This window comes from Hemitrygon akajei, chromosome 14, assembly GCF_048418815.1.
Source record: "Hemitrygon akajei chromosome 14, sHemAka1.3, whole genome shotgun sequence".
Taxonomy (NCBI): domain Eukaryota; kingdom Metazoa; phylum Chordata; class Chondrichthyes; order Myliobatiformes; family Dasyatidae; genus Hemitrygon; species Hemitrygon akajei.
In genome coordinates, this window is record NC_133137.1 from 27,209,099 (window position 1) to 27,270,046 (window position 60,948).

At 43.9% G+C, this 60,948-nt stretch overlaps 1 protein-coding gene across 2 annotated transcripts; it reads right to left on the reverse strand.

Moving 5' to 3' along the window:
- Positions 1 to 4,255: 4,255 nt before the first annotated feature.
- Positions 4,256 to 59,110, reverse strand: LOC140738437 (proline dehydrogenase 1, mitochondrial-like). Of its 2 annotated transcripts, none has more exons than XM_073065720.1 (14): positions 58,609 to 59,110; positions 55,007 to 55,215; positions 38,674 to 38,708; positions 24,867 to 25,016; positions 22,233 to 22,297; positions 19,713 to 19,829; positions 18,744 to 18,823; positions 16,116 to 16,197; positions 14,712 to 14,804; positions 12,745 to 12,891; positions 10,151 to 10,326; positions 9,134 to 9,232; positions 7,208 to 7,296; positions 4,256 to 6,709 (listed from the first exon to the last, which is right to left on the reverse strand). In XM_073065720.1, exons 1-14 carry the CDS (start codon positions 58,939 to 58,941, stop codon positions 6,522 to 6,524), a joined length of 1,863 nt encoding a protein of 620 aa, XP_072921821.1. In that variant the 5' UTR covers positions 58,942 to 59,110; the 3' UTR covers positions 4,256 to 6,521. The 2 variants fall into 2 exon arrangements, with proteins under 2 accessions (XP_072921821.1, XP_072921822.1); XM_073065721.1 differs by lacking the exon at positions 58,609 to 59,110 and adding an exon at positions 58,199 to 58,502.
- Positions 59,111 to 60,948: the final 1,838 nt, after the last annotated feature.

Here is a 60,948-nt window from a genome sequence, read left to right on the forward strand (position 1 = left end):
ATACACACAGTGAGGTTCACTCTGGCACAGACAAGGCAAATAACTGCAGTGTGTGTTAGAGATAGAATACTTAAACTGCAGATGTTACCGACACAAAGATAAAGATTAACGCTATCTCAAACCTACTTGAAAATAGGAAATTGTTACATGATAAAGAGTGATATCATTGAGGGAAACAATAAATATTTGTATTACTCTCTCTTTTGCAACTCTTTGTAAACCAGGTTTTTACATGGAATTGTCCATAGAGCACATTCTCATCAACAGAAATATGATAACAACCTGATAATCTGCTTCAACGGTGTTGGCCGAGATAAACACTAGCCAGAACAGGACGAAGCTCTCCTAAAAATAAATATAAAGGCGGGAAGTCTGAAAGAAGTGCAGTAAACACTTGTCAGATAAAAATCACTTTGGGGAAAGCAGAGGTAAACATTTAGGGAAAATATCTTTGCTGAGGATTTCCCCAGGTCTGGCAAGAGGCCTTCAGCTTGAAACATTAACTCTGCTTCTCATTCCTCAGATATGGCATGACTTGCTGAGTTTCCAAGAATGAGCTTGTATTTCAGGAACTGTCAAATTCTATGTGGGTGTCATGTACACAATTCTGACATATTTTCGATCTGTGCCTGCATACAGAAAATTGGAGTGGAATACACAAGATGCATGCATTTGAGTAGTTCTCATCTCCTAGTGGCCTTTTTCATTCAAGAATAAGCACCAACATATACAATTCGTATGAGAAACATACGAATACAATCCAAAGAATTATTGTTCTGCAAGTTTAAATCTCCCCCTTGACTTTTCAATATTCTGAATTTAGTTAAAAATACACAAAAGTCTTAAGAGCATCATAAAAACCTAATATTAATACTTGAAGGAGATTGGGGTGACTGAAATCTTTCCTTCCCATCCACAAGGTGCCGGTGGAAGAGACAGGAGACCATTGAGTTGGTGCCCCCTAAAGATGACCTGCTTGAAGAATACCTTAGACAGCAGGCAGGGGATATGGGATTAGATTAGGGTGAAACAGAGCCAGAGGACCAGAGGCCATGGCAGGACAAGCCACTGCACAGGATGTACCATCACTAGATATCAGAGGTGGCTGACATAGGAATGTCCTACCTATGGCTGGAAATGCTGCTCGTGGCTGCACAAGATCAGACACTGAGCACAAAAGCAATTGAAGCAGATGTCTATCATGCCAGACAAGAACCAAGATGCAGACTGCAAGAGGAATTCATTGAAACCATCCAGCAGGTTGCAAGGTGCAGGCAGGATGCATATATACACAAATACATACACAGATGTATGGATTGGACACTCCCAAGTCCAAATGAGAAACACCGAGAAGGTAGTGGAGAATGACAGAGCGAAGATACTGTAGGACTTTCAAACAGAGACTGATAAGCAGGTTGTTGTTGTAGGTCTCTGTTAGTCTCGATACATCATGGATTTGCGCCTTGGTAAGTTTCCAGGAAGACCGTTGTATGAAGACCGGCAGTTGCCCAAGCTGCAAGTCTCCCCTCTCCATGCCACCGATGTTGTCCAAGGGAAGGGCATTAGGACCCATACAGCTTGGCACCGGTGTGGTCACAGAGCAATGTGTGGTTAAGTACCTTGCTCAAGGACACACACGCAGCCTCAGCTAAGGCTCGAATTAGCGACCTTCAGATCACTAGACGCATGCCTTAACCACTTGGCCATGCGCGTGGTACTGGCCAACTAAATGACATAGTAATACTGGACCAGGAATGGAAGGAGGCGTTGGTGGCAACCCCGAATGACAGTAACATGAGGAGGAAAGAATACAAGAAGCTGGAGAAATACCAGGGCTTGAAAAAGCAGATGGAAAGGCTGTGGAAGGTTAACGCCAGAGTAATCCCAGTGGGGACAGGAGCACTTGGAGCTGTGACACCTGGACTGGGAGAGTGGCTCCAACAAATCCCAGGAACAACATTTGGTATCTCAGTCCAGTAGAGCACACTGCTAGGAAGAGCAAGGATACCATGCTGAATCCTCAAGCTCTCAGGCCTCTAGCAGATCACCTGAGATTGAGGGGAAATTACACATACAAATCACCCACAAGGGGTGAGGGAAAAAAAAAATCTTATACAAACCTGATTCTGATTCAAGTCCCAGAGAAATATAGCATGAAGACTGGCCCTTCAGACCTACTCTTCCATGCTGACCAAGATGTGTATCTAAACTAGTCCCGTCCCTTGAAAGTGTATGCCATGGACCGCTAACATTAACTGAGGGGTCCCGTGACTCTAGTTTGGGAACAGTTGCTAAGCCTTTCCTAGCCATAAAATATAGTAGTAATATTCAACATTATGCCTCCATATGAGAGTATCTAGTCAACATTTCGGGCCGAGACTCTTCATCGTGTTCAAGAAAGACCTCAGCCTGAAATATCAACTATTTATTCTCCTCCATGGATGCTATCTGACTTTTTTAGTTCCTCCAGTATTAGCATAATCTCGTGTTTGACATGGGATTTGCACTGCGAGATCAGGAAGTGTGTGAAAGCCAACTCCATCACTTCCTGTACTCTAAGCACTGGACTGGGAGGGGTGAAGAATGCTGTTCATAGACTGCCCAGAGGCTTCTTACAACTGGCACAATGCCACCTTTTTGCTTCTTTATCCACTGAACTGCAGGCAAAATGAATGATAGCCTGGCACATGCCAGGCTGTTTTGAATTTACAAGCTAGAGGAAATGCTTTAAGCAAGTTGATTTGCATGTCAAAGATTAGGACTGACTGCAACAGAATTGGTAACTGATAATATGCTCATTTCAATCAGCGGCTCCCAACTTTTTTTGTGCCATGGGCCAATACCATTAACAAAGGGGGGTGGGGGGGTGGTTTATGGACCACTGCTGTCTTATGGTCTAAAACAGCTGAATCAGGCATTCTGCCCATTAAGTCTGCTCCGCCATTTCATCCATTTCCCTCTCAACCCCATTCTTCTGCCTTCTTCCTGTAACCTTCCACGCTGACTAATCAAGAACCCATCAACCTCTGCGTTACACACCCAAGGGCCTGCCCTCCATGGCCACCTGTGACGACAAATTCCAGATTGACCACTCTCTAGCTAAAGAAATCCCTCTTCAACTCTGTTCTAAATTGACTCCCCCCCCCCCCCCACTCATTCTGAGGCTGTGTCCTCTGGTCCTAGATTTCCCCCAACACAGGAAACATACTCTTCACATCCACTCTACCCAGGCCTTTCAACATTTGATAGGTTTCAATGAGATCCCTCCTTATTACGATAAAAGGCCCAAAGCCAAATGATCCTTATACAATACGGATTTCATTCTAGAATCAATCTTAGGAACTTCCTGTGAACGCTTTCCAATGTTAACAGATCCTTTCTTAAATAAGGGGCCCAAAAGTACTCATAATACTCCAAATGAGGCCTCACCAATGCCTTATAAAGCATTTGCATTACATCCTTTCTTTTATATTCTAGTCCTCGCAAAATGAATGCAATTCAGATTGAGGACTCCCAAGACGTTTTGCACCTCAGATTTTTAAATTTTCTTTCCATTTAGAAAATATGCACGCTCGTGGAAGAAATAAGAGTAGACTGACCACACACTTCCCAACATTATATTCCATCTGCCACTTCTTCACCCGTTCTGCTAACCTGTCCAAGAGTTTCTGCAGCCTCCCTGTTTCAACACCACCTGCTCCTCCACCCCTCTTCATTATTATCCAAAACCTCAGCTACAAAGCCATCACACCAGCTCTGGGTTTCCCCCATTGGGATTTACTCCTGAAACCTTCCCCATGAGTGGGTACAGCCTCAAGGTAGGGGAGGTTTGAAATTAGAATTTTTCTTCTCCTAGATGAGGGGCAAACCACAGCTGATGAGCCCCACCTGCGACTGGTTTTAAGGCTCCAGTCACCTGCATTTGCCCCTTCTCCTGTCAGCAGAAACAGTTCTGCCCGGCTTAGTAGCCAAGTCACACGTGAAGGCCAGGAGCTGGACATAATTGTCAGAGGCTATTTGAGATACACACTATTGGGAGCATTTAATAGGTAGCGGGAGCTTATCCCAACTAATCCCCCCACCCAAGCTATGGCAACCAGACTGAAAAACAGATTGAACTATTTAAAATGCATGCAGCATCTTGCTTGTCATGGACACCAGGGAATTTGCAGCACCTATTCATAATTAACTTGCAGACGGCGTAACAGATGCTCTTCTTGGAAAGAAGAAAAAAAGACATCCTGCAACCAATACATACACAAATAAAATTTATTGAAAACATTTCTGGGGAGGAAATACAGGATGGAACACAGAGGATGACAAAACAAAAGCAGTGGAAGCAAGTCATTCTGCAGGAGCTATACCGAAACCCCAAGCAACAGGTTCCTTACAAGGAAACTGATCCCATGAGCCTCCGTATGCAACCCAACCCCAGCGAGAGCCAGCAGAGCTGCTCAGCTAATCAAAGTCCGTGGATGTCCAGTGATAGCTCTGGTTGCACCTTGTTATCCGGATGCCAACACAACAGTGGATCCACATTTCTGGCAGGTAGTCGACACCTTGCTCCCGATAATGCCAGCCCTCAGCAACTCCCTGGATTTACAGAAAGGACCACCTCCCCCCCTACCCCACCCAAATACTGATCTGATTCAGCCCTTTTTATCATCATGTCTCAACTTCACCCCAATCCCAAAACGGTAAAGGTCAATTTAACGCCTTCCTTGGCTAGCAGGAAAAAGATTAATGTAACAGTATAGCAGATGAGACAACTGCTTAAGTGGCCCTGTCATGATCAGGCCTAGCCCCAGACTTTTAAAGAATCACTTTCCTGCTGCCGGTAGTAAAATTCCCCTATATAACCCGGTAACTGAACGCACCTCTTAGAGAAAGGGTGAGCCATTTCACTGAGGTAGATCAAGAGAAATCTCCAAAGCATTGCTTGACAGCCCATAATGCTTTATCAGTTCAGATACATGAACTCTACTTCAACATGGCAGTCAAGATATAACAGCAGCTAGTGCCCTGTAGACAGCAGGTATCTGAAATGGGAACGGTTGCTTCCCCACTATGATCATCACCGTAGCCTACCTGCTTCTATACTAAATCACAGTATTCAAGACCAGAAAATTAAAATAAAAATTGAGGTTGGAAATTTGCTTCTCCCTCCACAGATGGCTTAATGCTCTCAGCACTTGATTCCCCTCCACATCTGAAGAACCTTGCAAATCATCACACAGAGCTGGCAAGTCAGGATGTTAATTAAACCAAGTGATCCACTCTCTGCTTGGATTAGCTCTGCCTACATCACATGACAAGAGCTTTGTGTTTACTTTTACAGTATCATGCTCCAAGTTAACCAAAACGATTCATGGATTTGTGATTCACATACAGAAAAGTGCCTTAACTCTGCTAACCTGGGAGAGAAGCTACACAAAACTAGTTCACAGATCAGCATACGTTGTGATCCTTTTGTGCGCAATACACCACCTTAACTTTAGAGTACAGAATGCAGGCCTGATTTGTGCAGAATGCAGGCCCATTTCCGCTTGCAGTTACACCTTTATTCAAATTAAAACTTCTCACATAATAGAATCTGAGGAAACAGCAATTATTTAGTCCATTACCAATGCTGACAGCCTGTGCTTGGGAATTATATACAGCATAAACAAGTGAGTATACTGTATACTTCAGTCAAGTACATTTCAAATGGAGAATGTTGTCTGCGTGGCCTTGCATGCGGCAAGCACCTGGTGAACCGCCCTTGGCACTCAGCCCATGACCTACGTCTCATTTCAGACAGCCACTGTTGCTTTTAGAATTATGAAAGGTTCCCCCCCCACCCCACCCCCCCCCCCCCGGAAACAGTGGAGCCTCTCGTTTTCCCTGACAAGTAAAACACATTAGAGAATGGGGGTTACCTGCACAAGACCAACCTGGCAAACAGCCACAGTCAACTTTTCTCATATTTAAAAGAAAACTCTGAAAAATAATTAAGTTAGTTTTGCATTACTGAAAGTTAACAAGTAACAAACCCTGTTAATAAGGGAGAGTTTCCACAAGAGACTTCCAGCTATTCTACTGAAGCTTTAGCAGCAGAATGACTGTGCCGAGCCTGTGCTACTTTTACCTGCCAGCTGATGTTATGTAAAATGAGCAGGAAACGCCTCTGGAACTGTCACGACCACTTCATACCAGTCAGGATATTAAGTGCTAATCTTACATGTATTGTAGTTCTGTTACTTAATTCTATGTTATTAAACAGAAGGATGAAAAGGAGCCGGCATTGCAGACATGAGGCAAGGTAAGGCCCAATGCTGCCTCACATATTGCTGGCGCGAGCAAATTTATTTATTTATTTTTAAAACCAGGAACTTTGTTTGGGGTGTGACCCAATACTTTGAACAACCCGAGTTGAGTCACAGAACAGCCCTCCTTTCCCCACACCTTCGAAGTGTCACATGCGGAGGTCGCACAAACTCCTCGTCGGCGGCCGCTCTGGAAACCCGATTCCACGGGTCTCTCTAAGAGAAGGGGTTGAACAGTTCTCCCTTCATGATCCTGCGTTTCATTTCGTTCCACAGGAGCTGCCGTTCCCGCTGGGTTCCCGCCACCATGCCCTTGTTTTCCTGGGCACGCCTGGACAGGTAGGGAATAACTTCCTCCACTGGACCATAAGGGACATACTTGTACACAGGGTATCCAGCTTGGCCTGTGAAGGAGATATAGAGGGTTAGCCTATAATACTGTTCCAAAGCCACAGCTTAACACTTCTCACATTATTGGGAACACTTCATTCAACTAAACCTGGCAGAAGAAATGCCTTAAGTTCTTCAACACATCAATCCTGGATGCTGGAATACATCCCTGTAAATATCATGGACACCGAGACCCAACAGGAAATCTGGCCAAATCTGAAATTAAAAGAGATCCCATGTGGTGTTGTGTGACACTTAAGTTACCTGGGCTCTGTTAAGAGAATATTACCTGGACTGAGGAAAAAGGATTTGCATTTGTATAACATCATTCTCGCCCTCAGGCCTGCATTAGAATATCAGGTTCGATCTCAAGGATCCATGGTATCAATCTAGGCCCATGTGCACAACCCACAGACTTACAGTAAGAGGCCAGATCATTAACATCCGAGCTATACGAGAGTTTGCATTACCCCATAGTGGGTTGTAGATTCACAGATTTAGAGCTTACATACCGAGAGGGAAACTGATCTGATCGGACATGCCCAGCAACTGCCCGAAGTAGATTTTCCTTTCTGATGGATGAAGGCCCAGATCATGCATCCTATGAGGAAAACAACCTGGAATTAGGAACTAATGGACAGGTACACACCAGCGAAGCGAGCTTCAGTTTCTGGAGAAGCTGCATGCACTGTGGCTTTACAATCTCCAAAGATTCCCTCCAACCACTGACACATCGATTATAGATTCCACAGCCAGTCATGGGTGCACTGCCAATTTTACATCACAGTCTAAAGCACCACACACGATGTGAACACATAACAACAAAAAGGGCAACACAAGGAAGTATACAGCTGAAAAAATACGTTTTTCACATGTACCCAGGGAAAAGTACCAAGACATGGCAACAAAAGATAAATCTCCAGCAATAACTACACTGCCCAAAGCAAACACCATGAAGGTCTCACTACAGGCAAGAACTGGAATTCGATTAAAGATCAAAAAAACAAATAACTCTGATGTCTTTGGAATGTGAGAAGAAACTTGAGCCCCAGAAACACACAGTCATGGGAGAGATTGGACAAACTCCTCACACAGAGTGGCGGAATTAAAACCGCGTCACTGGCTCTACAACAGCGTTACGCTAACTGCTACACTACTGAGCCGGCCAAAGTTTAATCACGTCACCACAGCACACGAAGAACGAGACTGTACAAAGGGAGAGGGCGGGTAAGCATGCGGGTTGCTTCTTTTGAACAGAAGAGGCAGAGTGGGGATCCTTTGGATGTTTATAATTATAAAACAGAGCTGAGAGGGATCTACAACGACGGAGCACAACTTTTGTTTCAGAAAACAGACGCAACAAGTTGAAAGGAGTTGAACAAGGTCTTTGCACTGTGGGAGTGGTAGGGGTCTCTCAGGTAGCCCTCACCCACAATTAAAGTATTTGAAGGGATAACCTGCACACACCAGTATCTAGGGTATGAATTGGGTCTAACTAGCTCTTTCATTGCTGGCATGGATACGAGGGGAAGAATAGACAAAATTTGATGCATTAACTGTGATTACCCTATGGCCAATATCTGGAATCTGCAGTGAGGTGACCAGAGAGAACACATCCTGAAAAAGGCCAATGCCAGTGTGGCTGAAATGCCAAGAATCTCCCATTCCACTGGATGTCAAATCATGTTGGGCTCAGATAAAAATAATCCCACTCCATTTGCATATTATGAATACAAATCGTGTTGCTTAGACAGGATGCCCACAAGCGGCTCCCAACCTGTGGTCCCCAGAGACCACCCCCCCCCCCCGAATAATGGTAAGGGTCTGTGGCAGAAGAAAAGTTAGAGGCAAAGAAACCAGAAGGGGTGCGGGTGGGGATACAGACAGATCAAAGTTTTCAGCATCAAGTCTTCAATTCATGTTATGTGTGTTTCTGGGTTGTGATTACTCCTTTTTTTTAAATTGCTATTTTACACAATTTTGATCAGGTTGGACTGGCTCTGCGGCCTGCACTCATTGAACGACACAGCGCTAAATTGAATTGAACTGAACATTCCTGGACAGCTTCAAGGATTCTGTGGTTTGAAAGTTAGTATTCTGCATGCTATTCTCTAGTTTTTTTTGACTGTTTGCCTGATTCGTTTGTGTTTTTTTTGCAATTTGGGTGTTAGGTGTTTTCCATGGTACTTCTTTGTTTCGTGGCTGTCTGCAAGAAGACAAATCTCAGGGTTTTATATTGCATATATACTTTGATAATAAATGCGCTCTGAATCTTCAGACTTGCCTCAGTGAAGAATGGAAAAGAGGAGGGAACGATATATCAATCACATTATTTTACACTATCTCCAGAACAGTAAGGCGTTAGCTCAGCAGCAGAGCAGTGGAAGAGGGTTTACCGCACTCTGAAGTTACAGAGCCTGCGTGGTTCACAGCCCTACCTCTGCAGGGTGTAGGTGACCGTTTGCTCGTTGTGGGAGGCCACCATCACATTGGCCCGTCTGTTCACTTTAATTTCATCCAGGATGTAATCCAGGCACCTGCAACGCGAGAAGAGCAGGAACCTCAGAGAACCGGGGGACACGGGCACACAGGCAACAGAAACTACAACATCACCCCAAAACTTCAGCTGGTGGTGGGCTGCATTGAAGATTAACTCTACCGGTTCGAGATGGAAACTTGTGTTTTTTTTTGGATCCCCAGCTTGCAGCCCACACTGTGAAAGCCTGAAGGGAGGGGCATGGAAGCTAGGCAGAGGGATGTCAGCCCTTTACTGTGCCCCATTTATAACCCCATGGACATCTGGCACTGCCCTTCTGGTTAATGATCTTTATTTTTTTCTTTTTTATTTAGAGATACAGGTAGAACATGCCCTTCTGGCCCAATGAGCAACACACCTATTTAACCCAAGCCTAATCACCCAACAATTTACAGTGACTACACAACCTACTAACCTGCATGCCCATGGTCTGTGGGAGGAAACTGGAGCACCCAGAGGAAACCCACGCGGCCATGGGAAGCACGTACAAATTCGTTACAGATGGCGCCGGAACTGAACTCCGAACTCTGACCCCCCCACCCCCCCCCCCCACCGAGCTGCAACAGTGTCGTGCTGACCGCTACGTTACCATGGCGCCACGATGATGGAATTCGGTCTCCAGCCCGAAAGCTGGGTGGTGCCGATGAACCTGCCAAGGGGCCGCAGTTACCTCCCCGGCTTCAGTTCACAGTTTCTCTGAATCTCAGAGCACAGCAGTGTTGTCAGGAGAGGCAGGACATATGCCACTAGCTAGGGAAATTCATGAACTAGCCTGACTGCCTGTTAGTGGTGAAGGAGGAGAATTTCCAAAAAAATGGCACTATCACCTGTCGATTTACCCAGAGGATCTTCCCTGTAGGGCCAAAAGCAACTTCAGCTCTCTCCTCGTCTGTAATTAATGAACATTCACAGACAATACCTGTGGTACATAGCATTCGTTGCCTTGTAGTTTTTGTTGATGGGATCCTCATATCCTATCTCCTTAGCTCGCTTTCGCTCCTGGTCCATGTATGCTCCCCTCACCAGCTTTGCCCCAAAGTACCAGTTTTCTCGGCGAGACAGCTCCACGTCCACAGTCACATTATCGTAAGCATCCTAGGAGCAGGTGGGAAAACAAGGACAATGGATAAAGCATCACAGTCGGCCCTTTTTGCTCAATCAGTACGGATTAAATAAGGCACTGGATGTTAGCTCTGTGACACAATTAGTCCTGTGCAGTGATTTTCTCAACTGTCCCCCCTCCCCACCCCACCCCTGTGATCGCTGCAACCTTCCCTTCAACTATGTGCTCATCCAGACCAACTACCATTGCCACGGATCCTTCATGGGGGAACACATCTTCGCCATCATCTTGTGCCACATGGCTTCCAGGTCAGTTTTCAAGCTTCTCCTGCTATGCCATGCTTTCCACTACAACCATCTCATCCAACAATCAAGTTCCCGGCTCTTTACTTCCCTCTCTCCCGGCTTCATCCATCACCTACCAGCTTGTACTTCTTCCCCCCATCCCCACTCCCTCCTTGACTTCTCCTCTTTCTCCTGAGTCTTGATGAAGGTCACGGCCTGAAACGTCGAGTGTTTACTCCATAGACGCTGCCTGACCTGCTGAGCGCCTCCAGCATTTTGCGTGTGGTGCTTTGGATTCCCTGCAACTGCGGATTTTCTCGTGTTGGTGAACCTCTCTATCTATTTCAGTGACTCAAGAGATTATGCAGATGCTTGAAATTCAAAGCAACACACACGCAATCTGCTGGAGGAACCCAGCAAGTCAGGCAGCACCTATGCAGGGGAATAAACAGTCAATGCTTTGGGCTGACACCCATTACCAGTCCTGAAGGGTCTTTGACCAAAATGTCAACCTTTTAATTCCTCTCCATTGACCCTGCCTGACCTGCTGAGTCATTTTGTACATGTTGTTCATTTCATTGGGCAGTTAGCAGCTAATCACATTGGTCCATCTGGGAGTCACATGTAGCTAGATCAGGCAGAGATAGCTCTCAAGTTTTGTTCCCTAAAAGCCATTAATGAACCAAATCGGTCTTTATAACAGCTCAGTACTTCACATCCTTATTGAAACGTATAAAATTCTAAAGGGATTGGACAGGCTAGATGCAGGAAGACTGTTTCCGATGTTGGGGAAGTCCAGAACGAGGGGTCACAGTTTAATGATAAAGGGGAAGCCTTTTAGGACCGAGATGAGGAAAAACTTCTTCACACAGAGAGTGCTGAATCTGTGGAATTCTCTGCCACAGGAAACAGTTGAGGCCGGTTCATTGGCTATATTTAAGAGGAAGTTAGATATGGGCCTTGTGGCTAAAGGGAGCGGGGGTATGGAGAGAAAGCAGATACAGGGTTCTGAGTTGGATGATCAGCCATGATCATACTGAATGGCGGTGCAGGTTTGAAGGGCCGAATGGCCTACTCCTGCACCTATTTTCTATGTTTCTATGTCCCGGAATGCTATTCCAGGTATTTTAATCTCCCAGCTACAGTGAAGGGATTAGAATATCCTTCCCAGATCTAAGCCCATAACTTAACCATTGCAGCACTGTACCCCTACAATAACCGTGCTGGATAGGTATGGGGGATGGCTTCCTTCTGTCAATCTCCTTTGTAATGATGGAAGTATGAGCCATCAGCATATTGTGCAGTACAGTACCCACAAACTGATCCACACACCCAACAGATCTCCGGAATGCTTCCATCTCCACCACTGCTGATCACATCCCTACCCGGTGTCCACATGCTGTAAGCGGTAGTCACACCCTAGTGCTAGGTAATGTCATGCACACTGGCACAGCCCCCAGAAGTTGATACATTGAAGAGGTCTCAGAAGTCCTATCTGAAGCTGACTGCCCATCTCCTAGGGGACCTGGGGCGTTGAAGTTCGGAGTGTAATCCTGCCTGGAAGGAATCTTTGCACATCCCCCCAGTGGAATGTGTGGGTTTTCCCTGGGTGCTCTAGTTTCCTCCCACAATCCAAAGACGTACTGGGTAGGTTAACTGGTCACTGTGAATTGTCCCATGATTATGTTAGAGTTAATCGGGGTTGTCGAGGTTTGCTGGGGTGAAGTGGCTTGAAGGGCCAGCAGGACATTTTCCATGCTATATCACTAAAGTAAGATTTAAGATTTCACAGCATGTAAGGGGAGCAGGGGAGTTGCTGGCCGAGGTTTATCGCTGTTTGAGGCAGCTGCCGGAGAGTGACCTGGCTGCCACGTTTCCCTCGTTTGTAACTCACGTGTACATCGGCTGTAAAGCTCGCAAGGCACACTGCAGTCACAAAAGGCATGAGATAAGGACCAGTCACCATTCTGCTCTCCTGATGTCCTGCCCATTGCCAAGCTGGACATTTCATTATTGTCGATCAGCATGATCATCACAGCACAAGAGCCAGGCGGCTCCTTCGGATGTTAGAAAGGCCTGCACCAGAGGCCTTGGAGAGGGCCAGGAAACAGCAGAAGGTCCTGGACAGTAGGAAAGGGAAACCTGGGATGCAGCTTTTCAGCTTACCTTCAGGTAACACTGGTAGGTGTTGAAGATGATGGGCTTCTCTGTGTTGAACTTGCGTTGCATCTCCAGGGTCAGCCTGCTGATTGCTGGCTGGAAATAGGTCTGCTCGGCGTCAACCATGAGGCAAACACCCATCTCCATGGCTTTCTGTAGTAGGCACAAAAGGTTCATCGTTGTTGACCCCGTACCAAAGTGCTGCCACATTTCCAACTGACTCCCGAGCCAAACTTTACCTGTGCCACAGGGCCTTTTAGTGTCTTCTCTCACTAACTGTAGCAATCCGTTTATTGAGATCAGGTACAAGCTTCGTGGAAATGAACATTTCCAGGCATCAGAAATACAGTCACATGTCCAGGGGTTTATAAAGTCAAAAGGGCCTGTACAAGGAGGATGGCCACAGGCAAGTTTCACAGCATAGGGTAGTCCAAAAACTATAGTCTGCCACAAGCAGAACTGCCTGGTGGCCAAATATTTTAATTCCCATTCTCCCTTGTACCAAGATGAGGCCACCTTCAGGATGGATAAGCAGCATGTTCTGTCTGGGAACCTTCTAACCTGATGGCATGAATATTGATATCTCCTTCTGGTAAACAGATCTCCCCCCCACCCCCTCCTCTGTTCCCCATTCTGCCCTTTTACCACTCCCCCCCCCCGGGTCCGCCCCTCCTTCCCTTTCTCCTATGGTCTACTCAATCTCCCATCAGATTCCCTCTTCTCCAGCCCTTGATCTTGCCCAGCCACCTGGCTTTACCTATCACCTTCCAGCCAACCTCCTTCCCTTCTACCCCCCCCCCCCACCTTTTTTATTCTGGCATCTATCCCCTTCCTTCCAAGTCCTAAAGAAGGGTCTCAGCCCAAAACGGTGACTGTTTATTCATGTCCATAGATGCTGCCCGATCTGCTGAGTTCCTCCACCATTTTGTGTGTTACGAAAGCACATATATTTAAAATATGAATGGAAAGACTAAAGAAAACTATCTGAGAGGCAATCTTCCCTTGCTCAAAGTGGGTGCTGAGTATTTGGAACGAGCTGTAAGAGGGAGTGGTAGGGGCAAGTCCAATTAGAGTATTTAAAAGATTTTGATAGGAAAGTTTTAGAGAGCAGGGAAATGGGATTTGCTCAGTTAGATAATTTTGTCAGCACAGGCAAGCTGAGCTGAAGGGCCTGTTTTCCATGCTGCATATCTTAAGACTTTGTTTTTTAGAATAAAAGACACTGCAATTTAGATACCCATGCTTCACAATAAAATTCTTTTCCTGATTTTATCCCTTGCACCAAAGAATTGATTGGGAACTTCAGAAAGGGTAAGATGAGGGAAAACACACCAGTCATCGTTGAGGGATCAAAAGTGGAAAGAGTGAGCAATTTCAAGTTCCTGGTGTCAACATCTCTGAGGATCTATCTTGGGCCCAACAGATCGATGCAGCTACAAAGAAGGCACAACAGCAGCTATATGTCATTAGGAGTTTGAGGAGATTAGATATGTCACCAAAGACACTTGCAAATTTCTACAGATGTATCATGGAGCCCATTCTAACTGGCTGCATCATCGCCTGGTATTGGGGATGATGGTGGAGTGGCTACTGCACATGATTGAATTAAGCTGCAGAGAGGTGACATCCGTTATTAAGGACCCTATCACCCAGGACATGCCTTGCTCTCATCACTACCATTAGGATGGAGGTACAGCAGCCTGAAGGCACACACACACACACACACTCAGCAATTCAGGAACAGCTTCCTCCCCTCTGCTATTCAATTCCTGAATGGATATTGAATGCATGAACACTACCTCACTACTTTTTTTTTTAAATTTTCTATTTTTGCACTACTTACTGACCACACATAAAGATATATAGAGAGATAGATACACACACACACTTTAATTATTTTTCTATATCATGCAAAGACGACAAATTTCATGACACGTGCCAGTGATATTAAACCCGATTCTGATTCTTCCTACCTTTGCCAGAACATCCATTCTCTGCAGCATCCTTTTCATCTGCAGCTCTTCCTCCTCTGTGAACTGCAGGAGGAGTGGTTCAATCTTGCCTGTCTGCAAAACACCACAGATATTACCTCTGCCCCTCCCCAGAAACACCCATTCCTACTCAATACACGTTACCCAGAACAAATGTACAGTGAAGTGAAGCAATTCTGCAGCACACAGCCTAGTTAGTCAAAGCACGGCGACCAGTTGTAAAATGAAGTGGTAGGCCCCAAGAGCCCAAAAGAATACTGGAGCCCTGAGCTTGGAGACCACAGAGACTGGGAGTAGCAAAGGCATGCAAAAATCAAACACAAGAACGAAAAATCTGACTAAAACTTGGCTTTGGTTGTCAATCTTGTCTCAAATGTTGAAATGTGATTGTTGTTAAAGGTCAGTAAGGAAGCCCTCAGGTGAATGGATTCATCCCAAATTAATTTAATCTAACCATCACTTAGTCTACATGAGCTGTTCAGGTTGGACTGGTGCAAATTTACACCTACTTCAAATCAATCCAAATTTAGGAGTGCTGGAAGGAAAATTGTGATGGGCATTTGATTTTGCATTCAAGACAAAGGCCATTAGTGTCCTGAAACCAGCCAGAGAACTGGAGTGAAAATAAGCAAAGTGAATGCAGAGACAACTGAAGAAATCTGAAAATGGTACGGAACAGCACTATTCAGGCATTGAGTTTGATGAGCAAATAATCCTACGTTGACTACAAAGCCTACTGGGATTTTGTCCCCTCTAACTGTAGATTGGTAAATTCAGAGATTGTCAAAAGCCACCAACTTGCCTTGCCCAGTATCAAGACATGGAAGAGAGGTGACTTGGAGGTCTGGGGATCTTGCGTCAACAAGATTCTTGGCCCAGGAAAATGCAAATCCAACATTTGTGACTGCTCTTACTTGCTGCTGGCTGAAAATATGGAAGTTCAGACTATTCTCCTTTCTTTTTAAAGTCAAAAATATTTTTGCTTGTTCCCTTGAAAATTGTTCTAAATACTGACAACACTGGTGACCATATTACCTTCACAAATATTACTATTCTTTCAAAAATAATTTGATCCTAATATTGGTCCTTGTCACACTTTTGTTCAATTTCACCTAATAGCACACTGTGTTATGACCACTATTACTTAGATGCTCCCCCTCTGATTCATCATAACCCGAAGACAAATCCTCCTCCATCAGAATTAATACATGCTGTGTGGGACGCTCCCCCCCTACAGTTAATGATATCTGTACTATTATTAATACACAATATTCCCAAATATTTATACCCATATATTCATACACCATACAAAATAAGCCCCATTATCGAGACACATCCAGCAATCTAAAGATATCCCACACAAAACTCTGCGCTTTGGATTTCTACCTTCAGATTTGGAACCACAAAGAGCTTGGCCACTTTTGTTCGGTTATCGATCAAATTGTTCCAGTCCAAGAAGTCCACAGTGCTGAACACAAAGAAAGAGCAGATAAGGGTTAATAATATGCTATTGGCCATACCTAGGCCAAATCAGTCTTGCAAACCAAGATTAAAGGACATGCAGGTCTTTAATTTCCCCGTCGGAGATGGTCCTCTTTCGACCAGATCAATTTCTGTAATTTGCAGCCTTCTCTGCTGCGTGTTCTTATGATGACACAGGGTATACTTATTCAACCCACTGAGTTCATGATAGCTCCTCAGGGAGCAATCCCATTTCCTCTTCTCTTATTAACATAACAATTCTCTCACACAAGCCTATCAATTGCCCTTGAATTCTTTTTGCCAAATGACCTAACAACACTTGTTTTGAAACCAAAACACTCAAGGGAAATCTCACGAGATCACAGGATAAACACGCAAATTCCACACAGAAAACCTCAGAGAGGAGGATTGAAGCCAGGCCTTGTGGAACTGTGAGGCAACAACACATTTGCTGAATTTTCCGCAAAGCATACTTGTCCCACAGAACTTGCTGCCCTAGCACACATTCTCACCTGGGCCAGTCATTGCCTGAGTGCTTTCTGCTCTCTGTGCCTGTTAAAGCAACTTATCTTCACAACTGAGCGAGAGGCATCAGATTAGTCAGCTCGGCAAAAATTTCACATTTCTGTTAAAGTCAGGAGCAGGAGAAGGCCATCTGACCCTTTGCGCCTGCTCGACCACTGATCGAGATCTTAGTGGGTCTTCTATTTTCTTTGTATTTGTTCTGCACTCTCCCCACATCTCTTAATGCCTGGAAATCTATTGTCCTATTTTGAAAGGACTCAATTTGGAAACCTCTGGGAAGCTTCTGGGATAGAAAACTCCAAAGACTCAACAGGATTTCCAACCTGGGGTCCACAGACACCTTGCGTAACGGTATAGGTTCATGGCATAAAAAAGATTGGCAACCCCTACTCTAGGTGAAGAAACCTCTCATAGTGCTAACTGGACTGTCCCTTATTTTAAGTGGTTCTGCACTCTTAACTACATTAGATTAATAAAACACTATAGTTTAGTGCCGTTCTGCTCAAAGCATCTTTTCATACAAGTTCTAGCAATGGTTAGCAGTCCAATGGAGCATCTATGTAGGAGATTAATGACAGAAGCATGGAAGAAAATTAGGTGATGTGGAAGCAAAAGAAATAGACAAAAATGACATGAATAATGAAAAAAAACACGTAAGAAAGAAAATCAAAATTTTAAAGTAAATAACCTCTAACATCCACTTAGCACCTGTAGCATTGAAACTCCAGAGATTTAGTAATAAAGACCATAATGCACGAGCAGAATTCAACAATCTCAGTCTGCTCCGCCATTCCATCATGGCTCATGCCTTCTCCCCGCAAGCTCTGATGCTCTTACTCATCAAGAACCTATCAATCTCCATTTTAAATACACCCAACCACATGGCCTCAACTGCCGTTAGTGGCAATGAATTCCACAGATTCACCACCTTCTGGCTAAAGATTATCATAATAGTGCTCCCCCTCATTCCTGCTCTAGAGTTAAGTCCTTCTATTTTAAATTGTGCCCTCTGGTCCTTAGACTCCACCACGATAGGAAACATACTTTCTCTATTTAGGCCTTTCAATAGAATTATCAATAAAGCTCAGCGCATGCCAGAGGCACAGAGTGGCAGAGCACTAATATTGACCTACTTACACTTGAGTTGCTCTACCTTCCTCAGACAAATGTCAATTACTGTGGCAGCTTCCTGAAGATCAGAGACGACCCGCCATTTCCACCGGTACAATCAGAGGGGCGCAAACCGCCCACCAGCTCCTTGCAGTTCACTGAGTATCTCTCCGCGTTTCAAGTTCGGGGAGAGCCTGCACTCTGACAACAGGCATCAGGAGCTCACTGTTCCCTTGGTACCAAATACTCGGGCATTATAAAATCGCTTGTGACAAAAACTCATAATAAATGCAGTTTAGAGAAGGCACTCTGCGGCAGGCCACTTTGTTAAATTTTTAACATAGCCAGTGGGTTCCCAGATGGTGGAAGCTGTACAACAGATGTCACCTAAATCCACTGCGTTCTCCAGCAGAAGAGCAACTATGAGAGATTCACCAATTACAGAAACTCAGCGCAGCAACCCTCAATAGTGGGGGTACATTAGTAAGAAGGGTGGAGGTCAGGTTGGGTGTTGAGGAATAGGGTGAGGTTATCACGTGCAGGAGGAGTGTAACTAGCCGTCACGTTAATAGAGTTCGACCATACCTGTCAGAATACCTGGATTCTGATTGGATGAGGATACCCCTTTACGCTGGAAGAACCCCTCACGCCACTGATTGATAAAACTCGCCCACGCATTACACTTCCTGCACTCGAAAAATCACATGTCCCCCACCAGCGGCTTTTGCTCGTGTCCCAGACAGGATCTGTGTAATTAATCTTAATGTCAGTGCTGGAGGGCTACCACCCAGAAAACGGCCAGAGAACAATCTGGAAAAGCAGAGGATGTCAGCGAGCAGCACGCAGACCCATACACTGAGCAAGATGCAGAGAAATTCGCCTTAAGCCGGTGCCTACCCAGACAGTCCAATCTTCTCTCCGTTGAACCAATGAGTGATTTCAGCCAAGGTGCCAATCCCAAGTCTAGCCAAAGACTCCTAAGTCAAAGAACAAAGAGAAAGTGATTTAGGTTGTGGTGTACAAGTGGATTCTTTCTTTGACATCCCGGAAACAATCTCCTTGCAACCATTCCAACGGATTTAAAGGTGCTTGACCCTGAACTGGACTGAAGTCCTAGCAACTGGCATTAATAAATAGCATGGTACCAAACTGGTTTTATGCCTCTCTCGATACTCACACTTTAAAACAGAGTAGGGCATTGTGGTTAGTGTAATCGCTTTACAGCACCAACTGGAAGATCAGGGTTCGATTCCCAACGCTGTCTGTAAAGCATTTGACCGTTCTCCCCGTGATGTGTAGGTTTCCTCTAGTACTCCAGTTTCCTCCCACATCCCAAAAATGTACAAATGTACATCCCAATGTACAGCTCAAAAATGGGGCAAGGGTTAGTAAATTCTGGGTAGTGCAGAAGCATGGTGACACTTGCCCCAGCCCTGTCCTAACCGATAATTTGATTTGATGCATTTCAATGTACATCTGAGAAATAAAGTTTTAAGATAATTTAACATAAATTTTCACTGAACTTAAAAACCAAATTACTTTGCAATTGAGTCTTGCTTTTCAGAAACCAGCGCATGATCCCACTACAAGTGTATTGCATGCTTGTTATTGGCTGTGAGAAGCTAATTGACTTGTCCCTTGGTTTTGTCCTGGTGGTGTCACAATGGGATTGAGAAGCAAGAGCCAGAGGTCTGGAAGTACAAACTAGACCCACTGTATAGCAATAACTCTCTACAATGCCTCTGAAAGTACAATAAATGCACTGGAGTCCCTTCCATCTCATCACGGCCCAGCTGCTGAGAAGCAACCCGCTTCTTTCACCATCCCCATCCAGAACTCGCAAAGCTCTGCCAGCCACATACTAACCTGCAAGTGATCCAAATCCAGCTTCGTGTCCACGGCATCCTGGCCGGCCAGTCCTTGCTCAGCAGCGAGCTGTCGGAAGAAACTGCGCCATTTAACCAGCACTTCAGAGAACTGGAGCTACCGGGGGTGCAAAAGAGAGGAAAAAGTCAAGACTTGCAGTTAATAATGTTAGATCAGAATCAGCTGCCAATCAACTGTTGACACAGCAGGCCCCAGCCTCAACAACAAACCACCCAATCCCTATAAACTAGGTCAGTCCCAACCAAACAACCAATCCCTATCTAATTGGTGAAAGGAGGGGACAGCTTAATGTTCATTCAGGAATGTTACCAAAAGTGGATAAGACAACATGCCCTCCCCACTTCGGAAGACTGTGCCAATCACAGAATGGTTTTACTTTAACCCAACTCAACTTCATTCATAATTTTTTTTTAAACAAATTACACGAATAAACCAGCTTTTCATTCTTATGTTCATAGACAATGCATTAAGCAGTATTAAGTTAAATTTTAAAAAAGCAATACAACTACTGCCATTCACATGACTCCCTGGGGAGGGCCAATATTACAATAATTGTGCAGCTTTCTCACCAACCAAGCCCCACCCCTGCCCAATAGTGGAAAAATAGTGGTCCTTCCCACCGAGCCGTTGTGCGGCCTGGAGAACAGCCCACAGATAAGAGAGTCCTCTGTCAGGCAGCCACTTGTGATGAACCGTGATAAGGCCCCTGCATCTTCCTCCACACACACCCATGGGAACCGTCTCAACAGGGATTTTATAGATTAACGTCAGTCAGTGGACATTCCCTGATGTCTTCTATCCAGAAACATCAGATGCTACAGAACTGGACAAAATGCTTAGGCATATACCGTAGATTCCGGATTTTAAGCCGCTACTTTTTTCCCACATTTTGAACAGCTTTGAATTCTGCGGCCTTTAATACGGTGCGGCTAATGCATGGTTTTTTTTCATGCCGCCAAAAACATTTTGCCTCGTAACAGTAGACCAATAAAATTGATGAGTAGTTCATAGAGGTCCAATGAAATTGTACGATAAATCAAGCGCACTTTCACAATTAAATTATTGTAAATCAGTCATTTGTACTCACCCTCATCAACATGGAAAACACTCGAAGAAAAGCATTGTGCTGCCTTTATGGCAGTTATTTAGTTTATAATATTTTCGCTTAGTAATTCATTTGTTAGTTAAAGTTAGAACTGTTTTAACTATATTTGTTTTCTGTACTACATCCCGGGATGCTATGACATCACACCCGGTTTCGCCGCGTCTTGTGGGAAAATGCCGGTTTGCGATAAACGGGAAGGCGGGGGGCGAGCGGCGGAGCGAAAACGCTGCTTTTAAGTTAAAGGCGATCAATAACTTTTCCTGGTAGGCTGCAGTATATATATTTTTTACCAGTCGTTAGGAGATATTGGAATGTTGTTCAGTAAAAAAGTATACGCAACGTATATTTAAAAGTAGCCGCGTTACAGGCACGGTTCGAAAAAAAGCATTTGCAATATGTATTTGTTTATGTTACCATATGGATTTAATTAAAAGTTAAAAAATCCTCACGTGTAATATCTTTCTGTGTAAATATCTCATATTACAACGTGGGACACCTGCGGCCTAAAATCCGGTGCAGCCTGTACAAGTACAAAATTGATTTTCTTTCTAAAATTAGAGCCAGCGGCTTTTAATCAGGTGCGCTCTGTAGTCCGGAATCTACGGTATACACCTATGGTGCCTAAGACTTTTGCACTGTACAGTACTTGTCAATGTGCAGCGAAATGCCTGTGATTCTGGTGGGAGCAAAGGATGTTGGGACTGGTGAGGTGGAGTGCCACGGGATGGGTAGGGGGCAGTGGGTGGTGTGGATGCAAACACTCAGCCGTGAGACACCAGGCAAGGTCTTTTGGTCCCAAAAAAATACTTTATTGATCATTACAGAATGTCTCTCTAGTGCTTCCAGCTCCCTTCCCCTTTCCCGAACAATGATTCCCTTCTCCCTGCCCCCTCCCCACTCTCAGGCTACAAGAGACCCATATTAGAATCAGGTTTATCATCACTCATATGTCATGAAATTTGCTGGGTGTTTTTGCAGCAGCAATACATTGCGATACACAAGTTTACTACAGTACTGTGCAAGTCCTAGGTATGTAATTTATATATATATTTGGACGTATAAAAGTATAATATGCCCAAGACTTTTGCACATTACTGTATAATCCATATTAGGATCCATTTTATAGAGGGTGGTTGGAGCGTGATATGATCTGCTTGAAGAGATGGTGGTGAGGATATGTACACTTGAAAAGCATTTAGCAGGCACTTGAATTACCAAGGCTTTCAAACCTTTGGAAAATGTGGATAAATGGGATTAGCGTACACAAGGAAGCTTTCTCCCTCTCTCTCCCAGCATCATAGTTCCTTTACAATCCCTGAAACTATTTCACATCAGCCATTAAGCCAGTGACCCAAGAGCCCTCCAACCCTTGGAAAAAGAACCTGGGGTCCTACCAGAAACTGTGGCCTCCCAAGTGCTGTCAACTTGATGGCAGAAAATCCATCCTCGGAGCTGCCACCTAAAGAGTACATTCAACAGTCACGATCATTTGTTTCAGAGAATTCCAAACAGCAAGAGCTACTGCCGGGAACAGAGGTCACACAGCCAGCAAGGAGCAGGGCACCTGCTACAGGGGCAACAGTAATCCAGGCATGGAGGGTGCGTGGTACACAAGCAAGAGTACAAGGGGTGATTGAAAAGTTCATGGCCCAAGGTAGAAGGAGTCCATTTCAGAAAACCTAACACTTATTTTTCAACATAGTGTGTACATGTAGGAGGGGACTTAGTCCAGCGGTTGTGGAGCATACAGATCCCTTCTTTGCAGAAGTCGTCCACAGCAGGGTTGATTGATAAGTTAGTGGCCTAAGGTAGAAGGAGATTAGTTATTAACTTCAAACTTGCTGGATTACCACTCAAAGAGTTGAGTTGCACGCGCAAGTAATGAGAGCATCTTGGACCTCCAGGTGGTCCACAGCAGGGGTGGTTGATAAGTTTTTGGCCGAAGGTAGAAGGAGATGAGTTATACTGCTCTCGTTACATGCACGTGCAGTTCAACTCTGAGTGAAAATGCAGAAAGTTTGAAGTTAATAACTCACCTCCTTCTACCTTAGACCATGAGCTTATCAATCACCCCTGATGTGGACCACTTCTGGAGGTCCAAGATGCCGACTTCTACAAAGAAGGGATCCGTATGCTCCACGGCCGCTGGACTAAGTGTGTAAGCGTAGGAAAAATAAATGTGAGAGGTTTTCTAAAATTGACTCCTTCTACCTTAGGCCACAAACTTATCAATCACCCCTGGTATAACAACCAGTGAGCTGCACATTGTAAACTACAGGGGCAAAAGCTTCTGAGTAGCAGGTTGTAAAACTATAGAGTTGAGAGTAAAACAGCCAATGAGGAGCGAGACATGTGTTCCAGGATGAGAACAATACAGCTTGTGAGAAGCCACAAGGACAAAAACAACTCACGTTATATGCTAAAGAGGTGTTTAACTTGACTAACTTGCTTCACAACAGAGGAGTTATTTATCCAAAGGGTTGCACAATTTAACAACTACATTGGCTTGGAGTTGTGGAAATATATTTGACACTTTGAGATGTTTAATGTATCTACTCTTATAATATGAGACAATTGAACATGCACACCCCACGTTGCATTGCTACATGTTAAGTGTGTACATGACTGAGGCACGTAATGTTCTGATCATTGTGCAACCAAGGGGAGACTGGTACATTGTGAGGCCTTCAATCGAAGAGAAAGACTGCAGCTGCTGATTGGGTGGACTGAGCCAGGCAGAAGAGATAATGGTCAAAGAATTGAAAAAAAATTCTTGTATAAATTGTATAAAATAATTTAAAAAATGAAAATTGTAAGCTGTAGAACAGAAGCTATCTGCTATCCATTGTGAGGTGTAGAACTGGATTTACCCTTGCAATTATTGAATCCTGTTGATATTTTCCGGTTACTGAACATGTGCAACAGCTTCCTGGTCGTCAAAAAGCTATGAAGTCCGACTAAAAACTTCACTGAAAATATCTTCCTGAGGTAACTTGTGCTAAACAGTGAAGGGCAAGCAATGGTGAGGTGAATTCGGGGGATGAATTGGAGTTCCAAAGCCCACCCAGCTGGATTACTCTGGGCATCACAAGGAAAAACTCGGGCAGAGAATATTTGATTTCGATGCTCATATGAAAGTGCGAGGCTGGATCGTTCTGGGTGCTGAGCTGATATGAAGAACTTGAGTGCGGCTTTGGGCTGGTCAATGAAATCCGTGCCCAGAGCAAGTCACTGGGTGGCGTAGTCTAAGCACACTGCGTTTCGCAGGAGCGGGGCCTGGGTCCCAGTTTAAGGTGTTTTAGACACTGGCCCAGATCGGAGGCGAGAGCCAATTTCGCTCCCTCGCCGCAATTTTTACTCCTCTCTCTAGGGTGCCAGGGCCTTTCGCTGTTTCATCGTTGGGTCACTTTAAACGCCAGGCTGGACAGACTGAAAGGACAGGGTGTCAGTCCGGACGAAAGCTGACTTTGCTCGTTCTCTGCAATGGTGCTGAAGCTATGAAGATTCCTCCAGTTGCTGTGCTCTGTGCCCGCTAATATAATGAACTGATAACTGAGGCCATGGGCCTACTCCGGCATTCAAATCTGAGGACTCAGTTTTGGTTCTCTTCAGTTGTTAGCATGACTTGTATTTTTTTTCCCTTTCTCTTGTGCATTGAGTGTTGGTCTTTTATTTTTATTCTTTATTTTTCTTTAAATTAGGTTCCTTCAGGTGTTTTGCTTTGTGGCTACCTGTGAGCAAGCAAATCTCAAGGTTGTAAAATTTATGCATTCGTTGAAATAAATGAACTTGGGTCTTGAAAAGCAATAAACTTGCTTTTGAAAAGATCCACCCTTGCATATATTGTTTTTTTCTAAAGGCCTAGCAAAAGGACACACCAGAGTGCTGGAATGGGGAAAATTCTCTGCAGTTCTAGGGAAAAAAGTAATCTATTTGAACAGCTAGCTCAAAGGCATGGAACACTTCTAAACCAGAGGTTATTCTGTCCAATATTCATTCTGCAATAATATACCAGAATTATTTTGTACCTGAAGCAACGATACACTTCAAGAAGGTCTCCATGTACTGGTCACACTTGGACTCATCTGCGTAAAAGTACGTCCGAGCACTGATGACACTTTCTCTGCGGTCCCCAAACTGCCGATGAGGTTGGAATTTCTTCTCTCTTTGAACTTCTCCTGCCGGGTAAAAAAATGTCAGAACAGCCTGGAAATAACTGCCAATTATAATAAAATGCAGACAATAACTTGATCTAATCTATACATGGCAAGGACAAACTATATAACAAGTCTATAATGCAGCTTTTATTGACTACAGCTCAACATTCAACTCTATCATCCCACTGAAACTCATCAATAAGTTCCTAGACCTGGCCCTCTATACCTCCTTATGCAATTAAATCCTTGATTTCCTCACTGGCAGACCCCAGCTAGTACAGATTGGCAAAAACATTCCCTCTCTATTCACCATCAGCAGCACAAGGATGTGTGCTTAGCCTCCTACTCTCAGCACTTTACACGTATGATGGTGTGGCTATGTACAGCTCCAGTGCTGTGTTTAATTTGCTCACAATATCATTGCTGTCGGCCGAATCGGTATATAGGGAGATTGAAAATTTGGTTGAATGATGCCACAACCACCACTCACTCAACACCAGAAAAACCAAAAAGCTAATTATCGACTACAGGAGGAGGAACTGGTGGTCTACGAACCAGTCCTCATTAGGAGAACAGAGATGGAGAGCATCAGTAACTTTAAATTCCTTGGCATCAACTTATCAGCGGATCTGTGCTGGGACCAGCACATTAGCATCTCTATTTTCTTGGAAATTTGTGTAGATATCATGTCAACAAAACAAGCTCTTGGCAAACTTCTATAGATGTGCAAGGGAGAGTAACCTAACTGGTCGCATCTTGGCTTAGTGTGGAAATACCAACATCTAGGAGCAGGAAAAGCTACAGAGAGTGGTAAATGAATCCCATTCCATCACAGGCAAAGCCCTCGCCAGCATTGAGTACACTTGCAAGCAGCAATGCCACAAGTAAAGAACACTTCCCAAAGCCCCCCCACCATCCAGGTCATGTCTTCTCACAACCACTCTCAGGTTAATGAACCACATCAGGTTCAGAAACAGTTATTACCTTACAGCTATCGGGCTTCTGAATCATTCACCGTTACTCTGAACTGACTCTATGACCTGCAGTCTCACTTTCAAGGTCTCCTTACAACTCATGTTCTCAATACTATTTTTACTTTAAGTTTGTCTTCTTTTGCACATTGGCTGTTTGTCAGTCTTTATGTATAGATTTTTGTAAAATTATAGCATTTTTTCCTGTAAATCCCTGCAAGAAAATGAATCTCAGGGTAGCATACGGCAATAAACTTTTTAAGTCTACATCGTTTGAGTCGTAGTTCATTATTGTCACTGAAAGCAAATCAGATAGTCCAACATCTCACCCTGTTGTCATTTCCCTCTTCTGAAGTATACAGTTAATTCCCCTTTTTAATGCCTCACCTTCATGTGTCAAGATGTTCCAAAACCAACCACTTCCACATAACAATTTCTGCCTCACATAACCACTAATTACTTTGTTTATTGACCTTACAGCCATTAGTAATATCTCTCTGTTATCGCACATCCTTTAGCCTTCTCTGCTCAGTACCCTAACCACTGCTTCATCAGTATAGCAGTAAATAGAAGACAAAACCAGAAAGCAGTCTGAGAAACCTTGTCCAAAATAATTATAACTCTTCCAAAAGTGTGGTGCCCAGATGGACTCACTGAATGGAACCAAACCAGTGTTTGCTATGGATTCTATTAAATGGTTTTAAGCCCATGAATTTCTGTATCTTGATTTTAAACAACCCTTCCCCCTTCAGAGAAAACAGTGACTCGTGCCAAGTTGAAAAACCAAAGAGAACAATATTACAAAGTATCTGAACCTTAAATGCTGCAGGCAATTTGAATAATATAAGCAGCCAAACCAGTGCTGTCAACCAGTTACAGCTGACAATATTATTACCCTGGATGAAGAAAAGCACACTTCAACTTATAATGTAAGCACACATCACCCTAAGCATTGGAAATTATCAAATGTATTTCAAATCAAATCAGAAAATGCTGAAAATACTCAACAAGCCAAGCAGCATCTGTGAGGGGAGAAGCTTATTGTTTCAGGTTTGGGACCCGTCATCAGAACATTAGTTAATCGTTTCCCTTTCTATAGGTGCTGCTGACCTTCTGAACGTCTCCAGCATATTCTGTTCCTATTTCAGATCTCCAGCAGCCGCAATAGATTTAAAAATATATAAATATACACACACACAACCCTGAGATTTATATTGTGGGCATTACTCAACAAATCTATAAAATAGTAACTATAACATGATCAATGAAAAGATCAACCAGAGTGCAGAAGACAACTGTAATGTATTATGTGAGTATTCGTAGGTCAGAGTGCGTATGACGTCAGAATGCGGGGGTTTTGTAAAATGGAAGTCTGGTGAATAAACATGTGTGTTTAATACTGCGGTGTCCGAGTCACATTAACACTACATGGCGTCAGAAGAAAGTGGAAAGGAAAGGAAGAGAAGACACGTAAAAAGATGTCTCAGTTACAGCCACCGTCGAGTTTAAGCCTACGAGGGAATATTGCTGAGAATTGGAAGGTACGGCTCCAGCAGTTTGAGCTGCTTTGCACCGCTAGTGGCGTAGATGACAAGATGGAGAAAGTGCAGTGTGCTACGTTTCTGCATGTGGCAGGAGCAGAGGCAATAAAGGTTTGCAACACGTTTGTCTTCCAAGAGGGTGAGCGAGATAAAATTGAAGTGTTGAAGAAAAAGTTTCAAGATTACTGCGAATCGAGAAAAAACCTACCGTACATTCGACACATTTTTTACGAGGGCTCAAGGACCGACAGAGACTATAGACGCCTACGTAACAGATTTGAAGAACAAGGCAAAAAACTGTGAGTTCGGACAACTGCATGATTCTTTAATACGTGACAGGATTGTATGCGGCAGACGAGATGATCATGTGAGAGGCAGGCTATTGAGAGAGGCGGAGCTTACATTGGAAAAAGCGATTGATATGTGCCGTGCTAGCGAGATCACGTCGAGTCAGGTTAAAATGCTTAATGAAGAGACTGAAGTATACAAAATGAAAGCTGTGAAAACTGACAAGAGTAGGACAAAGCCAGCTCCACAGGATAATCAGAAGGAAGTTAACTGCAACAGATGTGGTTATAAACATGGATACAGAAAATGTCCAGCCTTTGGTAAGACATGCAAATTATGCAGAAAGAAAAATCACTTTGCAAAGATGTGCAAATCGCAGGAGCAAGCAAGGATAATGCATGCTGTGGAACAGAGTGAGTGCAACAGTGATATGTTCAATGGAACAATTGCAGTGGAACAGGAGGTATGCATCAAGAATATTGATAATGCAGAGATGGATGTTGAAGATGAATGGACTCAAGATCTGACAATAAACAGGAGGAATGTGACATTTAAGCTTGACACTGGGGCAAAGTGCAATGTAATGTCAGCAGAAACATCCAACTCACTGGACATCAGAGGAAAACTTGGAAAATCCACCTGCAAGCTTGTTGGATATTTTGGCCACAAGACAGCATCATTGGGAAAGAAAACACTCACCTGTGTGTATAAAGGACAGAAACACAAGATAGAGTGTGAGATTGTGCAACAGCATGTTTTGGCAATACTAGGCAGAGCAACATGCATAGAGCCAGGCCTGGTGAAGCGAATCTATGGTGTTGAGAAAGAAAATGAGTTTCTCAAAGACTTTGCTGACTTGTTTTCTGGACTAGGATGTTTACCAGGGAAACACCATATCCAGATTGATCCAACTGTTGCACCAGTCGTGCATGCTCCGAGGAAGGTTCCAGTAGCTCTCAGGGATCGAGTAGTGGAGGAGCTACACAGAATGGAACAGATGGGAGTCATAACGAGAGAAGTAGAACCGACTGACTGGGTGAATAGTATGGTGACAGTGGTCACAGAGAAAAAGATGAGGATTTGCATGGATCCACAAGATCTCAACCGAGCCAACAAAAGAGAGCACTATCCGCTGCTCACGGTTGAAGAGGTTGTCTCCCGTATGCCTAATGCAAAATACTTTTCAGTATTGGATGCAAATCAAGGTTTCTGGCAGATCAAGCTGGATGAAGAAAGTTCCAAATTATGCACTTTCAACACGCCCATAGGGAGATATCGTTTCCTGCGTCTACCCTTTGGGATTTCTTCTGCATCAGACGTATTCCAGAGGTCAGTGGCACAAATGATTGAAGGCCTGGATGGAGTGGTCAGTATCATTGATGATTTGCTGATATGGGGTGACACCATTGAGGAGCATGATCAGAGACTGAGGAAGCTCCTGGAGAGAGCACGTGAATACAACCTAAAATTGAACAGAAGTAAATGTAGGATCAGAACTACAGAGATCAAATACATAGGTCATGTACTCAGCGCTGATGGGCTAAAACCAGATAATGAAAAGGTCAGGGCTGTGGTACAGCGACCACCACCCAAAGACAAGCAAGGACTTTTGAGGTTCATGGGCATGATACGGTATCTTGCCAAGTTCATTCCCAACTTATCGGAGGTCAGTGCTCCACTTCGAAAGCTACTAGAGAGCAACACTGAATGGCATTGGGAAGATGAACAAAAGAAAAGTTTTGACACATTGAAGCAGTTGGTTACCAATGCACCAGCACTCAAGTTCTATGATGTCAATAAACCGGTGACAATGTCTGTGGATGCCAGTTCGGAAGGAATAGGAGCTGTAATACTGCAGGATGGGAGGCCTGCGGCATATGGATCACAAGCACTTACAGACTATCAACACCGATATGCTCAAATCGAGAAGGAATTACTCGCCATAGCTTATGGGTGTGAGAAGTTCCACCAGTATGTATATGGCAAAGAAATCCAGGTTGAGAGTGATCACAAACCACTTGAGAGCATCTTCAAAAAGCCACTTCATCAAGCTCCTATGAGGCTGCAAAGGATGCTTCTCAGGCTACAGAGGTACACTCTCACAGTCACCTATAAGCCAGGAAAAGAACTGCACATCGCTGACGCTTTGAGCCGTGCTTACCTCAAAGAGCAAAAGGAACAGTTGCTAGGAAGAGAGCTGGAGGTCAACTGGGTTACACCTCAGCTACCCATCTCTGAGGAGAAGTTGAACATGTTCAGGAAAGCAACTGCAGAAGATCCTGAAATGCAAACGCTAAGAGACATTACAATGAATGGATGGCCAACAGAAAGAAAAGATGTTCCAAAAGAAATACAGAAATACTGGACATTTAAAGAGGAAATTAGCTATGCATCAGGACTAATGTTCAAAGTGGCAAAACTCATCGTACCAAATCAAATGAGACAGGAGATGCTCAACAGAATTCATGAGTCACACCTGGGGATAGTGAAATGTAAAGAAAGAGCAAGGGACATTCTCTATTGGCCAGGTTTGTCAACTCAGATAGAGGACATTGTGTCTCAGTGTGCTGTGTGTAATGAAAATAAAAACAGCAATCCAAGAGAGCCTCTGCTTCCCCACCCACTACCAGGAAAACCATGGGAGAAGCTTGGCACAGATCTCTTTCACTACAATGGTGCAGAATATCTGCTTTGTGTGGACTACTATTCAAAATATCCGGAAATCACCAAGTTAAGTGACACGACCAGTCAAGGTGTCATAACCGCAATGAAGTCAACATTTGCAAGACATGGTATTCCAGTTATTGTCGTCAGTGACAATGGTCCACAATAGGCCAGTGGTGAGTTTAGAGAGTTTTCAGAAAGCTGGGAATTTCAACATGTTACTTCCAGTCCTGGGCACGCTCAGTCTAATGGACAAGCAGAAAGAACTGTACAAACTGTGAAGAACATGCTCAAGAAGGCACAAAGCAGCAACAGTGACCCGTACATTGCTCTGCTTGAATACCGCAACACATCGATTGAAGGTGTGGGGTTCTCTCCTGCACAGCTGTTGATGGGACGTCGTCTGAAGTCCAAGCTGCCAACATCCACAACTCTACTGACTCCTGAAAGTAATGCTCAACTACATGACAAGCTAAAGTACAAGCAAATAAAGCAAAAGAGCTACTATGACAGACATACAAGACAGTTACCAGATCTGCATATAGGTGAAAATGTCAGAATACAGAGAGGAGACACTTGGCAGCCAGCTGTGGTTGTGAACAGGCATCAGCAACCAAGATCCTTCATAGTTTGCACGCCAGATGGAAGAGTCTACAGGAGGAACAGGAAGCATCTGCTGAAGACAGGTGAGAGTGTGTTTCCACATACAGATACACAGGACATTTCCACGGATACAGACATGGAAACAAACGACACCAAGTGAGGGGCGTGACGAAACCCCACGACGCAATGACGGTGAAAGTTCGGCGCAGACAGACTGAGGTGGAAATGCAGACACAGAGGTTACTCGAGAGACTGACTCTGAAGGACAAGCACAGTCACAGTTCTATCGCACAAGGTCTGGGAGACAAGTCAAACTTCCAGCTAGATACAGAGACTAGATCTACCTACAGTCTCGCACAGTTTGAGACAAAATCACATGTTACAAGTTCCAAGGTGTGAAATAAAAGGTTTATTAGTCTATGTTAGTAAAAGAAAATATACTGCTGTTAGTATTGTAAGATACAATGTAGAATACAGTATAAGAAGTTAATATTTTTATTAGTTTATGTCATGGCTGTTGTAATGTTAGAAAGTCATACCTAGAGGCATTGTTTTGGTAATTCAAAGTATTGTTAAAAAAAACTTGAGAAGGGGGATGTAATGTATTATGTGAGTATTCGTAGGTCAGAGTGCGTATGACGTCAGAACGCAGGGGTTTTGTAAAATGGAAGTCTGGTGAATAAACGTGTGTGTTTTATACTGCGGTGTCCGAGTCACATTAACGCTACAACAACAAACTGTGCAAATGCAAATATAAATAAATAGCAATAAATAATATGAACACAAGATAAAGATCCTCAAAGTTAGATCATTGGCTGTAGGAACATTTCAATGATGATGCAATTGAGTGGAGTTACCCCCTTCTATTCAAGAGCCTGATAGTTGAGGGGCAGTAACTGTTCTTGAAACTGGTGCTGAGTCCCGAGTCTCTTATACCTTTTTACTGATGGCAGAAACGAGAAGAGATCATGACCTGGGTGGTGAAGATTTCTGATGATGGATGCTGCTTTCTTGTGACAGTGATTGATGTAGATGTGCCCAATGGGTGGAAGTGATGGACTGGTCCAAATACACAGCTTTTCATACTGCATTTAGTCATACCTACTCGGTTTCATTCCATTTCTCCATGCACCTGCCCCCCGCCCCCCCCCGCATTATTTGTCCAAATCAGTCATAGAAACAGCTTTTCACTCAAGGGCTAACACGAGGAAATCTGCAGATGCTGGAAATTCAAACAACAACACACATAAAATGCTGGTGGAACACAGCAGGCCAGGCAGCATCTATAAGAAGCACTGTCAACGTTTCGGGCCGAGACCCTTCGTCAGGACTAACTGAAAGGAAAGATAGTAAGAGATTTGAAAGTAGTGGGGGGAGGGGGAGATGCAAAATGATAGGAGAAGACCGGAGGGGGTGGGATGAAGCTAAGAGCTGGAAAGGTGATTGGCAAAAGTGATACAGAGCTGGAGAAGGGAAAGGATCATGGGACGGGAGGTCTCAGGAGAAAGAAGGAGGGGGGGAGCACCAGAGGGAGATGGAGAACAGGCAAACAACTAAATATGTCAGGGATGGGGTAAGAAGGGGAGGAGGGGCATTAACGGAAGTTAGAGAAGTCAATGTTTATCCCCCCCTTGTTCAATCTCTTCCCACCTATGTTTGTGTTATCCTCCCTTGTTCAATCCCTTCCCACCTATGTTTGTGACACTTCTCATGCTTTGAATTTTTTCAGTGATCTTAAGTTCCTTGGCCCCCACCACCTTATTTTCACCATGGATGTCCAGTCCCTATATACCTCCATACCCCACCCAGACGGTCTCAAAGCTCTTCACTTCTTTTTGGATTCCAGACCTAACCAATTCCCCTCTACCACCACTCTCCTCCGTCTAGCAGAATTAGTTCTTACTCTCAATAATTTCTCCTTTGGCTCCTCCCACTTCCTCCAAACCAAGGGTGTAGCCAGTTATGCCTGCCTTTTTGTTGGCTTTGTGGAACAGTCCATGTTCCAAGTCTATACGGGTATCCGTCCCCCTCTTTTCCTTCGCTACATCGACAACTGCATTGGCACTGCCTCCTGCACACATGCTGAGCTCGTTGACTTTATTAACTTTGCCTCCAACTTTCACCCTGCCCTCAAATTTACCTGGTCCATTTCTGACACCTCCCTCCACTTTCTTGATCTTTGTCTCCATCTCTGGAGACGGCTTATCTACTGATATCTACTATAAGCCGATGTCTTCCTTTTTTAAACAAAGGGGCTTCCCTTCTTCCACCATCAGCTCTGCTCTCAAACGCATCTCTCCCATTTCCCGCACTTCTGCCCTCACCCCATCCGCCCGCCACCCCACTTGGGATAGGGTTCCCCTTCTCCTCACCTACCACCCCACCAGCCTCCAGGTCCAACGTATAATTCTCCGTAACTTCCGCCACCTCCAACGGGATCACACTACCAAGCACATCTTTCCCTCCCCCCCCCCCCCTTTCTGCTTTCTGTAGGGATCGCTCCCTACTTGACTCCCTTGTCCACTCATCCCCCCCCCCCCCATCCATTCCCACCGATCTCCCTCCTGGCACTTATCCTTGTAAGCGGAACAAGTGCTACACCTGCCCTTACACTTCCTCCCTCACCACCATACAGGGCCCCAGACAGTCCTTCCAGGTGAGGCAACACTTCACCTGTGAGTCGGCTGGTGTGGTATACTGTGTCCGGTGCTCCCGGTGTGGCCTTTTATATATTGGTGAGACCCGACGCAGACTGGGAGACCGTTTCGCTGAACACCTACGCTCAGTCCGCCAGAGAAAGCAGGATCTCCCAGTGGCCACACATTTCAATTCCACGTCCCATTCCCATTCTGATATGTCTATCCATGGCCTCCTCTACTGTCAAAATGAATCCAAACTCAGGTTGGAGGAACAACACCTTATATACCGGCTGGGTAGCCTCCAACCTGATGGCATGAACATTGACTTCTCTAACTTCCGTTAATGCCCCTCCTCCCCTTCTTACCCCATCCCTGACATATTTAGTTGTTTGCCTGTTCTCCATCTCCCTCTGGTGCTCCCCCCCACCTTCTTTCTCCTGAGGCCTCCCGTCCCATGATCCTTTCCCTTCTCCAGCTCTGTATCACTTTCGCCAATCACCTTTCCAGCTCTTAGCTTCATCCCACCCCCTCCGGTCTTCTCCTATCATTTTGCATCTCCCCCTCCCCCCACTACTTTCAAATCTCTTACTATCTTTCCTTTCAGTTAGTCCTGACGAAGGGTGTCGGCCCGAAATGTCAACAGTCAAATTTCCACTAGCATTTTGTGGGTGTTGCTTTCACTCAAGGATTCAGTTGCTCTTCTGGGAAGTCAATGACTGGAGCTATTGATTACAGCCTGCAAGCATTTTCTCTTGTGGAGTTAACCAGAAAACTAAGTGTCAACTTCACATGCCCAAAGAACTCCAGGGACTGACCAAAGGTCAGTACCATCATTAGCCATCTTTTCTCTCTATCCATGCACTGAGTTTGACCGTTCCCTACACCGGGGCCTGGAGCCTAATTACAGAACAAGCTGAGAGCAGCCAAGAATGCCATTTACCTGGGAAATTTCTTTCACTTACAGGAACAATACAATCAAGAACACCAGGCAGGAATGACTCAGCTAACAAAGTCATTCTTGTTCTGAAAGGGTACATCAGCTTTATATATATAAAAAAAACCTGTTTCAGATTTGCTTATTGCAGTGCAAGGCTTTGTAAGCTCTGCCACTCTGACAGCACCACACATTATATTGGTGATTTGCATCAGGGGCAGACATCAGGAGCTAGCACCAGCATAGTATTTGTCCAGCTGGTGATTTTAAACAAGCCAATTCCCCAACACACACACCTTCTGACCACCTGCACACGGAGATGGAAAGCTATCAAAGCAAACAGTATTCACCTTTACTGCAGAGAGGTTGGAGAGGTTGGAGAGCAAGTATAAAACTGCAATTGAATAGGGCTGTGGCAAGGTGCCATAGTGAGCACACTGTGTATTTTTAGTCTCTTTAGAATCTCCGAGTGCAATAAAAATTCACTGGGGTATGGTTACTGTGGAAGGAAAAATTGAGTAGAGTTGACCTCCCCTTTCTGGAGACCAGAGAATTCCCAGCAGGAGTTTAGAGAAGTGTTTCTCCTGGCTGGTTAGTCCAGAATTTGGGAAGTAATAGTTTTGGGATGAGCTACCTATTATTTGGGGCTGAGATCAAGTAACATCTCCTCACTTCAAGTTGCAAAACAGTGGAATTCTTTCTTCAATCTTTATGTTAAGTGCACTCGAGGCTGAATCTGATCGGTCTATAAAACACCAAAGGTATCAAGGAACATAAGAATAGTATGGGAAGCCAGACTTTGAATCTTGTCACAGCTTTACTTAAAGGTAGAATAGGTTCAAAGGCTGAATCATGTTGCTTTTAAGATTTACTTACTTCTCCAACCTACATGCCAAACAATTAACTTAGATTAGAGGCACTTTTGTTTAGGTAAGCAGCTCAGGTACTTGCACTCAGAAGTTGTCTAAACTTGAGGGAAAAGCACTATGCAATTTTAAATTTGTATTAAATTTTAACAGCATGTGGCAAAGGTAATGTCGCAGTAGTTATGGGGGATTTCAACATGCAGGTGAACTGGGAGAATCAGGTTGGTGGCTGGACCACAGGATAGGGAGTTTGTAGAGTGCCTACGGGATGCATTCTTGGAACAGCTTGTACAAGAGCCGACCAGGGACAAGACTATTCTGGATTTAGTGTTATGTAATGAACAGGATTTGATAAGTGATCTTGCAGTAAAGGAGCCATTAGGAGGTAGTGATCATAATATGATAAGCTTTTATCTGCAATTTGAGAAGGATAAGGGCAGATCGGAGGTGTCAGTGTTGCAGATGAACAGGGGAAACTATGGAGCCATGAGGGAGGAGCTGGCCAAAGTTGACTGGACGGATAGCCTAGCCGAAAAGACGGTGGAACAGCAATGGCAGGTATTCTTGGGAATAATGCACAAGGTGCAAAATCAGATCATCCCCCAGAGAAGGAAGGATTCAAAGGGGGGAAAGGGGCCACAGTGGTTGACAAAGGAAGTCAGAGATTGCATAGCATTAAAAAAAAGGAAATATGACAGAGCTAAGGTGAGTGGGAGGACAGATGATTGGGAAGTTTTTAAGGAACAACAGAACTTAACTAAAAAGACAATACGGGGAGAAAAAATGAGGTACAAATGCAAGCTAGCCAGGAATATAAAGGAAGATAGCAAAAGCTTGCTTTTTTTTATATAAAGGTAAGTGAAGAGAAAGAAGATAGTTAAGAACAATGTGAAGAATGAATTGGGTGAAATTGTTATGGGAAACAGAGAAATGGCAGAAGAATTTAATGAGTACTTTAGATCTGTTTTCACTAAGGAAGACACAAGCAATCTCCCAGATGTATGGATGGGCCAAGGACATAGGGTAACAGAGGAAATGAAACAGATTGACATTCGGAAGGAAACAGTGATGAGAAGACTGATGGGACTGAAGACTGACAAATCCCCAGATCCAGATGGTCTGCACCCTAGGGTACTAAAGGAGGTGGCCCTGGAAATTGCGGATGCATTGGTAATCATTTTCCAATGTTCCTTAGATTCAGGATCAGTTCCTGAGGATTGGAGAATGGCTAATGTTATCCCACTTTTTAAGAAAGGAGGGAGGGAGTAAACAGAGAACTATCGACCTGTCAGCCTGACATCGGTGGTGGGAAAGATGCTAGAGTCCATTATTAAGGATGAAATAGTGGCATATCTAGATAGCAGTGATAGGATTGGGCCGAGCCAGCATGGATTTACTAAGGGTAAATCATGCTTGACTAATCTGTTGGAGTTTTTCGAGGATGTAACCAGGAAGTTAGACGGGGAAGATCCAGTGGATGTAGTGTACCTCGATTTTCAGAAGGCATTTGATAAGGTCCCACATAGAAGATTGGTGGGTAAAATCAAAGCTCAGGGCATTGGGGGGAAGGCATTGACATGGATAGAAAACTGGTTGGCAGATAGAAAGCAAAGGGTAGCGGTGAATAGGTGTTTTTTGGAATGGCAGGTGGTGACTAGTGGGGTGCCACAGGGCTCGGTATTGGGACCACAGCTGTTTACCATTTAAGTTAACGATTTGAATGAAGGCATAGAAAATAACATCAGCAAATTTGCTGATGATACTAAGCTGGGTGGCAGTGTGACATGTGATGAGGATGTTAGGAGAATTCAGGGTGACTTGGATAGGCTGGGTGAGTGGGCAGATACTTGGCAGATGGTGTTTAATGTGAATAAGTGTGAGGTTATCCACTTTGGGAGTAAGAACAGGAAGGCAGATTATTATCTGAACGGTGTAGAGTTGGGTAAGGGAGAAATACAAAGAAATCTCGGAGTCCTTGTTCATCAGTCACTGAAGGTGAATGAGCAAGTGCAGCAGGAAGTGAGGAAGGCTAATGGAATGTTGGCCTTTATTACAAAGGGAATTGAGTACAAGAGCAAAGAAATCCTCTTGCATTTGTACAGAGCCCTGGTGAGACCACACCTGGAGTATTGTGTACAGTTTTCGTCTCCAGGGTTAAGGAAGGACATCCTGGCTGTAGAGGAAGTGCAGCGTAGATTCACGAGGTTAATTCCTGGGATGTCTGGACTGTCTTACGCAGAGAGGTTAGAGAGACTGGGCTTGTACACGCTGGAATTAAGGAGATTGAGAGGGGATCTGATTGAAACATATAAGATTATTAAGGGATTGGACAAGATAGAGGCAGGAAATATGTTCCAGATGCTGGGAGAGTCCAGTACCAGAGGGCATGGTTTGAGAATAAGGGGTAGGTCATTTAGGACAGAGTTAAGGAAAAACTTCTTCTCCCAGAGAGTTGTGGGGGTCTGGGATGCACTGCCTCGGAAGGTAGTGTAGGCCAATTCTCTGGATGCTTTCAAGAAGGAGCTAGATAGGCATCTTATGGATAGGGGAATCAAGGGATATGGGGACAAGGCAGGAACCGGGTATTGATAGGAATTGATCAGCCATGATCTCAAAATGGCGGTGCAGGCTCGAAGGGCCGAATGGTCTACTTCTGCACCTACTGTCTATTAAAAAGTCTATTAAGAGAGCTCATAAATTCCCAGTAACAGCTTCTATAAAATATGCATCAAAATATTCCTCAAGAAGAAAATACATGTCTTATCTAATGGTAATGACACCCTCTAAGCTGCCCAGGTGCACGGCTGCACAGTAACTCAAATGCTCCCACGCACATAGCCTTTGCTGCCTTGCAGCTGGAAGTTTCTTCCTGATAATGCCTTGTTAAAGTGCCGTGCAGTTTTCAGTCCACGTAAAAAATTTCCTACTGAGAGCAATGGTTGGTCCACGCAGCTATACATAAAGATTTAGAGGGAATGTTGATGACTGCTAATGGGCTGGAAGGTCTTGCCTTAAATCTGGGGTTCCCAACCTGGGGTCCACTGACCCCCCAACCCGTTAATAGCTGAGGTCCATGGCATAATGCGGTCTTGGAAACTATGCCAAAAAGCAATCTCTGGTCTAACCCCTCCTCAATGCAACATTCAGACAAGCTGCGGAGATTCAGACTTACCTTCAACATCTTTCACTCCAAGAGACTCGCAAGATCTAAAATAAAGTACACAAGGAGAATAAAATTAGCATTTATAAACAGGGATAATGCTGATCAGGGAGCCCAGAAAACAAGGAAGGAAAGAAACAGGTCTTGGAGTGGAAATAAAAAGGAACATTATGCAGCAGAAGTGATCTTCTCATCACAATGCAACCAGGGAAAACACAGCAGTCAAACTGGCAGCCACAGTTCTATGTCACCAAGCTAAATGGGAATACATGCCGTTCAGTAAAACATTGGAATTAGCGGCAAAGGATTCAACAGGCACTCTATTTAAAAAAAGAGAAAGTAGAAAGTGTATGAAGTACTGGGATGCACAGCAGAACCAGCAGCTGGCACCAAAGTAAATGCTGCAAGACAATTAAAGTGCTTTTCAAACCGTTTCAAATGTTCCGCAAAGCAAGACTACAACAGGGATGTGTAACGTCATTATCAGCTGTCTCCTATTTACTAGAAAGCTGGAACAACAGTTACTCTATTCCAGTTATCCGTGACCTTTCCTGCCCAACTCAGATTTCATGTCACAAGACGGCGCATGTGACGAGCCACGAGCACCAGCTACAAGTCTACTTTCCAAACTTAGGAAAGGTGGCACCGCCCCAAAGGAGTGTCTTAGAAGAAGTGGAATGGGGAACATAACACAGGATCTGGAAGTTTTTCCAGTATACATACTAACACCAAGAGACTGCAGCCATGATCCAATTCACTTAATTAATACTCCCTGAATGATACAAATTTAACTCAATTTGTTTTGGTGGCTTGACTTTGTAAGACAAACTGTAGAATTTTCCCCCTATTGCTTGGTGTCACGCACTATTCCAGTGAGCAATACCCAATATCCATCAACCAGAGTACCGTCTAGGTAGTCTCCAGCCCCTTGGAATGAACATCGAATTCTACTACCCATACTGCTTTCCCCTTACGTTCCTTCTTCACCTTTCCTGCCTATCCCCTCCTTGCTTCCCCTCCCGATCCCTTGATCTTTCCTGATTGGTTTTTCACCGGGCACCTGCCAGCCTTCTCCTTCCCACCCTCCCCTCACCTTCTTTATAGGGCCCTTGCCCCCTCCCTCTTCAGTCCTGATGAAGGGTCTCGGCCCGAAACGTTGACTGCTTGTTTCCACAGATGCTGCCTGACCTGCTGAGTTCCTCCAGCGTGTTGTACATGTTGAATCAACCAGAGTACATTCCTACCAAAGAACACCTAGCCATGTTATGAGTAGCTGAGGGAACTTTACACAAAAAGAGAGGTTTCTCTATTTCAGTTACTAGTAATAATAGCACACATGTTCATGAAGGTGAAGTTCCTGTCCACGCCTTGCTTGGCGCATTGGACGGCCCTCCTGCCATTTCGTTAGCATTTGGGTGGTTACGAGGCCAAGTTGCCAGGTCATCACCCAGGCCAGCACAGATGGAAAGGGTGGTAGGAGCCGGTCAGATTCAAACCCAGGACATCTTGTTCCGAAGCCCAGATACAGAAATGACTACACCACCAGCACAGACAATACACACAAAACACGTTCAATTTCTTTACCCTCAAGGTAGGTATTCAAGAAAGTCTCTTGAGTGTTAAATTCCCCAGACTACAAACAAAGCAAAAAAAAACTGCTCAAATTTCAGTGGTTAGGTGGTAGTGTAGCGATGTACTACATACAGAGCTAGAAACAACGACACGCGGTCGGTAAGTCGTTTCGAGACTAGTTTATTCAACCTTCGCGGCGCTGGCTTTTAATCCCTAGTTCCCACCCTCTCCGGGCAGAAATGACGTCAAGAGGTGCATTACCAAAGTCTCTCCCCGCGCGCGGGCTATTTGTGAGCCGGTTCGCCTGCGCAGAAAGTGGGTCACCGCAGTAGAATGTTTACATTCAGCTCTGCTTCACGGTGACTGGTTATATAAACTGCGTAACTTATCATGCACATCAATTCTATTCAAAACATTACGCTCACGGTAACAAAAATAATCAGTGTGGAAATGTTGATACGGACAACTATGGTCCACACTTTAGGTATTGTCTTTTTGCCAGGCTTCCCAATGAAGTGCGCTATTCGCAGTCTTCTCCACATGCAAGTATCAAGTGCTGTACAGTTGATTCTGAGTACGGGAAATCTATTTTAATAGATGGCTCTCACCTGCCAAATATAAAAGTCACAAGAATTGCCAAAGTTATTAAATTAATTTATAAATGCGTCAAGGAAGCAGATCTCAACTTCACCTGCAGTAAGTAAACATTAAGAAATTACCATAATAAGAACAGCAGGAAAACAGGAATAGTCTGCACAGCCCCTCAAACTCCTCCACTCAGTAAAATCATTTGCCTTGTCTACTTTCCCTTGCAGATCTCCACGTGCTTCCCTACATTCCTTCACGGATCTCTACATCATCAAATTCCCTTCATGCCAGTAAATCTAATGGCCCAGACCAGTGACTGAGCAACAACAAAAGACTTTTTTCAAATTGCAACATCTACACAAAAGAAAAATGCTAATCTCGATCCCAAATGGCTGCTCCTTAATCGAAGGCCACACCCTCTGCTTCTACACTTATTAGCCTGGCAGATCCATTCCTTAACATCCATCCCGCCGATTCATGAGACCTCTCAAAGAAACAGTGCCGGATATTGAACCCCAATCTTTCAGCCTCCGGTGCTGTGAAGTGCTGCACTAATCTCTTTGCCACAGTGCCACTTTTATTACCTTTACTAAATCTGATTCTTCCCCATCACCCTTTTTTAGATGAATAACATGACTTTTCCACAATATACTCTTCCTGGTGCTGTCATACACGTTATAGATATTGCACTCCAAATAAAAAAAATAGATCGAGAAAAGAGCTATTACAGAATCCAAATATACCAGGCAGCCTCAGAACCTGAGGCCAAGGTGAACAGTTGTAGAACTAGATGTATACTCTGGGTTGAATGGTCTAAATCTGCTCCCAAGTCTTATGTTCAAGTTCAAAGTAAATTTATTATCAAAGAACAAATATGTCCCCATATACAACCCTGAGATTCATTCTTTTGTGGGCATATTCAATAATTCCTTAATAGAATATAACCATTATAGAATCAGTGAAAGACCACACCAACTGGGCATTCAACAGTGGGCGAAATACAAAGTCTTTTATGGCCTTGTACTTACCTCAAATGCTTGCCATGGAAAAATCAGGTGAAGGCAAAATTCATTTCTTCAATATAATAGTCATATTTTGTAGAATTAATGAGCTAGAAGATAAACTTGGAGACCAGGGGTTCCTGACCTTTTTTATGCTACGGACCAATACTATTAAGCAAGGGGACCGTGGAACCCAGGTTGGGAACCCCTGCTCTAGACGGTGGAAGATGATTTAGTGCTCCAGAGGGCTGTGACAACATCCAAGGATTTCCATTAAACTGAAAGTAGGAATTAAATGGCCATGCCAAGTATCATAGCACACAACAACAATGTTCAAAGAAATATTGAAACCTGTATCAAAAATGATGGCCACCATTTAACAAGCTGCACTAAAGGTCAGAAGCTTTAACAGCATCGTCCCATTAGCTCTCAGGCCCATAACTACACTTGACACTAGACAATCAAATCTCCCACACAACCAGCTGCATACACACTTGTAAACTCAATCTGCTCAATTCATCTCACTAATCAGAACCTGAAGGTCTCCAAACTGCAAATACACACAGGCTTTAAGAATAAAAATGCTTTCCTAGCCATCAATCTCATTAATGCCACTGTCTATACTGGTCAATTAGCTGGAACAACAATTTCCAACTCCTGAAATGACTTACAATATGCATTATTTATTTATTGAGTGGAACAGTAGAGTAGAATGGCCCTTCATACCTTGCCACCCCAGCAACCCCCGACAAATCGAATTAACCCTAACCAAATCCCAGGTTATAATGACTAATTTACCTACTCTATAAGACCATAAGATCTAGGAGCAGAAGTAGGCCCATTCGGCCCATTGAGTCTGCTCCACCATTCAATCGTGGGCTGATCCAATTCTTCCAGTCATCCCCACTCCCCTGCCTTCTCCCCACACCCTTTGATGCCCTGGCTCGGAGAAATTCCAAACATTCCACAGGGAGGACTTATTGTTGCCATTCTTTTACGCACCTTGTGGCACATCAGACAGCATTTTTGCCATCTCTGTAGCATTTGACTTGTTTCCCCCCCTCCCCCCCCCCCCGAGGCCGAGTTGCTAACTCGCTAACTCGACACTCGACCCTCGACCCAGCACAAATGGAAGTAAGAAAGGAATCAGCTGGATTTGAACTGAGGACCATTCGCCTCGAAGTCCAGTGCTGATACCACTACACCAACTGGCTAGCTAAAAGGGAGGACGAACAGAGATGCCTTATAGAAAAACAGCACTGGAATCAAACTTCTAACTCTTGAATGCCCCGAGCTGTAATAGCATCGCGCTAATCGCTATGCTCCTGTCGCGCCCAGGCTCGAACAATTAGTGGGAGTATCTGTCCTTCAAGTCTATTTTGCAAGGTTAGGTTAGGTCTGGTAAACAATAGTTACCTCCAATATAGTTAGTGCATGTTTCAGCAATCAACAGGGAACTGCGCTGGGATGTTTTGTGACAAAATCTACCTCCCACGGCAAGCAGGGTTGAGTGCACAGAACCATCCCTAATTGAAGTGGTGTAGAGAGGGTTTACATAAGTGACAACCTACATCAACGAGCCCTCAGCTCCCATGTGCCTTCTGCACCAGCAAGTTTAAAATATTAAAGAGAGGTAGAACTTTCTCATTTGGCATTAAACCAGGAATTGTGCAGCTCTCAGGTACTGGCCACCATTGAAAGTGTTACTGTTCTTCACCTGGCTTTTCCCTCCCTTCCTGCTCCCCCATGCTTAAACAATCTCTCCTCCTCCTCCCTACCGTTCTACCATCTGCCAACCCACTTATGGTCAGATAATGAATTAAAACTACTCATTCCCAGCACATCTGAAGAACTTCTCATTGTAAAAAAAAAGATTTGCAGATCCAACGTTAAAATAATTTTTCCCCAAAGCCTTCCTCCCTTCCTCATTCCATCATGACTCAGCGTTTCTCCAAGTCTGACATTGCTAGCTTAACAGGTGAACATGTCGGCATTGCAAACCCTACCTTATTATCTCTCAGATCACAATGAGATTAGAAAAATATAATTAAAAACCACGGTAATTGTCAAGTAATTCATAATTAAAACCATACAAACTATCATCAGGTCCTGACAGATTTTTGTCTGCGAGGTGGCAGGAACAAGTGGTCATCCTTAGAACCCATCAAAGACGATACGAGGCTGGCGCTGAATAAGAGTTCAACTAATCCAACTGTTACACTCTGCAAGAAACTAAGGGGACGAAAAAACACTCTGCAACTTTCAACACAAAAAAAAACATTCTGTGCACGTAATATACATTTAGCAAGTGATGATACTGCCCGAGAAGGCAACTTTGTTGGCAAAATTCACACTGAGATTAGCAGCACAGTGGTTAAATTACTGTACTTGGAGTTCCAGTTCATTGATCTGGAGGTGTGAACTTAGAACTCTTCAAAGCAGTTCAGGAATTTAAATTGCAGTCAGTTGTACTTGGACTTTTAATATATATTTGTGATAGTAATTAGGTTGTTTTTTCAAAATACATCAGTAAAGAAGACCTGCCAACACATGCAAAACACTGGTAGTTCAGGAAGTCAGCCATCTATGGATGGGAATAAACAGTCTTCCGTTTCATTCAGGTTGAGACTTCGGATCACAGTTCAAAACGTCAACTGTTTACTTGCCTCTGTGGATGCTGTCTGATTTGCTGAGTTCGGCCAGCATTTTGTGTGATGCACGAGATTTCCAGTATCTGCAGAATCTCTTGTAATTAGACGATCTACCAGCCTTGGAAAGCAAACTGATCTGTAGATCTGATCGGGAAATCCAAAAACAAAATGCTGGAAGCCAATACAAAGAGAAATAGAGGTAACATTTCAGGCGAAACACGCTTCACCTGAAGCGGGTCTTCAGCCTGAAATTTTAACTGTTTCTCCTTCCACAGAGGTTACCTGGCCTGCTGAGTGTTCCTGTTCTTATCTCAATTTGCCAGCACTCCCTGGAGACCTATAGATAATACAAGACCTCTAATGTGTTGCCACCCTACCGCCTTCAGAGTCCTCAGGCAGTCAGAGATGGACAATAAATACTAACATTGTCAGCAACTCCCACATCTTGTGAACAAGCAAGAGACAGAGCAAAAACTGCAGGCTGTTAAAAGAGTGAAATCATGCATCAAAAATACTGTATATTCACAAGCAGAGGCTAGAATTACTCAGCATTAAGAACAGTGAACAAGGTAAAGATGAAATTATTATTCCATAAAATTATTGATATATTTTATATATAGGTTCACTAGATTGATCCCTGGGATGGCAGGACTTTCATATGAAGAAAGACTGGATCGACTAGGCTTATACTCACTGGAATTTAGAAGATTGAGGGGGGATCTTATTGAAACGTATAAAATTCTAAAGGGATTGGACAGGCTAGATACAGGAAGATTGTTTCCGATGTTGGGGAAGTCCAGAACGAGGGGTCACAGTTTAAGGATAAAGGGGAAGCCTTTTAGGACCGAGATGAGGAAAAACTTCTTCACCCAGAGAGTGGTGAATCTGTGGAATTCTCTGCCACAGGAAACAGTTGAGGCCGGTTCATTGGCTATATTTAAGAGGAAGTTAGATATGGCCCTTGAGGCTAAAGGGATCGGGGGTATGGAGAGAAAGCAGGTACAGGGTTCCGAGTTGGATGATCAGCCATGATCATACTGAATGGCGGGGCAGGTTTGAAGGGCCGAATGGCCTACTCCTGCACCTATTTTCTATGTTTCTATAGCTGCTCCAGAGAAAAGTTATGCTTACAGAACAGTTAATACAAAAAAAAAGTGAACTATCAATCCTGCACCTTAATAACTTCAAAATTTCAAGTCAGAATCACATTTAATATCACTGGCGTATGTTGTGAAATTTGTTATAGATTAGCATATTGAAAAGCATAATAATAAAATTACAGTAAGTATATATAATAAAAAGTTTAATTAAATAAGTAGTGGAAAAAGAGAGGGATGAAGTAGTGAGGTGGTGCTCATGAGCTCAATATCCATTCAGAAATCTGTGGTAGAGGGGAAGAAGCTGTTCCTGAATCATTGAGTCATTTTCAAGTGTAGATAGACAGAGCAAGAACATAACAGAAAACAACTTGGGTAGGGTAATAAAAATGAGCTTAGAAAAATCTGTAGTAAAATAGAAATATGTTGGAGATGATATAAGATCAAGGGGTGTTTGATGAGTTACTGAATGAAAAAAAAACAATAAATACATCCTATTTGAAAGCAGGTTAGTATTGCCTTCGAGGAGTTACAGATGCTACTGGAAACTCTGTGCATGTGAATGATATGCTATAGATGTGTGTGAGAGAGAGAGAGAGAGGCTACTATGTATTAATGTAAGGTCAGCCAGAATAAAAACTTCACAGAATATTTACAGAATACAGAGAGAAAACAGGCATCATGGCAACCAAAGTGTAGTTTAAATATGCCCCAATTATATCAGCACAATGCTGACACACCAACCAAATCCCTAAAGACCACAAGATACAGGAGCAAAATTAGACTTCTTGGTCCATCAAGTCTGCTCTGTCATTAAATTGTGGCTGACCCATTTTCCCACTCAGCCCCAATCTCCCCATATCCCTTAATGCCCTGACTAATCAAGAATCTATCAACCTCTGCCTTAAATATACCCAATGACTTGGCCTCCATAGCTATCTGTGGCAACAAATTCCACAGAATCACTACTCTCTGGCTAAAGAAAGTTCTCATCTCTGTCCTAAAAAAGGATGTCTCTCTATTTTGAGGCTGCGTCCTCTGGTTTTATACTCCCCACCATAGGTGACATCCTCTCCACATCCACTCTATAGAGGCCTTTCACCATTCAATTGGTTTTAATGAGGTCACCCCTCCCCATTCTTCTGAATTTCAGGGAGTATGGGCCCAGAGCCATCAAACACTCCTCACAGGACAGGCCCTTCAATCCTGGAATCATTTTTGTGAATGTCCTTTGAACCCTCTCCAATGTAAGCACATCCTTTCTCAGATAAGGGGCCCAAAACTGCTCACAATACTCCAAGTGAGGCCTTCCCAGTGCTTTAGAAAGGGTCACCATTACATCCTTGCTTTTATATTCTAGTCCTCTCAAAATGAACACTAACATCGCATTTAAATGAATGCCAACACTGCAAAGGCAGACACAAAAAGCAGTTTGTCTTTCTACTCATCTCCCTCCTGCTTCAGGAGCTTCTTCAGACCCCTCTTCTTCTTGGACATGCCTCATTCTTGATTATTCCTCAGTGGAGGCTCACTTTTATACGTTAAAAATGTTGAATGATGCAAATTCAACCTTAACCAATTTAAGTGACCCAGCTAATCCACATCCGTTGCTCCTACCTCCACACTAAATGAATTTCAAATAATCTGTTTAGTCTTTAAAATTCATCGATTTATTGTGGAAACTCTTTATCTCTGAACAGATATGAACAATATCTGTTCATATCCTGCCCCTCGGAATGTAGCCTCCTGTGCATCACTGCTTCACATGTTAGCACATCAATTCCCCTCTCCTTTAAAGCTTTGTTATACAGTTAACTTACAAAAACTTCCCAATTGCTATCACAACATTGCACGTTTGGGTTGAGTTGCTCTGCAAATCTTGGCAAATTACTTGCAAACACTTCATCACTACGTAAGGAGCTATCACCAGTGTGCTCCTCATTGTGGTGCGTCCTCCAAACGCTTGGCCTTCATGTACTGATTGGTCATCAATCCAGAAACTCAATTGTGACTTGGGGAGGAAATCTCATTGCTGATGGGCTGTGTGGCCAACCTTTGCGTGCTTTGGTCTGGAATTTTTTCCCCCGCATCGGCTCATAAATGGGATCGAGGTCTGTGTGTTTGTTTGCCAAATCGTTTGCGCTTCTAGAAATTCCCTTGTATGCTGCATTTTCACTTTTAACTATTGCCCAGTCAAATTTGTGCCCCTCTCGGTCTTCGTGGGCCAATTTATGAGCTGATGTGGGCAAAATTTGTGACAATGCATGAAGTTCGCCTCACAGCCAATCAACGACGAGATTTCCTCCGAGTTTCACAACCGAGTTTCCAAAACAACGACCAATCATCTGACTGTTAAGTATACAAAAGCCAAGCAATCAGAGGACACACCACAATTGTAAGTGCACTGACGATATCCCATGGCATGGTGACAAAACATTTGCAAGTAAATTGCCAAGATCAGAAAGCAACTCTACCCAGCCATCAACCACCCGAGCTACACATCTTCCAAATTATTTCCAACAAAATTACATGCTTAGACAACCTCTTCCCCACCAGCAGCTGTTAATATGTATCTGGCCTTGTGTAGCACAATTTGACACACTGCAATCTGGAAAGCACTGCATGAAGGAACTGCTTTGTTCTTTTTTGGATCTCAGACAACAAAGGAAGATCGGCCAGATCTAGAAAGGGTTAACAGTAAAATCGACGATAACAGATTAATGAAGTAAAGCTTTTTATCCAAGGTACAAATGTGAGAGGAAGAGACAGGCTTGATGCCAGAACACTCCAAGAGGCTGACTCCATTTCAGGTCTCAGGTAGGCAGAAATTACCTCAGAATTATAAAGATTTGCAATTATTATTACTACAGAAAGCTGACGATGCTCAGTAACTCAGTGTTGAGATCAACGCATTTATTGTAGTCGAAAGAGATGGGCATCAGACGGGAAGCTGAGTTGGAGACACAGAATCTGCAACTACGATACTGAATTACACAGATGGCTCAAGACTCCATGAGAACTTCCCATTTCTCGGGTTCTTGATTAGCAAAATTGTGACTGAAAAGAAAAAGCTGCAAACAAGATGAAAAGAAAATCAAGTTGTTTTAAAATTTCCTTCCAACAATAAATAGAACCAATTACAATCCCAGAATCTGTTGTGAAAAAGGATCAAGAACTTCAAGAGCACTAACCATTGACCCTGATTTTTAATAGAGTTGCACTTAGCAAAGTAATGAAGCCAACATTGATTTAGGGATACTTCAAAACTCCGAGAGCGAGAGGCAGATTTTTCAAGGAGGCAACAAAGAAGACGCCCAGCTCAAGCAAGGCTCAGAGAACCGAGAACAGGAAGAAAATGTGAAAACATCCTGCACAGTGAACAATGACCTCATTTGTACTCCAAGTGCAGTTGAAGAAAGTATAAAATAAGCAAAGAATACCCAAAATATCAAAGTTGCCTAGTGTACTGATGACACCAGGTTGCAACTCACCCTTGGTTAGATTGTCCTGAAAGAATGGTACTTTTGAGAATATAAAAAATAAAAATCAATACTTGTATTACATAATTGCCACAATTAAACCATAAAGTCCCTTCAAGAAGTAGTACTTAATATATTGCCTGCTGCATATGCACACACCACACTGGAAGACACATCTAAGGTAGTGTTGGAAAGGCAAGTAGCTAGTACTTTCCAGCACCTCAGCAAAGAGCCCTCTCTCCTTGTCCCAGGCCTCCAATTCTATGCTGAATGAATTCATAAAGTTAGTTGCACTAAATGTGCAATAATTTATTATTATTTTTATTTATTTAGAGATACAGCACATTCACTGGCCCCTCCAGCCCAACAACCCTGCACCACCCAATTACATCTACGTAACTAACTAATTTACTAATCCGTAGGCCTTTCTACTCTGGGAGGTAATCAAAACGCCCAGAGGCAACCAATGAACAAACTCCTTGCAGACAGTGGCAGGAATTGAACTTGGGTTTCTGGCATTATAATAGCATTACCGCGATGATCAGGATTCTACTGTGACAGGGTTTCAGCATTCTTCCATTTCCCAACAAGCCCTTTGGGAAGCAATCCAGGAGCTTATAAAATGACTGTGTGTTCACAGGTTAAGGTCGCTCCAACCTGTTCCTACCCAAGCTCTGTTCAGTCTAGAATTCAAACAAAAGGTTTACATAGTTGACTGACTGCAGTCCCAGAGGCTACTGGAAGGTACAGATTCTGCTTGCTCATCCTCAGTTATCATGTTGTTTATCACTGAATCAGAAAATTCTGGAATAATCTAGCCTGACTGCTGTCTTTGAGCTCTAGAAAGCTAGCTTTTATCCAAATAGAGCACCGTTATTTTGTGCCTGAAAGTTACAGAATGGAAAGTTTGCAACTCAAAGGAGTTTTGGAACTCGAGAGTAGATAAATCCCAGATTAGATTTTGCCAATATTACTCTGTTTAGACAGGGAGTGGTGAATCTGTGGAACTCCACAAGTGGCTTTGGAGGCCAAGTCTTTATGTACATTTAAGGCAGAGGTCGATAGATTCTTGATTGGTCAGGGCATGAAAGGATACAGGGAGAAGGCAGGAGATTGGGGCTGAAAGGAAGAGTGGATCAACCATGATGAAATGGCAGAGGACTCAATGGGCTAAATGGCCTAATTCTGTTCTTATATCTGATGGTCTTATTATCAATTTTTAAGACTGTATAGTCATCCATCAGTTTCGAGAGACCATGGATTTGTGCCTTGGAAAGTTTCCAGGGCGCAGGCCTGAGCAGGGTTGTATGGGAGACCCATGCTGCAAGTCTCCCCCTCCATGCCACCGGTTTTGTCCAAGGGAAGGGCAAGGGCCGATACAGCTTGGCACCAGTGTCGTCGCAGAGCAATGTGCGGTTAAGTGCCTTGCTCAAGGACACAACATGCTGCCTTAGCTGAGGCTCGAACTAGCGACCTTCAGATCACTAGATCAACGCCTTAACCACTTGGCCACATAAGATTATATAGAGACATAAACTAGATATTGACTCTTCCCTCAATCGTTCCCTTCTACATAGGATAGATAGGGTAGCTGGATTCAAATACATGGAAAACATCACCAGGCCACATACCCTTTCAATGGTGATGAACACTGGAAAAATCACAGCACTGAGAACTACACTGTGGTACAGGAAACACATCAGGAAAACCATTTGTAAAGTGCAGACAAGAACTGCTAGCTCCTGAGATGTGCCTTTTCTAGTGGTCCCATCAATACTTCAGATTTTTATTTAGTCCTCATGCACCAAACCTTCCCCCAACTGGTTTCCTTCAGAGTCAGCAGACAGCCCAATAGTTTTGCCCTTTGTGAAACTAGAAGCAGCACAAAAAGGAGTGAGGAGAACCTGCTAGAGTTCAGCAGGACATCTGCAAATCTGACATAGAAACATAGAAAATAGGTGCAGGAGTAGGCCATTCGGCCCTTTGAGCCTGCACCACCATTTAGTATGATCATGGCTGATCATCCAACTCAGAAACCTGTACTTGCTTTTTCTCCATACCCCCCGATCCCTTTAGCCACAAGGGCCATATCTAACTTCCTCTTAAATATAGCCAATGAACTGGCCTCAACTGTTTCCTGTGGCAGAGAATTCCACAGATTCACCACTCTTTGTGTAAAGAAGTTTTTCCTCATCTCGATACTAAAAGGCTTCCCCTTTATCCTTAAACTGTGACCCCTCGTTCTGGACTTCCCCAACATCCAGAACAATCCTCCTGCAACTAGCCTGTCCAATCCCTTTAGAATTTTATACGTTTCAATAAGATCCCCCACAACCTTCTAAATTTCAGCGAGTATAAGCCTAGTCGATCCAGTCTTTCTTCATATGAAAGTCCTGCCATCCCAGGAATCAATCTGGTGAACCTTCTTTGTACTCCTTCTATGGCAAGAATGACTTTCCTCAGATTAGGGGACCAAAACTGCACACAATACTCCAGCTGTGGTCTCACCAAGGCCTTGTACAACTGCAGTAGAACCTCCCTGCTCCTGTACTCGAATCCTTTTGCTATGAATGACAACATACCATTCACCTTTTTCACTGCCTGCTGTACCTGCATGCCCACTTTCAATGACTGGTGTACAATGACACCCAGGTCTCATTGCACCTCCCCTTTTCCTAATCGGCCACCGTTCAGATAATAATCTGTTTTCCTGTTCTTGCCACCAAAGTGGATAACCTCACATTTCTCCACATTAAATTGCATCTGCCATGAATTTGCCCACTCACCTAACCTATCCAAGTCACCCTGCATCCTCTTAGCATCCTCCTCACAGCTAACACTGCCGCCCAGCTTCTTGTCATCCGCAAACTTGGAGATGCTGCATTTAATTCCCTCGTCTAAATCATTAATATATATTGTAAACAACTGGGGTCCCAGCACTGAGCCTTGCGGTACCCCACTAGTCACTGCCTGCCATTCTGAAAAGGTCCCGTTTACTCCCACTCTTTGCTTCCTGTCTGCCAACCAATTCTCTATCCACATCAATACCATACCCCCAATACCGTGTGCTTTAAGTTTGCACACTAATCTCCTGTGCGGGATCTTGTCAAAAGCCTTTTGAAAATCCAAATATTCCACATCCACTGGCTCACCCCTATCCACTCTATTAGTTACATCCTCAAAAAATTCCGTAAGATTCTTCAGACATGATTTTCCTTTCACAAATCCGTGCTGACTTTGTCCGATGATTTCACCGCTTTCCAAATATGCTGTTATCACATCTTTGATAACCAACTCTAGCATTTTCCCCACCACCGATGTCAGACTCACCGGTCTATAATTCCTCGGTTTCTCTCTCCCTCCTTTTTTAAAAAGTGGGGTTACATTAGCCACCCTCCAATCCTCAGGAACTAATCCAGAATCTAAAGAGTTTTGAAAAATTATCACTAATGCGTCCACTATTTCTTGGACTACTTCCTTAAGCACTCTGGGATGCAGACCATCTGATCCTGGGGATTTATCTGCCTTTAATCCCTTCAATTTACCTAACACCACTTCCCTACTAACATGTATTTCCCTCAGTTCCTCCATCTCACTAGACCCTCGGTCCCCTGCTATTTCCGGAAGATTATTTATGTCCTCCTTAGTGAAGACAGAACCAAAGTAGTTATTCAATTGGTCTGCCATGTCCTTGTTCCCCATGATCAATTCACCTGTTCCTGACTGTAAGGGACCTACATTTGTCTTAACCAATTGCAGTCAGTTTTTTGACCTTGGAAGTTCTTCACCCAATTTCACTTCCCACTCCCCCCCCCCCTTCAAATACTGGGGTTTGTTGGTCATCAGATGCTTGATGAAACACATCAAGTATTCATGTTAGGATATCTTGGATTTCAATGAATACAGCATAATAACAAGCCCGTCGGCCCATCTTGTTCACGCAAAATCCATCTAAACTGCCTACTCCCTTCGACCTGCACCGGGACCATAGTCTTCTATACCATGTGTGGACAGTACCTACCCAAACGGTGAAATCAAGTTTGCATGCACCACTTGAGTTGGCAGCTCATTCCACACTCTCATGACCCTCTAAGTGAAGAACCTCTGGTTGTGGGAAAAAGTCTGATTGCATTTACCATCTCTATACTGTTCATAATTTTGATTATCGCATGGGAGAAATTCCCATAAAGGCAGAGTTAACCATTCAAAATGGTAAATGGTACAACCAAACTGTACCCTTATCTGATCAGGCTGATTACTGACCAACCAGATGGCACAGCCATGGAATTTCACTTTATGTAAACATAATGCATATTAGATCACAAGACTTGTACAGGGTTTTCGTCCTATTTTGAAATCATTAGCAAAGAATACAGCTGTTGTTATCAACCACTCACTGTAACTTTCCATTCAAAACTGGTCTTCAAACACAACACTCTACAAGGGCACTCATCTGAGGTCATATTTACTATGCAACACACATTGCCAATCAAATTTTCATCCATTCTATCACACAGGAATGAAGGTTATATGGTCAGTTTTGGAAAGGTAACTTTGAGGAGCCTACTGCTTGGAAACAGAGGAACCTGCAGCTTGCGACCCCAATGACAAGGAATTCACTGACAGTGAAGAATGACTGTGTGAAACTACTTTAGCACTCGGGCTTTTTTAAACATTATATCTGCCCGTGTTTTCATTAGGAGGAAGATCACGTGTGTTAGGTCTAAGGCAGGAAAATTCTACAGTCACTTTGGAGTGGGTGCCACTTATTTAAAAGAAGTATTTATTTCACTTAAGACAACCTACAGTATAAATTCCATTACAACACACACAAAAAGCTGGAGGAATTCAGGTTAGGCAGCATTTATAGAAAAGAGTAAGCAGTCGACATTTCAAGTCGAGATCCTTCACTTCGACAAAGAACGTGAAATAGGGAGGGTAGCAGGAATCAGAATAACAAGTTAAACAAAATCAAACACTGCTAGTGTCTTTTTCCCAGGGTAGCAATGGCCAGTAGCAGAGGACATACATATAAGGTGAGCCGAGGATTGTTTAGTGGAGCTGTTTAGATAGATAGATGATACGTCATTGATCCCAAACAAAATTAAAGTGTCACAGTAGCATTACAAGTACACCAAAATACAAGTAGAAGAGAAGTAAGAAAGAATAAAAATACGTTCCCTCAAACAGTCTAACAGGAGGGGGTCATCACTTCCCTGGCTATAGGTTGACTCACTATAGAGCCCATGACTTCATATAGCACTCTTTGGAGCAGCACAGTTGTCTTAGTCTATTACTAAAAGTGCTCCCCTGTTCAGCCAGGGTGGCATGCAAAGGGCGAGAAACATTGACCAGAATTGCCAGGATTTTCCATAGGGCCCTTTGTTCTACCACAGCCTCCAGTGTGTCTAGTTTGACTCCTGTAACAGAGCCAGTCTTTCTAATCAGTTTATTGAGACTGTTGGCATCACCCATGTTCACGCCATTGCCCCAGCACACCGCCACATAGAAGACTGTACTGGCAGCAACAGTCTGGTAGAACATGTGAAGGAGAGGCCTGCAAACTCCAAAGGACCCCAGTCTCCCCAAGAAGTAGAAGTGACTCTGGCCCTTCTTGTACACAGCCTCTGTGTTGATGCCCCATTCTGCCATCCAGGTGCACCCCCAGAGGTAGAAGTAGGTTTTAAGTTTACACAGAGAGTGGTGGGTGGCTGCAACGTACTGCCGGGGGTGATGGCACAGACTGATAAAAAAAAGAATTTAAGACACTTAGATAGTCACAGGGGCATATGAAAAATGGAGGGTTATGGGCTGAGTAGGAGGCAAGGATTAAATTGATTGTTGAGTAGGATTACACTGCCAGGTACAGCACCTGTATTGTGCAGCATATTCTATTTTCAGCCCATTAGTGTCTTTCTTGCCCTTACATGGTCCAATACAATTTTAACCTAACTTACTCCATTTCCTTTTTCTCGGCTTCCTCTTGGGTTAGGTCTTCTTCAACACTATAATCCAGGATGGAGCCCACACCAAATGAACGATTGTGGCGAATCAAGGGTTTGATGTCTTCTTGGTCCTCTCCTGCTACAAATTGTCCATAGAAGGTCATCTTCATGAGCTGCCTGAAGAGCCATTTTCCCAGCACAATTCTACTGAGATTGATAAGCTGTAAAATTAAACCAGTACATCATGAGCAACTCACAGTTCACATCCCAAACAAATATCTCCAAGATGACCATACTTTATACTCCAGTGAAGACAACTATCAGTTTACAGCAGGGATTTAAAAACCTTAACTTCAACAAAGTTCGAAGTTTTAGAAATTACAAGAATAAATGTAATAATGAAATGGTAAGTGATATTAACCCTCCCCCCTCCCCTTAACCCTCCCCCCTTAACCCTTATCTAAAGAAAAAGAAAAAAAAGGAAAAAAACAAAACAAAGTTCGAAGTAAAATTTATTATCAGAGTACATACATATCACCACATACAACCCTGAGATTCGTTTTCCTGTGGGCATATTCAGCAAATCTATAGAATGGTAACTGTAAACAGAATCAGTGAAAGAGCAGAAGCATAGAAAATAAGCTGTTGAAAAGCAACGATAAATAAATAACAAGCCATGAAATAACAAGATATTAGAGTCCTTAAAGAGAGATCACTGGTTGTGGGTACATCTCAATAGAGGAGCATGAATGGAACCAATCTCTCCAGCTATCCCTTGATGGGATGGTGGGTGATGATTCATCTCTAACAAATAAGGTGTGAGGCATTCCTTCCCTCTGCTAGCCTGCAGGTCACCCTTTTGTTCAAAAGCCTGATGGTTGAGGGGTAGTAACTATTCTTGAAGCTGGTGGTGAGAGTCCTGAGGCACTTGTACCTTCCACCTGATGGCAGCAGCGAGAAAAGAACATGGACAGGGTGGTGAGGATGTCTGATGATGGAGGCTGCTTTCCTATGGCAACGTTTCATGTGGATGTGCTTAATGGTTGGGAAGGCTTTACTTGTGATGTACTGGGCCAAATCCACGACTTTTTGAAGGATTATCTGTTCAAGGGCATTGGCGTTATGGCCTGGATGAACATTATACCAGGCCATAATGTAGCCAGTCAATACATTTTTCACTGCACATCCATACATGTTCATCTAAAGAACATAACGACAAACTAGAACTCAGGAAAACGATTCTACATGACTTCAGTGAAATACCATAATTTTTATGAAACAGGCCTCTCCTGATGAAAAATTTATGATATTTCAACAATGATCAGAATATTTTACTGTTCACTTTGGGATTGCCTTACCAAATGTCAACTCCAGATCAATGAAAAAATGGTTATGCCATTTAAATTCAACTAACATGCAAAGCACTTGTGCATCCAGGAGATTAAAATGATCTATGAATGCTTCGTGTTGTCCAATCAGTGTCTATTTCAATATGTAAAAACAGATCCTCTGCAGGATGTACTCCGTGCAGGTTTACCCCTGTTATTGTTCCAGTGTCGTACAAAAAGCTAAATAAAAATTAAGTGCAAACTCCAGCAGTGCCATTTATAATTTTATTTCACATTGAAGGAATGGGGGAAAATGGATCACTTTAGAGGCAACGGATGGCAAAATCCGTTTCTTATGAAGATGTTTCAAAAAGAAATTGAGAAGTGAAAAAGATACTTCTCAATTTTGCAAAGCAAAGAACGCTGACAATTGCAAGATCTATTGCCTGCTGGGTGGAAAATGTATTAGTGATTTTGGTGACTAGATGTGGCTTCCTTTGCAGTGCCACATATACATTGGGTACAGCTCCACTGGCATTGCTAAAGTACTGCAATGGTTTCAGAGATCACATGACCTCTGGTTCCCCTCGGAACACATTCTGCACATCAGTCTTTGTCAACAGTAGTAATAGTGTGATCGAGTTGAGCGTGATGTTCTCCTAAGGGATTGTCCATTCGTGGGTTCCAAGATGGATGTAGAGGCCAGTCCTGGATCCACATATTCTTGGTGCAGCTTGGGCAAGAGTACGTGGTGTCAATACAGGCATCCCAGCATAAATGAAGTGCCATACTCTCAGAGGCAGCATCGTGCAGTGGAAGAACATTCTTAGTAAACACACCAACGCAAATGGAATAACAAACCCCAACACATAAATGAGCATGAATGGAACCAATCTCTCCAGCTATCCCTTGATGGGATGGTGGGTGATGATTCATCTCTAACAAAGAAGGTGTGAGGCATTCATTCCCTCTGCTAGCCTGCAGGTCACCCTTGGGCAAGGTGTAGCACCTGCTTAGCTCCCATCTGCAGCCCCCCCCCCCCCAGCCCCGGATCAGGGGCATGTGAAGCCATGGGAGCAGGTGGTAGATGGTCATATGAGCAGCTGGTGCAGATCACAAGTCCTGGTTAAGCGACCAACGACACCAGACGGGCAATCTGTGAAGAGCATTGATAATGGCTGGGGACACCCGTCTTGTAAAGACACTGCCCAGAAGGCAATGGCAAACCACTTCTGTGGAAAAATTTGCCAAGAACGATCACGGTCATGGAAAGACCATGATCGCCCACGTCATATGACACGGCAGATATGAGTGATCCCCAGACCTCACAACCAATGTTCAGCCTGAGTACACACCCCTCCAAAGAAGTCTTTGGTTTAAATCCATTTTGGGATGATAGTGTAAAGTTGGATTTATCCTTAAATGCACTCATGGAGGTGTTGGTGGTGAGCCAGTGGATCTAAACCAATGGTAAGGGTACTAGTGCAACTAACCCCCCCCCCCACCCAACTAATCACCAAAAACACTGCCAGTAGAGCCTCATTTACTACTGAACTATTACTCCAGCATAAGCATTACCCCAACCGGAATCACAGCTCCAGCCAACGGAATCCCAGATCACCCTACCCCACCCTCGTGTGTTCTGGTCTACTTGGACCACAAAATCATTGAACTGACTTTGAAAGCACACTTGAATGACAGTGACGTAACGATTTCATATGGCAAAACACTCAACTCCACCCCACCCCACCCCCAACAGAATATCTTCAACTATGGCTGAATGAGTAAGTGCTGCCAGATGCCACAACTTTCTGTCCCACACAAACTCCGATTTCGTAAACTGGGGTACATCAACTCCTTGACAGCTGGAACCCACCCAGAGGAACAGTATGCCCCAGGAAGGGCAAATACTGAGAAGAAGCCAACTCCAGTTGCTATTTCCTCTCTGGGCACGATGGCAGGGAATGTGGTCTGGGAGAGGCGGCACCCGTCAGAGTAGTTAGACAGCGGACACTTCTCCGAATTGAACAGCGTTTCCTTCAACAATGTTAAAAAAAAACAACAAAAGGAAGGTGCGCGCCACAACGCAACAAAATCTGCCGGAGGTACTCATCGAAAACTATTGCTCCTCCGCAGATACTGCTCGGCCCACTGAGTTCCTCCAGTAAATACTCCCGATTCCAGCATCTGCAGATTCCTGTACCATTATTTGCAACGCAATTGCACCCAATGCAATTTCACGTGTAGTTTTAAATGTTAACAGTCACGTTGAATCCCGTGCCCTACCTCCTTCTGCCTGTTCACCAATATGTCGTAAGAGCAGAGACGAAACACCACAAGGCTCCGCACCACCTCGGCACTGGTCTTGTTGCGATAGGCTTCCTGGTAGTTACTGAAGTCCGGGATATCAGGCGAGTCCTGGGCTGGGGCCGGATGCACCCGCGGGATGTCTCGCAAACGGTGATGACCGTGTGCTCGATCAGGATCCTCTTGGGCGGGCGCCTCCTTCTGCTCAGGTGAGGCGGCGGTGGAGCGGAACCGGGCAAGGCAGCTGCCGACTGGAGCTCGGCGGGGCAGCAGCAGCAAAGAGAGGGGCGAGCGGAAAGCGCAGCTCGCCATCTGCCCAAGAGCAAGCAAACACTGGCTGCGAAACACCGGATCCTGGCACCTAGAGCCGCACGCATCTCATTGTATCCATTTTCTGCCGCTGCGACCAATCAGATGCGAAGGCGCGGCTCTTCCATTCACAAAAGCGGGGAAGTCCACTCATTGCGGGAGAAAGAAGAGGTGTTTCCGTTTGCCCGCGCAGCCAATAACGTTTGATATTATATAAGGTCTCCAATGACCTTACTCTTTAAATCCGGGACTTCTAAAGTTATTTACGTACAGCACGGAGACAGGCCGTTCGGCCCGTCATGTCCGTGTTGTAATCATCTTCCACTACTGGATAGGTTGGGTGAGGAAGACCCTCTATAATAGTTCACCCACAGTAGTGGGCCACATGAGTGGCAACAGACCTATTGGCTTCAAGGAATGTAAACGAATACCACCTAATATATTGACCATGAATGTAAGGGCGTTTTAATTCGTTTAAAATGTGTATTCTAGTAAATGAGTTTTATTATGAATAAAGTTTATTTTGATTTTTTTTAAAAAACTGACATTTTCCAGCACTTGGCTTCAATTGTGTTCCATCAGCATCTTCCTCTCCCCCACTTATCCAGCTTTGAGTTCTAGATTTCAACCACACTCTGGATGGAAAAGATCTCATCTCAATCTCCTAGCTTTACCTTAAAATCTGTGTTCTTTGGCAAGGAGAATAGTTGATCAATAGCTACTGTAACTCCATCAGGTCACCCTTAGCTTTCTCTGTACCAAAAAAAGCCCAGTCCTGCTGTGTGGCTGAAACACTCCACACCAGGTAACAAGTCATTGTTGCAATTTTCTTTTCCTCTTTATTTTTGTTAGAACATAGACCATGAGACATAGAATCAGAATTAGGGTATTCGGCCCATCGAGTGCTCCACCATTTCATGATGGCTGATCCAATTCCCTCTCAACCCCGTTCTCCTGCCTTATCCCAATTATCTTCCTCGCCCTGATTAATCAAGAATCTATCAACCTCTGCCTTAAATGAACCCAATTACCTGGCCTCTGCAGCCAATGAATTCCACAGATTCAGCACTCCCTAGCTAAAGAAGTTCCTCCTCATCTCTGTTCTAAATGGACGTCCCTCTATCTTGAGTCCATTAGTTCTCCCACCAAAGGAAATATCCTCTTCACATCCATTCTATCGAGGCCTTTCAACATTTGATAGATTCCAATGAGATCCCCCCCCCCCCCCCCTCATTCTTCAAAATCCCAGTGACTGCAGGCCTGGAGCCTTCAATCATTGCTAAGATGATAACCTTCTCATTTCTGGAATCATTTGTGTATGCCCTAATAAGTTGAAGGCAAGTATCCTATATGCTTTCTTATTGACCTTATAAACCTACAGTATATTGCTGTCTTCAGGAATTTTCAGATTTATATTCAAAGTTCCCTCTATTCGAATTGAATTGGATTGACTTTATTACTTCATGTACATGACGAGCAAAGATCTTTGCGTTACTTCTCTGTCTAAATGTGCAATGTGCAATTATAGTAATTTATAATAAATATTTTGTACAACACAATAGCCAATATAACATAGAAATACGGTTGTGTCAGCATGAATTAAGCAGTCTGGTGGCCTGGTGGAAGAAGTTGTCTTGGAACCTGTTGGTACTTTTTCCCAGATGATAGCAGCTGGAACAGTTTGTGGTTGGGGTGACTCGGGTCTCCAATGATCCTTCGGGCCCTCTTTACACACCTGTCTTTGTAAACGTTTTGAGCAATGGGATGTTCACATATACAGATGCTCTGGGCTGTCTGCACCTCTCTATGCAGAGTCCTGTGATTAAGGGAAGTACCGTTTCCATACCACGCAGTGATGCAGCCAATCAGGATGCCTTTAGAAAGTTCTTAGAATCTGGGGGCCCATACCGAACTTCTTTAACTGTCTGAGGTGAGAGGCGCTGTGTGCCCTTTTCACCTCACAGCTGGTATGTACAGAGGTCGTGAGGTCCTCGGTGATGTTTTTGCAGA

Excerpts from the sequence above, each read along its gene's own strand:
- LOC140738437 (XM_073065720.1), bottom strand. The coding sequence starts at position 58,941 with ATGGCGAGCTGCGCTTTCCGCTCGCCCCTCTCTTTGCTGCTGCTGCCC. Across the intron at positions 55,216-58,608 it reads TGGTGAACAGGCAGAAGGAG|CTTATCAATCTCAGTAGAAT; the intron begins GTAGGGCACGGG and ends TTAATTTTACAG. Across the intron at positions 7,297-9,133 it reads GTCACCTACACCCTGCAGAG|GATGCATGATCTGGGCCTTC; the intron begins GTAGGGCTGTGA and ends TTTTCCTCATAG.